The 72,089-nt window shown below is 38.1% G+C and overlaps 1 long non-coding RNA gene across 1 annotated transcript; it reads right to left on the bottom strand.

Moving 5' to 3' along the window:
• Positions 1–56,508: 56,508 nt before the first annotated feature.
• On the bottom strand, positions 56,509–58,572 carry LOC133391442 (uncharacterized). The gene is made up of 3 exons (XR_009764933.1): positions 58,282–58,572; positions 58,107–58,210; positions 56,509–58,030 (listed from the first exon to the last, which is right to left on the bottom strand). It is a non-coding gene; the product is annotated as an uncharacterized LOC133391442 (long non-coding RNA).
• Between the last annotated feature and the right edge of the window lie 13,517 nt (positions 58,573–72,089).

Raw genomic sequence — 72,089 nt, 5'->3', positions numbered from 1 at the left:
TATTTTCTATTTAAAGCTCCAAATAAAGCATGAGTAACTTTATCAGTTTCTCAAAGTGAGAAAAATTGACGACGGCCACGGGCTCGCGTCTGAGAACAAGATTTGAGTGCTAGAGAAACTTAAATGAGTGCTTGAGAATGTTTTCTCAGCTTGAGAAAGCCCCGTGGCCCCGCGGCCTACCGTCGCACGCGCATTCGTCACACACTGGATTGCTAGGTTTGGTGTACCTAGCAAAATCACCACCGACCGCGGTCGACAGTTTGAAAGCGATCTGTTCAAAAAGCTTTCCGAAACACTCGGTATTGATCACCTCAAATCTTCTCCTTACCATCCTCAGGCAAACGGGCACATCGAACGAGTTCACCGCCAACTTAAAGCAGCTCTAATGTGCCACGATCGATCCAGGTGGACTGAGACACTACCACTCGTTTTGTTAGGAATGCGATCGACGTTAAAAGAAGATATAGGAGCAACCGTTGCCGAATTAACGTATGGTCCTTGTTTACGCCTACCAGGAGAGTTTTTCGACCACAACAAAACGATAGCGAATGCAACGTGCGAATTTGTAAACAATTTGAGAGTAGTGATGAGGAAGCTAAAGCCAACACAAACATCCAATCATAACACAAACAAAGGAGTTTATGTACATTCGAGTTTAGATAGTTGTACTCATGTATTTGTGCGAGTAGATAAGATCAGGCCATCACTAACACCTCCGTATGACGGTCCTTACAAAGTATTAGACAGGAACAAAAAAACATACACACTCGAAGTGAAAGGAAAAAAAGCCTCAATCTCGATTGATCGGCTTAAGCCTGCATATGTAGATAGCGCGAACCAAGACAGCAAAGTAGAGAAAAACACACAGCAACACTCAGAGACTAAACGCATACCAGTTCACCAATCGCGCTACGGTAGGAATATTTACCAGCCAAGGAAATTTTAAAAGAAAGGGGGATGTGATGTGGTGAATATATAAAGGTACAAACGCTCAACTTGAGGACATAAACCGGGCTCTGAGCCGACCACACAATCTCCCCACGAATATACGAATAAACGCTCTCTTCTATTTCACCAACCTAAGAGAACGGACGTGAGTAAAACCGCTACAAACTCATCATCCGAAACCCTACTTGGAAAACCCCCCAAAATCCCATTGCATTAAAATGTAAAGTCAAGTCAAAGAAGTTAGAATTAAATTGTTAAAGATCCATTACGTTCAGAAATAGACTCGAAGTAAATATATATATATGAGTAAGTAAATGTTACTCATATATAAGTATAAGTGTAAGTATATATATGCAATAAAGTATTTAAATAAATAAATAAACATATGTGAAACAACATCATGAACTCATTATTAACAAACAAAATTAATTATCGGATTATGTGTACAAAGGATTCACAGAAACCAATCTGTTCAATGTCAAGTGATGTTTAGGGGTTCGTGATTGAGTATTTTTTCGGAACAAAACTCTAGTAAACTCTCATGATCAATAATCAATCTGTTAATGAATAGCTTACGCTAATAAAGTAGCATTTGTGCGTGTCCGTTTGCATGTCGGTCCAAGTTGAGATAACTGATCGGTGGAGCTTTTTTATTGCATTATTAAATTACAGTGTGCATTTCTGTTAATCATGGCCCAATCCTAGTAGCGGTCTAGGGTTTAAATTTAGACTAGCGTTTATCAGTAGAAATTTAGCGTTTATTGATCATACGAAACTAGCTACCGATAAATATCAAGAAATTAAAGAGATAAATATTTCTCATAACCAGAAAGCGTGTTGCTTTATTAGTGGTTTAATGATATAATAATTTTAAAAATGATTCAGTAAAAACGAATGATTTTCTAAATGATATAAGAGTTATTTGTTTCACAGTGTAGAAATTTGCGACCAAATACTGACCGCTGATCTAAACACCACATACCAATGAAAAAAGAGAAATGCGTTTATCTTGCTTGAACCGACATAGCTCATTATTGTACATAACAGCCCATACGCCCGCTTTAAATTCGATGCATTTCTCCTGATTATTGATTCGTACTGATCACTTGCTTTCGTAGCGTCATTCGCTTTCATTCGCTCATTCTTCGAGAGCGGCTACTATCGTGGTGGCCTAATTCGGTTCATATAGAGCAGGGGCCTCCAAACTTTCAGTTCGCGGGCCGCATTGCTTCAAAAGTAACTATGTTGAGGGCCTTTTGACGCTACCTTTAACTGATGATTGAACATTTAAATCTCGTTTTTATAACAAAATACTAACGTTACTTGTACAGCTTCGTGTTACTAAAGCTTGATTTTTATCTAAGAAAAGTAAAAAATACAATTTTATTTGAAAAAGTCATAATAACATAATATTTATATTAACTCTGGCAAAGTCATCATCAGTCATCGCATGCGGCCCGCGGGCCGTAGTTTGGAGACCCCTGATATAGAGGATAATTTAGAGTAGACTGTGTGTCATGGAATCCGAAATTTAAATTTGGACTTAAATTATAAATTACAATAATTTTGAAAAAAAATCACTTCTAGAAAGTCTTATAAGAATGTCAGTCCTATGGTACAATACAGGGTTTTCGAGGATTATATAGATGTGGCAACCTTGCGTATTACTGCAACGCACTGTAAAGTGCCGAAAGCTTTTAACCTTTGTAAGGTTCCGTACACACCTTTACGCTTCCGTGTCTATTGCGAAACTAATACGCGTTCCTCTATTAACACTAATACTACAAACTTATACTACCTACGCTATGTAAGGATCATTACACTACTACCACGAAATCTTCCAGTTGAATTTGTACAGAATAAAATTAAGTTAGTCTTATCTCGCAATCGATCTCGATCACATCTCTTTCCCCGTTAAATTCCTACAAATCGAAAGAACGCGCCAAAGTGGTGACCCCGACGTGATCCACCATCATTTAATCCGTAATTTGCTAATTCATTACCGCATCGAACCGTGCATCGCAAATTAAGTGTAAATTCGGTTGATTACGTTTTCGCGCAATGATGAATAGTGAAGATAAAAAAACCGACGCCGCCGCCGACGGCACGAGTAGGGATGCAGCACAATCGCTCGTAGGAGAAATAAAAGCACCGAGACTAAATCCGCCCAGCATGACCGACACAAACATCGAAACCTATTTCATGTCGCTGGAATTTTGGTTTGCGGCATCGGGGATCAGCTCAGCATACGATGTGCGCCGATATAATATCGTGATGGCTCAGGTGCCACCCAATAAGCTGACGGAACTACGCTCGATCATCGATGGCACTCCGGCATACGATAAGTACAAATACATCAAAAGAGAGTTGATAGCGCATTTTGCCGATAGCCAGCAGCGCCGTCTTCAACGTGTCCTCTCGGACATGCCGCTAGGAGACATGAAACCTAGTCGTTTATTTAACGAGATGAAGCGAGTAGCGGGCGATGCATTGAGTGAGGAAGTGCTGCTTGATTTTTGGGCAGCTCGATTGCCGCCACATGCTCAAGTAGCGGTGATCGCTTCTCGAGGAGATGCTGCGGATAAAACGACCATCGCTGACGCCATCGTTGATTCGATGGGACTACGAAAAATCGACGCCATTGACCACATGCAAAATTTTGCGATGGCGCCTTCCCACATCAGAGAACAGGAGGTTGTTGACCCTATACAGGAACTGCATCGTGAAATCGCCGAATTATCTAAACGGCTCGAAAGAGTTTTGCCCAACCGAAGAAATGAACGCGGACGATCGCTTTCCCGTTCTCGTCGTAGTGATTGGAACGATAACCGTAGCTTAAGGGAGCCTTCTACCGGACCGTGTTGGTATCATCGCACGTTTGGCAACGACGCCCGGAGGTGTCGAAAACCGTGTACGACCGGTGCACGATTTGCATCTAACCAGCAATGAAGACACTCTGCTGATGCTATGGGGGAACCCGGCGAACATTCCTCCACAGTTACAATCTTTCGCTTAAAAATTACGGACTCAACCAGCTGCATGCAGTTTTTAATCGACACGGGTGCCGATGTGTCCGTAGTGCCGCGAGGATTGCATTCAGCAAAAGTGAAGCCAACCTCTCTACAACTGTTCGCCGCAAATGGGACACCAATTAAAGTTTATGGAGAAGTTCTACTAAAGGTCAATCTTGGCCTCCGACGAGAATTTTTGTGGAGTTTCCTGATCGCCGACGTCACATCAGGAATAATTGGTGCCGATTTTTTACGAAATTTCGATTTATTAATCGATTTAAAAAGAAATCGCCTCATCGACAACACCACCCATCTCGAGTCTAACGGATCGCTTGCCAAATCCAGTAAGTACTCCATTAAAACGTTTAATTCAGTGTCACCATACGCAGATTTACTGGCTCAGTTCCCGACGATCACCCGTCTCGCACCCCCGGGGACGATCAGCCAATCGACGATCTGTCATCGAATTGAAACTACAGGACAACCGGTATACGCTCGACCAAGACGCCTGCCTCCCGACAAACTAGAAGCAGCTCGAACTGAATTCGAACACCTGATGAAACTCGGCATATGCCGACCCTCAAGCAGTAACTGGGCCAGCCCTCTTCATATGGTAAAAAAGGCGGATGGGTCCTGGCGACCATGCGGGGACTACCGTGCCTTAAACGCCCAGACGGTTCCAGATCGATACCCTCTGCCCTACCTTCAGGACTTCACGACCATTTTGCAAGGTAAAACTATATTTTCCAAAGTTGACTTGCAGAAGGCGTTTCACCAGGTTCCCATCCATCCTGACGACGTACCTAAAACGGCCATCACGACACCTTTTGGCCTCTTTGAGTTCTCCTTTATGACGTTTGGATTAAGGAACGCAGCTCAAACCTTCCAACGCCTGATTCACGAGGTCGTTCGGGGACTCGATTTCATCTTTCCGTATATCGACGATCTGTTCATCGCTTCGTCTTCGCCTGATGAGCATCGGGAGCATTTACGCATGCTGTTTGAGAGGCTGAAGCAACACAACTTGGCAATAAATGTAGCCAAATGCGAATTCGGGCGTGACACACTCGATTTTTTGGGACATTCTGTCTCCGCTGAGGGGATCCGTCCGCTTTTGGAACGCGTCGAGGCCGTCAAGAATTTCAAACAGCCCAGTACAGTTAAAGATTTGAAAAGTTTCTTGGCCATGATCAATTTTTATCGGCGGTTCGTCCCAAACGCGATCCAGGTACAGATTCCTCTGCTGACGATGATTCCCGGCAATAAGCGAAACGATCGTACGCCGCTGACCTGGACCGATGAGACGATGGCCGCATTTAACCGTTGCAAGCAACAGCTAGCCGAAGCAGTTTTGCTAGCTCACCCCGCCAAATCAGCCGAACTATCTCTCTGGGTCGACGCTTCAGATATCGCTGCAGGCGCGGTATTGCACCAAATTGTAGATGGAAACGCACAACCGCTAGGATTTTTTTCGAAAAAATTCGACAAGGCTCAACTTCGCTACAGCACGTATGATCGCGAGCTTACAGCGATTTTCCTGGCTGTGCGGCATTTCAAGTTCATGCTAGAAGGACGAAATTGCCACATCTACACGGATCACAAGCCGATCATCTTCGCCTTTCATCAAAAGCTCGACAAAGCTTCCGATCGCCAAGCTCGTCAATTGGACTTCATCGGACAGATAACGACGGACATAAGGCATATAGTGGGCAAGGAGAACATCGTTGCTGATTTGCTCTCCCGCATCGCTGCCATCCAAACTGTGCCTACGCTCGATTACGACGCCCTTGCTGATGACCAAAAAATCGACGAGGAAATCCAGGACATTCAGCAAGGTAAATTAAAATTGTCATTGAATCTAAAGTCTTTTTCGATTCCAGGCAGTAAGAAACAACTGCTATGTGATTGTTCAGGCGATCGCATTCGACCCTTCGTTACGAGACGTTTTCGTAACACAGCACTGCAGGCAACACATCATCTCTCTCACCCTGGCACTCGTGCAACGGCCACAATGATGACGGAGAGATTTGTATGGCCCAACATTCGCAAGGAAAGCATCGCTTTTGCTAGAAGCTGCCTACAGTGCCAACGATCGAAAGTCACTCGCCACACGCAATCGCCTGTGTCTCGGTACTCAGCACCCGACAGTCGATTTGCGCACATCAATATAGACATCGTGGGGCCTTTTCCTCCGAGTAGAGGAAACCGTTATTGCCTGACAATCATCGACAGATTCACTCGGTGGCCGGAAGCATTCCCCATTCCAGACATGACCGCGACAACAATCGCCGACGCTCTTGTTTCCGGGTGGGTATCCAGATTTGGCGTTCCTGCATGCATAACGTCCGATCAAGGGCGCCAGTTCGAGTCATCGCTGTTTTCCGAACTAGCTCGGTTGCTCGGATCCAGCCATTTCCGGACTACTGCGTACCATCCCCAATCGAATGGTATCATCGAACGATGGCATAGGACACTTAAATCAGCAATCCTCTGTCACGATGCCGACCACTGGAGCGAGCATTTACCGATCATATTGCTCGGTTTGCGGACAGTGTACAAGGAGGACATTAAAGCTTCACCTGCTGAGTTGGTATACGGAACGACCCTCCGAATACCATCGGAGTTTTTTGTTGACGTATCGCAAAGCACGAATGAAGCTGAATTTGTCACAAAACTACGAAGGGCTATGCGTGATCTTCGCCCCCAGGAAACCGCGCGACACGGAAATCGAAGTGTATTCATGCATCAAGACCTGCAAACGTGCAGGAACGTATTTGTGCGTAACGATTCAATTCGACCATCGTTATCACTTCCGTACGAAGGACCGTTCGAGGTGATGAACCGAACCGACAAGTTTTTTAAACTGAACATCCGTGGGCGCACAACTAACGTTTCGATAGATCGTCTAAAACCCGCTTACGCGCTGGAAGAACAGCAAACGCCAATTATTACGAAACATGCTGCCACAACTCCTACTATTACTCCTTCGGCTAAAGTCACGCGTTCGGGTCGACAAGTTATAATCCCTTCTCGTTACCGTTAACTTGTCTAGGAGGGGAGTACTGTGGCAACCTTGCGTATTACTGCAACGCACTGTAAAGTGCCGAAAGCTTTTAACCTTTGTAAGGTTCCGTACACACCTTTACGCTTCCGTGTCTATTGCGAAACTAATACGCGTTCCTCTATTAACACTAATACTACAAACTTATACTACCTACGCTATGTAAGGATCATTACACTACTACCACGAAATCTTCCAGTTGAATTTGTACAGAATAAAATTAAGTTAGTCTTATCTCGCAATCGATCTCGATCACATCTCTTTCCCCGTTAAATTCCTACAAATCGAAAGAACGCGCCAAATAGACATGTTTAGCGAGTTGTAGATTCGTTCAGGCATATAAAGTCAGTCCAAAAAGTATTAGTCTAGCTATATATTCGAGCTGAATATTTTGCAGAAAAAGGCGAATTATGGCCGCAATAGTCATGGGGTGGTAAAAGTATTCGTGGGGTTTGATAAAGGGACTATCAATACACACGTTTTACTAAAAAATAAGCGTTAAAATGGTGCAATAACAACTAAATTATTTAAAAAACTAAAAAAAGTCATTTGATTGGCGCGCAAAAAGTATTCATCAATCAGGCTTTTGGTGTAATATACTTAAGAAAACAAAGTTTATGGAATAAAAAAATGTCGTGATTTTTTTTCTTATTGCATGTTTGACTATTGGTGACTACTTGGACAACGCAAGAACTCATTTTAACCTTAAAAAGGCGTATTTTTGACCCACTCATCCTACAAAACTTGTTCCAATTATTCTCTGGTAGAAAAATTGCATTTCCGGGCCACATGGCCAAGTTACATTGAAAAATTGGCAACTTATAGCATATTGAGAGTCTGCTAAATCATTTTCATCAGTTTGGTTTCAGCTGGTTTGGCGTTTCGGGCAAATGACAATGCCCTGTATGTTCTCCAGCTCGACTGTTCTTGAAACATGTGATACATTTTAAGTAAAATTTCTCAGAACTGGGACTCAAAGTACTTAAAAACTGCAAGAATATATTTCTTCATCTCGTTTCCTATCAATTTGAATCATTTTTCTAGCTCACCTTTCCTCAATCAGCCCTGGTATGATACCATGGTGCTACCGTTACACGAGATTTTGTTCCTGCATCTTAGTAGACTGTTTTTGTTATACTAGACGGCGGCCGTATGACTTTGACGAGTTATACTTGATTTAATATGTTAGTACAGCCTAATTTTAATTTTTTTTTTGAATTATTCGAAGCTACTTACCTTTTATTCCACATTCTGCGAGTGGAATTATTCAAACAAAACATGATTGTATCAACTGACGCATTCAAGTCATAAAATGACCAGCTACAATGAAATGAAACATGACCCATCAACCAAATGTGACCCATATATTTTCCTGTTCTTATTGGCCATCATAAAATGCACTGATTCCTTGGTAATAGTTGATTTTTCGGACATTAAAGCTGCTTTTTTCGTTAGATTAACCGTCAAGAATGGCTGCTTACATGGCAGTTTGTCACACAATTAGTATCAGAAAAATGTCAAACGCTGATCAAATGAAGGAACGAGGCCTCCCTCACATTTTGTAACCTTCAAAAATGGGTAGGATACAATTGAAGCAACAGAAATGCATTAGTTTAGATAGAAGTAACTAGCTGATTGATAATATTAAATTTAGTCACGTCTAACATAGAGCTTGGCCAGCGTAAATAATTAAAAAGCTAGATAGACGAATACTTTTTGCGCACCCATCAAACGACTTTTTTTAGTTTTTTATGTGTTTTGGTTGCTATTGCACCATTTTAATGGATATTTTTTAGCAATACGTGTTTATTGATGGCCATTACTTTTACCGCCCCATGCCTATTGCGGCCATAATTCGCCTTTTTCTGCAAAATATTCAGCTAGACGAATACTTTTTGGACTGACTGTAGGCTCTTTCAACGAGATATAGAATTGTTCGGAAGTAGGCGTTGACATGTTCAGCGATTCTGTAGTGCTGTCATTTGTTTTGTTTACTCCCTGTTCCGCAGCGTTTAATTTTTCATTCTTAAATGTCCTAAAAGCAGCATACAATCCCCAAGCTGTTTAATACATGAATTAGTTGAAACCAACATATTTTTTTCGAAAAACGTTTGTTTACCTCCTGAAGAGAGAGATCCAAGCTGCAGTCCAAGGGGTGCGAAAGTGATAGCTCTACAGTATAACCGAATATGTCAACGCCTACTTCCGAACAATTCCATATCTCGCTGAAAGAGTCTATTATATGCCTGAACGAATGTACAACTCGCTGAACATGTCTATATAATCTTCGAAAATCCTGAAATATATGTGCACTACTTTATAACATCCCCGTCATGGATTCTATGCGTCACATATAGCCCCCAAGACCATTCGTTGTAAAAGCATAATGGCCTAGACCAGTTAGCGACAAACTTTGCGACTGGGAGAGCCAAATTCTATAAATAATACTCATGGAGTTCCCCATGAAGAACCAATTTGATAAACCAAGAGTACAAATGTGTGAAATTACTATGAAATCTATGAACACAAAACATTGTTTCGCAGTGCTTCAAGTAGTAGCATATATTCTATACTTGCGGCAATAAATGCAATAAATGGTAATACGTCGAATAAACTACACCCCCGCTAGCTTGTGTATACAACAAGTCACAAAGCAAGTATTAAGATAAACTACAAGAGATATATAGTAGAGATAAACTGTTACATCTGTCAGACGCAAGCCCAACGCTGCAGGGCGGTTAAAGTAGGGCATTCTCACAACACACAGCAAACAGTTATTACATAATAGCAACATGTGGTGGTTGAACCTTTAACAAGAAGCAAGCCCATTTTTTATTTCAGATTTTTATCTTGCCATCCCTACTCTTTGGTATACTTTGGAAGAGTAGCATCATGATAATAGGCAACGTTGAGATCGTCATTATGACCGTCAGAGTGAGCATGCGGCAGTTCAAACATCAATTTACGCTTGATGTGGTGGCAAAATATTTGGAAGGAATTTATTCTGTTCACCAGTTTACTTGAGTACATTTCACGCCATTTCAATTCCCGAGCTAGACTCATCATTCTATCATGTAGGCTATCTTGTTATGCTATAGATAGCACGCATTTTCAATAGTGCGGAAATAAACGGAAGGTGTTTGCAATAATTTTTAAGCAGAGTATATGTGGTCAACAGTCTCAGTAAAAAAGTAAACAAGAAACACAATTGAAGGTAAATATTTATTCACCATAGACGGAAGGCCAACATAGATAATGTGCAGCGGGTATGTGCAGCCCACAGACTACCGAATAGCAAATGGTGTACGAACAGTAACGCCCAACAAGAATAAAAAGAAGAGAAGATGAGCAACACCGACCATAACGATTAAGGTGGGAAAAGTTTCTGTTTTAAATTAACATAGTTGTACACCCTATCCGGTTCCGGGTACGGTAATCTGTTTTTTTTTTCTCATATCTGCCAGCTAAGTTTTCTAAGAGCTTGCCCATTCCGACATTAGTCAGTAACTGGCAGTTTGGTGCTTTCACCTGTCCAGCAAACAGAAAGAAGTACTTCTAGCCGACCATCGATGTCATTCTAGCGACCAGTTCAGATGTTGGCAAAGAGAAGGCCATCTTTTACTACTTCACCATTTACCTTTTAAACAGAAAGGACCAAGGTGTGTAAAGCACTAACGCAATGTGCTTCATTTCTCGGTTGCTAACATTCAGGAACAAAAAAACTTTCTCCGAAAGCATAAACAGACTACACCATTTTAGTTTCGGCCTGGCTAGTTTTGGCTTTCTAATGTAGTTCTAGCTTCTATGTAGTGCTCAGAAGTGTGTTATGGCTGGCAATAGAACTTTCGGATCTGCTTGTTTCATTGTTAATATTCTCAGTAATGTTTTTTTTTTAATTTCACATCAAATGTTTGTAGATGAATAGGTCAAGAGAAGAAAATAAATTAATTCATATCATTTTCTCCTTGCTTTTTGGTAACGTTAACTTCAAAGACTGGTAACTTTTACCGTACGAGTTTAAAATCTTGACACTTTAAATTAAGGATTAAAAGTTTTGATACTCCGCATCAATTACAAAGCCATAAAAGGGTACGAGTAATCTACAGCCAATCTATATTATCCTTTGCTTGGTGTGAAGTTAGTCTCAGGATTTTCTGTTATGATTTTTTTAAATCAAACGAATGTCAGACGAATATGGACACACATTGGAGCAAACTAAGAAATTCAAGGATAAAGAATATTTTTACACCTATAACAGCTTTGTTAAGTTAGTAAGCTGATTTGATTGCGTTGCTGATCATCAATCAAAGTTATAAAAAACCAGTTCCGCGAACAGTCCATACTAAATATGATTTTTTTTATTCTAACATCACTTGAAAGTTTATTGGTATGCAAATTAGTATCTGCACAATCTTAAATATAATGGTCTACCTGCTTCAAATTCGAGAAAAACAGTAAAGCTTAAATTTCCACGTTTTATAACCGGCATAAATCATTTACTGCCACGCATTGCAGAATCTGAGGTATCTTGTAAAACGTTGTGCACCGTTGCTTGGGGTATCTTAATTTCGCACAGGTAGAAATTTACAGTTTCATAACATTTTCGTTCAGGGAAAGTGTCACTGTCTCAGAAAATGAAGAGCAATATGAGTAAAACTGATGAGTAAGTTTGTTACCACCGCCGTCGAATGCCACAGTGGCGAGCGATTCTCGGGAGAATAAAAAAAAACTGGCTACGGTACGCTTGGAATGAAAAGGAAGAAAGAAGGAGAAACACTTCATTTTCCTTAGAATACCGATGATTCCATCAACCGCGCCTGCAATGGCTGTACTAAATTAATATTCTTCGCTATAATGTAAAGTCATTCCACTTATTTATGGTACCACATGGTAAACGAATCTTAGGCTGTGGTAAAGCCTAAATCGAGGGAAAGATGAATAAAATAACCAATAGGATACAACCGAAAATCTCATCGTCTACACAGAAAACTTTTTTTACTGAACTTCAGTAAAATTTTACTGAATTTTTTTTAACTGAAGTTTCAGTAATCCTTTCAGTAAAAAGAATGTTTACTGAATCATTCAGTAATGTCCGGTGCTCACCAAAATGACAGCTCGTTTACTGAAATCCCAGTAAAGCCATTCTCATATTACTGATTTTTCAGTAGTTGGTAGCGATTAAAAAATGACAAATTATTTATTTTAAATTGAGTTTTTATTGATGCGCAGATATTGCCAGTCCCTCAATACATATTCATACATGTTTTGTGTTGTTTTATACAGTTTTTATACTGTATTTTGCTGCCGCAATTGTAGATGGTTCAGTAAGCGCTCACAGACACCACCCAATTTCAGCAAGCACAGTGGGTTGTAGCAAACATTTTACACACCAACACGGCTGCCAATTGTTTTAAATTAATCCCGTAAGCCGAAATATCACCTGAAATTTCACCAGGGTGCCTGTAAGCGCCTACAAAATCATCTTTTTGCACATCACGAGCAAGTAGGTACCGCATTGTTTTGTTTTGATGTTCTGACTGACAAGTCGATTTGACAGAATGAATTGCTGCATTTTCAGTAATTTGTTTTACTGATATCCAGTGAAACGACTTATTTGACACTTATTTTACTGATTTTCAGTAAAATGCGTATTACTGAAACGAATTCAGTAAATTATTTTGCTGAAAGTCAGTAAAAACATGACATTCATGCTGAAAATCAGTAAAATATTCTATTACTGAACCGTTTCAGTAAAAAACTTTACTGAAGCAGGATGAGAAAATTTGCTGTGTAGGGAGATTTCACAGCAGCTAGCATAAGCAGCTTGAACATCAGTAAATTAATGTTACGCGTGGGTTTGACACACCAGCCTAAGAACGCTCACCGTTTCAGTAAAAACAAACTTGATAAAATACTTTCCTGCAGAGTGGCGTTAGTCATAACAAGTTTCGTCACGTTGTGGAATGCCGCTAGCATTGGAAGCATACCTTTCGCTTTCATCCAGTATTTCCATTAAATTAAAACCGGAAGAGGAAGAGCTTTACGGAAGACATGAAGAAAATGTAGTGAATTAAATCCCAAAGCAACTGGGTACTTTCTAGATGGTATGAAACGCACAAAAATGGCTTTTCAGCGATGTGGTTAAGCCAGTAACAGAAGACGAGAAGCAGCAGAATATACCAGCAAGATTTATCATTGTGTTAGAAACTTGTAGAAACATACATATCAATCGGAAACAAAAAAGAATGCTACCACGGCTAACAATTGTTTCATCCACGGTCACGGTTCACAGTCCTACAGCAAATTACATCAGATAAGTGTGATGTAAGTATTATCCGCTCTGTTCTTAAAAGTAGTGGGTGCTTACTGACATACTCAATCGATTGTCAAAGTCAAAAAGAGAAAGCCTATATGCAAACGAAAGTTAATGTATATTTTCTTTAATTAAATTATTACTCAATCTGACCTTATATTATTATTTATGTTATTCCAGATAATACAATAGAAACATCACAAGATTAATAAATAATAGTGCATTTAGGCCATTAAAGCATTTGAAATGTGAAAATAATTTAATCATACCAGCAAACTAAAACATATAAATGAATGTTTTACACCTATAACATATTCCCTTGTATATTAATCCAAAATGTTGAATTTTACATTACCGTTTTGTGTTCCAAAAATGTTAACATTTTTCCACCACCCCGTTTAGTCTTTCCTAGAAGCAATAAACAAAACCCTCTAATGAAGTTGCTTGAAGCTTCAAGGTCTTACTCCACAAATTCTGTACCATCAGCCAGCTCGCTCTTAGCTCCCCTCCGAGACAAATCGAAACTCCCAACTGACGGTAAACTCCTACGCGCGCGAAAAACGTGTGGAATTCATTGCGGCAAAGGAAAACGAGTGTGGTAGATAATGGGAAAATGATGTGATAATTAGTTGAATAAATTTGGCCGAACAGATACAAGACATTGCCGGACTGCAAATGAGGAGCTTCCAAAGGGACGAGATCGTCGCATAACAGCATAACGGGCTCGATTATCCACTTCCGTTTGTTCTTTGGAGGGTAAAGCGTTCACTTGCTCTTTTTCCTTACTCGGGTCTTTAGTGTAGAGATGCTGCAAATGACAGAAGCTGACAGAAGTCAGGCACGCGCCTGCTCGAACTGAGTTGGCTAGAAAGTGACGCAAAAGGTAGATACAGAAAGTGGCCATTTTCGTGCATTGAAGTGAAATAGTCACAAATGGAATTGAAGTGTTATTGGGTCCATTCTCTTGTTTCTGTGATGTTTTGATTGCTTGTTCTTCTGATTTTATGACTAAATCAGTAGCCAAGAACGGATAATCATCAAAACGAGCATCAAAGAAAATTTGGTCTACCATTTCCAATTAGACATGAACATTTTAGTTATTTAGTTTTATTAGACATGAACTCGTTATTTAGTGTAGGATAAGGGTGAGGATATCGTTGTGTGTATGATACGTATGTGATTAGATCAAGAGAGCTAGCAAGTGGACGATCCAAACATGACCCATGCCTTTGGTTTATTTTGGAGAGCAAATATATCAATTTAGTTTTTGATATCAGTTATATTCAAATGATTTCCTAATTATTTTTTTTTTTTCGTTGGTCAATTTAAACATTTGAATCAATATGATAAATCTCTTTTTAAGTACTGGAGTAATTAATTCTGTTGAAGTACATATGTTGGATTAAATTGAAGCATTATTTAACATTATTATCTCAAGTCATGATATAAGGTGCCCAAATATGATGGGCGAATCTAAAATTATCGAACTCTTCATGACGAGTTTAATCCGGTCCAGTGACTCACTCGTGAAATGAAAAATCCGTCATGCGAGAGTGTCTCTTCTATATAATCTGTATGAATAGTAAAATCATTGGTCTCAGGACTGCAAATGTGCTTATTAAAAGAGCATGAACAAAAAACATTTTCATTCTTAGTATGGTATATATCTTTAGTTCACTATTTATATGTCTTTATTCAAAAAAGTTGTCGATTGTTTTAGTATTTTCTTTAGTATTTTCCAAATGCATCGTTTCTAGAACGATCTGTTTTGGTTTTTGTCGAGGAAGAGCTTGTTGCTCCGCTGTAAATGCTTTGGTATAAATTCTACAACACACTTTCACATCACATATGTAGTAATATGAAACTTCTTCAACTGACAGAAATTGGCAGGGGAAACATTATCCTTCATGAACAAGGCGATCCAAAAAAACGCGTTAAAAACACTCGTCGATATACCACACAATTGTGCCTTACATAATTATCCGACACATCTGCACACGACAATACATTTATATTACACGATTCCTAGAAATTCTCATTTGCTTAAGCGATGATAGAAATAAAGAAATGAGCAATGCAATGTTACAATCGGTTGTGACCTCGATTTCAGAAGTACTCACACACAAAAAATGTATCCCACACATAAATAATATTACTCGTGATACGAGATTTTTTTCATTTAAAGAGTTTTTTTGTTGAGCATTTAGATTTCTTCGTTATGCGAAAACTCGTTATAAGGGTTACTCGTTATAAAGAGTTTGACTGTGCAATTATATGTTTATTGTTAAAGATACTTTAAATACATTTAAGCTTCATACAATACAGTCATAAATAGAGTGTTTTCTGAAAGTTCTGTGAGTTTGTCTTTAGATAGGTCTAAGTTAACCCAGGAAGCGAATGCAATAGTGAATCTGATCTTGAGGACTATTTCATCTGGTAGCCATAATACATACACGTTATCTGAATGAACGATTCAATAGGCATGCTGCATAGCAATATTCAATAGTGAGTGAGGCTACTTCCATTGGAATGATAACAGACCATTGCTAGTAGTATCCAATTTAATTACCGTATAAAATGTGTACAATCTTCAAAAGGGTTTGCAATCTGGTCAGTGTACAAGACAATTCTTGTGTTTGCATCTCAAGATGGCTATACTTTGCCACCGACTATCCTGTAATCACATTAGTTTCAGAGTATGGAGTATAAAATTTATAACCCATACACACACATACTCTTCAATGGCATTTCTTCATTAGCATTGTTTAAACTGTGTTGTCCTTACGGATGATAGCATCCTAACATAGAGCGAGTAGTTGCACATACATGACAGCCAATAGAATATTTTATGCTTGCAGCACAACACCACTCATTTTGCCGTCAATGTTCCTCAAATTACCAGACAGGATGCTTTCAGGGGTTTGGAATAGAGGATTTGATTTCGAAAGCTCTTGTACTGAATATGCCTTTGACAATTAAGCTAACTTCGTTCTTTGCCGGACAGGAGGTGAATATTTTACTACATCTAGTATTTTTGCATCACTTCTTTACACATGTGAGGACACAGGCTGGTCTGGTTGCCTATTTCTTTCTTCCAACACTCAAATAAAAACTTCCAGCCAAGCTGTTTGTGAACAATAGTATATAAAATGTGGATATATCCGTATACGTTCTGCGGTATGATATAGACCAATCATTGAGAACCGACGATGACACGCGACTGCATTCGAAATCGTGATTTGTATTTAAATTTAGCAATTTTACTCTTCCAACAATTTAACAATAATCTACCCAGCGATACGGTTCTGTAGTGTCAAAATCCGGATCGACTCAAAGTTTGCCTGTAAGCACGTCAGATGAGCCGAAGCGGTAGAGAGAACATAGTTAGGATTTGCAAATCTCATCATTTTTCGGTACAGGTAGTTTTCACTTTCTCACTAACATCCGGTTCTAGTAGCTGGTCATTGTCTGGCACCAGCAGAAACAATATCAACAAACACAGGCCATGCGGACACATTCGACCTCTGAAATACGGTAAGCAACACGTACTGGTAGAGTACGTGCTTTCGAGCCATGCATTGGGGGACGGATGCATCAATTTCCTGCAAAGCTTCCGGGATGCACATAGCTTAGGCTGGGAAGTTGCAGCTAAGTTAGAATGCTTCAACTATCGTGCTGACAAATGTGAATTTTAAAGGCATATCCAAGGGAAATAAGGAACAGATTTTAGTGAGCATGTGGGAAATGTGGTGGTGGTTAAGTGACAATTTTAGACAAGTTTATGCCCCAAAACAAAACGGCTTTTCCTTTGAGACTGCCTTTGCTAGTCGCCAGTAGTTAATCTTCTTCTACTGATCTTACTATTGCTGATACGAGCTTTGTAAATCTGTACTAAGCTGAGACTCCAGTCGATTCATATTGGAATACTGCTGCGATTTTATTTGCTCTCTTTATCATTCAAGCGCCAAGGATTAATTTAGTCTTTTTTACTTATTGAAATTGCAGCAAATTCAAGCCATAACAACCCAGTCACGGATCACTGTTACCCGTCTGTTATCCTAGAAGAATTTGGCTTCATTGACGCTCAAACACATTATTTTTCTCTAACTTCATTTTTAACAATTTCAATAAATTAAAATGATACACTAGATAAAGGCGTGCTCACAACTCGAAAATCGAAAATATCAGTCGAAAGCCTTTTTAAATCAGGTAAAGTCAGGTAGGATTAAGCGATTCTTGTTCGAACTGTTCGAACTATCTGTTGGTTTAAAAGTAAGAATCTTTGCTTTTATAGTTTCCTTCTAACTTCCTTAATATATTATATGATTCTTTGGTAATGATTCGCTACCACTGTCATTAAAAGAACAACAAAACTTAATGCCACCTTATTCAAATAAATATACAGCAGTTAAACATAAATATACTTTACAAGCAGTTATACATAAATATACTTTAAATATATATATTTTAGTTATTCTTCTTCTTGTTTCGCTCTTCTGTTTTGCGTATTAGCCTGCACGCAATGTAAAATTGTAGAGTTTATAATAGTAGTTCTTCAAATGATCTGTTACTTATTGTGAAATTTGCTAAAGTATTATCTATGCATAATATATTCAAATTCCAAGCTTATCAGGCTAAATAAGCGTAAATAGAAGAAAACATTACAAATAGCAATCGATTTCAAAAGCCTTTTTCACATATAAAACAAACCTTTAAAAATGAAACACTCAATACTGCTCTTTAAATTGCTTTAATTTACAGCCTAATAAAATCAAGTGGACTGCGGATTCTCCAGGCACAACGTCAAAAAATGGCTGCAACATACCATTTATCAAGTTTTTGTAGCATTTTTAAGCTTGTTACCCTTTCTTATTTGTTTGATAGGTCGGTTAGGGAAAAAGAGGTATTTGTTTTTATCCATTGATTGTGCCATAACTAATTGCATTGAACTAGGCCTTTCCCGTGTCGTAAAAACGATATAGCAAGATCCCGCTACGAGACTGAACATACACTGAGGGTAAATGATACTTATTGAAAAGTGTAAAACAATAAAAAAAAATATTCCCTTCACAACCCCTCTCCACACCCTACGTAGAACATTTCTTAAAGCAATAAAAAAGTTAAATGAACGAACCAAGGTGTAAAAACTTTTTCCTGGTGAAGAAGGCGTTTATGTCGTACTGTAGTGTTTAGAGCGGTTCGAAACGGATAAAAACCACGAAGACCCATGAAGCAAAACAGCGAAAAAATGAATAAAAAAGAAAAGGTGAAATAAAGGATAAAATTCCAACATGAAATATCAACCGAAAACTCGTTGCGTCTTGAAAATAAACCCGCAAGACAATCAACAGCATCAAGACGAAACACAGCCCCCCTTGACAGCGGCCCCTTCGGAATCGTTAGGATAAAATCGTACCAACCATTGCTACGCCCAATTTATTACTTAATTCCACCTAATGAGGCACCTTCCGACCAAGAAACAAAGTTTTCCATTCCTCTTTTACCAAATTCGTGGCATGCGCTCTTCCTGACCCATGATCGAGCAAGGTAAATGAGGAAGTACTTTATTTTATTTCCATGTTTAGTGAACTGAGTTTACGTGAGAAAACCTTAGATCGTAGATGAGTTGGAATGAGAAGGACTACAAAAGAGAACGAAAAATGTGGTAATTTGATCGAACCGTGGAGCGAGACATAGCAAGCAGCGATACGTCATGACCCCGCGTGTCGAAACGCGTGAAAATCTTGATACTATTTACCGACTGGCAGATTAACTTATTCTCTTTTGGTTTGTTCGTGTTTTTTTACTATTTTACTGTACTGAAAAAAGTACTATTTTTGATACTCCTTAAAGTATAGCTCAGGAAAAAAATTTCCGAATTTTTTACAAATGATGTATAGTTTATTTTTAATATTTTTTACGTAACAAGTGTCTTCTTCTTCTTCTTCTTCTTCTTTGGCTCAACAACCGTTGTCGGTCAAGGCCTGCCTTTACACCTCTTGTGGGTTTGGCTTTCAGTGACTAATTGATTTCCCCCATAGCAGGATAGTCAATCCTACGTATGGCGGCACGGTCTATTTGGGGCTTGAACCCATGATGGGCATGTTGTTAAGTCGTACGAGTTGACGACTGTACTACGAGACCGGTAACAAGTGTCTAAAGTGTTTAAAAAATTAGTTTTTTAAACTTGTTACATTTTTAAAGTATTGCATCGGAGTTTTTTTAAACCAAATGAAATATATCTTCAACATTTTTGAATTTGCATTGAAGAGTTGTTTAATAAATAATAAGTTGTTGCAAATATATACATTTAACGCGTAACAATAAATTTATCACATTTTGAAAGTTTCAATCGCGGGAAGTTTTAGATCTGGTCGTATTGTTATCTTTTTTCTGTTTTTCTATAGTTTTATTCAATAGACATCTACTTTTTTATCCAAAGTTTGAGTTTGGTGAATGAAATGGTAAGGAAGGCGACCACTCAATCCAACGTTTCGATTGCCTCGAGTGTTAATTTCACACCGGATGTGGGATGTGCGTTGCTATCGATGTACGTGTGTGCGAGAGGGCTTTGCTGGCGAGGGAGAAACTTTTTTATTGCTTTCATAATGACCTCGTGCGATATGACTTCGGGTAGGCCGGAGGGATCTTGAAACGCTGTGTTTCATTGATTTTTAATTTGCTCCTCCAGGCTAGGCAGAAGAATCCGATACGCAGAAGGCAAAGCGATACTGAACCTCAGATTTAATTTGTTCTTTTTTTCATTGTAAGAACGCGGTATGTTGCTATCAAAGGTGTGTTATCTATGGTAATAATAGTCTGCTCAAAGAAGTAGGAAAAATAAATGATAAAAGCTGATAGAGGAAATACGATTAAATATGTATCACCCTCTGCTAAATGGATCAAACAGGGATTTGAAAATCATGGAAGCGTAAGTTGAGTTGCAATTTAATATGAAATGGATTTTATTGTCGGTGCTGATTGCACAAAAAGTCAATTTTTCCATTATACAAATATTTATTAGGCAAAAATGATGAAATAAAAAGAATAAACATAATTAAAACATGTTTTAATGCACAGAATATACAAATCAATACAAACAGAAATCTTTAAAAACGTTAATTTTATTGCACGGCTCTTTTCTTTTTCTTCCAAGAAGCAACGCCACGAACATTCTCACTAAAAGAGCAATCTCGTTTAATGACATCGCACAAGCATTTTCTTACACAAGCAGTGTCTGGAAACAGTTTTATGATTGACTGTTTTATAAGAGAGATAAATGAAAGTCACCAAAGCAAATAATAAAAACTAGTAAAACTAAATAATAAGAAATAAACGCAATGAAATGTTCAGAAAAAATAATGTTGCGAAAAATGATAGTTTACTTCGGATTTTAAAAGCTAATTCATACATACAAACACGCACATATATCAATATTATAAATACATAAATCATATAAATAATATATGAATATATATATTGCCCAACGGATACAACAAGATCCAGGAGGACATTACCCGTATTTCCCACAACAATAAAAATACTTACGAGACTTTATCCTTCCTAATTGCAACGATTTTTTTCTCAAAACTTTCCATCGAAAATCGAAGGACTGGTAATATTTGTAAAAACTTTTTCTTATACTAGCGATCGGTTTATGATCGGCATAATGTGATCTGGATCGTATAAAAATAATGTATGAATATTAATAAATGATTGAATTGAATTTAATTTAATTAAATACACCATGTTTGAAATGCAAAATGCTCTATTAGGAATTTCAGTCACCTTTATGTTCAATACAAACTACTCACCTGCGTTATGATAAAAATTGTTAGCAATAAGAATCTTTTTATGGATGAAAATCTCACCTCGCATTGAAAAATTCAAGAGTATGGTGAGGTGTTAAAATTGACACTTACATTGAAAATGTTTATTTTATCGCTAGGAAACTCATCTTCTTCGGATCTGGGTTATACTTTCACCTGATGTACGGGAGACAAATTTAACGGAGCCCATTTTGCATCCTGCCACTCAATTTCAGCATAATTTTATGGACGAAGCTTTCTGGTTTGTGGCCAGCATTTGTGCGCTGATGGGTCGATATGTGTTTTGTCCTACCAGGAAAGATAAAAACCGTCCACCTTTTCTCTTCAGAAATGCTGCAGTTATCAGTGATGATGGCAAAATTGAAGCCACCGATCGCCCTTGGGTATTTGCGGTAAGATGTAGAACACTCAAAAAGGATATAATGTTACCATCGCAATGCAACGCCCAAACCTAGTTATAAAATTGTGATTGTAGCTTGGTTTTGACCATCAAATCTACCAGTTTGTAAGGCCAAGCTGTGTGTGCCAGAATACAAATCGTGTCATTTAGTGCTCAGATTGTCGAGACATTGATGACATTGTGGAGAGAACTTGTTGTAGGTAAAAAATGTTTATAACTTTATTTCCTTTTACTTTTGTTCTTATGGGATTGTCTTTGTATGAACGGTTTGGTCTGAATTTGTTCGAGGTGTTTTGGTGTGGTGTGGATTGGTTTGCTGAAAGTGTTATAATAAATGTGTTGCTGTATATCTATATCTGATAGTGTAGTTTGTAATAAGTTCTGTATAGCAGATATGCTACATTCCAAAACAAAATATTCACAACTAACTTATTACAAGCGATTTTTCGTAATAAAGCATAATTGAACTGAGCCGCAAACACTATTTCAGCAGTTGTATGTATAGAAACGTTCTCATTTACTTCATCGCAGGGTTGGCATTCATTTTGGCAGCCTAAAGATCGTCAAGCCAATCTGTGCTACTACTGCTGCTGCAATGACTGCTAGTGGGATGTGGTTTTTGCACGGAAATATGGTTCCCATAAAATTCCACAATCTTGCACATCATCTACCACCAGAGTGCAAGCGCTAAGGTACATAAAACAAAGGGTAAGCCTCTTAACGTCGTACATTGAATTTAGCACTTTCCCATTATTAGTTATTTCATGAATAAACAATTGTTCAATGCACTGCCCGTTCTGCTTCAACACAAGCACCGTTCTAACACGATGTTCAATCTGCTCATTTCGACCAGTTCATCGTTGCTTTCATTGAACAATATCGCTCTGTGAATATATTGAAACATATGAAGGTTCACGCGATGAAGTCAATATGGAGTCCTGTTTGAGGGAAAAGCATTAAGTTGTTTATATTTGCCTGCAGACATGGCCGTATGATTACATCAATGTTGCCGCTCCGAGCTATTCAATGAAAAGAGCAGTGTAGAATCTTAATAATATTGATCACTTCATATTTTTTATCATAACAAGCTACATTGACCAGGTCACAAGGCTACGCAAAGGAACTTACTTAAAAGAGTGAGTAAACTTTTGTTGAACAAGGAAATATGTGTGTTATGGTGATACGCTCAACTTGTCTTTATCGTTCTTATGTTACAGTTTCTTTATCCAACTCCCTGTAATTTGCTCTTATTATTCCTCTATCTTAGAACAGAGGTTCGTTTTGGTCTACCCGTTATACGGTGCCTGACTACCTACAATCAGGCACTTTATTTTTCACATGTACTACATCGAATATGTGCTATCTTTGTGTCTTCCTGGACAGTTCTTTAAACTGCGAATCGGAAAACCGTGTTACATCGATTAAGATACTCCTCGGCTATGCTGGTACAAATAATCAAACTGGTATAAATAAATCACAGAAACCAACCAATTTTCTTAATTTTCAAAACTGGTGTTCTAAACTAAGATTATCCAAATACGCAAATCAAGCACAATCATCATCAGCGCTCTAATGTCCTGACTTAAGCTTGATGCCCGTAGTATCTACGGCGAGAGTTTACTACTAACAGTGAAATCATATGCACAGTTCATCCTCCTAAATTGAGAGAACAAATTGCTATAACATATTAAAAACAATTGTACAAAAAGTTCTGAAATTTAACATTGTTCGAGTATTAAAATTTAAGTTTGCAAAAGATTTAATTATTCATTCAATAGTGAATATTTACAGAAGTGTTGGGTCTGAATATGAAATCATATGAAAATAGAATTTTTAACATCGTTATTTTCGAAGCGTCATGAATCGTGGAGAAGATAGAATGTCGCGTATTCTTCTATTTATTCACTACTACCGTAGTCGATAAATTTGTTACATATATAACAGACTTACGTGTACAACATACCGTGTATGTTTCGTACCGTGTACGAAAGACCAATAATAGAATTTCAACTTTTTTTTGCATCCACAATTCACTTTTTTCCTGTGGTTGAATCCTGAATCCAAAGAAGATATTCCTGCATAATTAATGCCTGACCTTGATGCCTGATTAGTTTCAGTACTGCCTGGATTCACCCAAAACTGTGAATCTCTAGCGTAGAATTCAAAACTGAAAAGAATAGATGTGCTTTTCGTGGTAGGGAAGAGTAATTATAACTCTGATGATTGTATTATACATGACAATAATTCGAAAATAAATAATTGACTTGAAACAAAGATACTAGGCCATGAAATATATTTTTTTCAGGCTATTATCTTCTGCTTCGTCATCGAATAACGCGTTTTTTGTTTTATTTCTCGTAAGAACGGCCTAGTTGTTCGTATCACTTGAATAATGCATATCTTTGGTTGAACTTATTGGATTCACTGCTGTTATTAATCGGGCAATGTTTGCTCTCGATGATCGTAGAACGCAATTTGGCTCCTCTGACCCGTTCCTACTGTGCCGCGCTTTCAATGCCGTCAGCGTCGCTTTTGTGCCGAGGATTTCGCCGACTGAGTTTAATGATCGTGTTTCTGTGCTAAATTCTATCACACAGTGCACATTTTATGTTCTATGTCAGTTTATCCATTGTAAAACACTGCTAAACTGGTTCGATGAGGCATTACTGCCCATCGATTGATAAACACGCATAAACATAATCTTTTCCACCCTTGCGAACTGATCTCTTCAATAATAGTCATTTAGGAGTTAAGTTATTTGTATCATTTAAAAAAAATCCGAATCATGAGACTTATAATCTGAACCTGTCATCACAACAGCGTAAATGGTCGAAGGATTTGAATAATGAAGAAAAATTTAAATCATTAAAAACGAACTCCACCACAGAACAACGTCTATCTCTTTTTGCACCTGGTGCCTGCCGGTTTCTTTCCACTCTAGCAAAAGTATGAACAGGATTTCGTTCATGTGCGCTTCATCTGCCGAAGTGTGAAAGTAGAACCTGTTTTACGCTGTTCATTTGGCTTGCACAGTCGCAGCTATCCCTTACGCCAAATCAACTCGTCTGCTGCATATATTTTCTCATCGCGGCAAAAATTATGCCACGAGATCGTACAAACTATTTTATACTACTAGTGCCCTGCACAGGTTCATTTTGTGTTGTTCGGTAACACATTTCCAACATCGGAATTTCACTTTTTCATTATATGTGGTACCTCAGTTCAAAGCACTCATCGAAGCGTAAACTTTTTTTTTGTATCAGCTTCATTTGCGTTTAAATAATAAAGGTAAATGGGAGCAAGTGGAGCTGGGGCCTATGAACAAGATATTGCACTCGTTGGGTTGCATCGAAATGTATGAAAATTATCTTGTTTTATACTTTTGATTCGTTTTGTTTGGCTTTTTTGGGCTACTCTATTTCTGTCCTGCCGTTGCACTACATTTTGCGTTATTGCCATTTTTCATACCAATCGGAAAAAATGAATGCTGCACGGACGGAAATTCTGTCGATGCATGATGCATTGCAGTGTACTGGCACGCACGAATGCACGTCCGTAGTGACAGTGCAATTCAATGATACAACAGCGAAGCACAATGACCAAGCAAAAATGTTTGTCGGTGGCGGATCGATTGAAATGTGCTGAAAAACGGAAACTTAAATTTATTCATTGTCGCCGTTTATGATAATGAAAGGATACTGAAAAAATAAAATGTTATGCATTGAAGTACAATTGAGGTACTGCTGTGATTTAATACCATGCCGTGGGTTTATGTTTATCCACGCACTAGTTTTGATTGTACGCGGTATTTTGGTATGAGGTGTGATAAGGGCGGTGAATTGCTCATGAACTTAAATTGCTATATGATAGAATCCAAGGTATAGTTCAACACAAATGATGGCCATACGTTTATATTAATAAAGAGCTTGGGATTTATTTAACATAAAACAGCGTTATAGTGGCAATTGAATTGAAATACATATTGATAGAATTGTATGATATGATAGAAATCAAGATTTTGATTAGATTTGACTTTTGTGACCATTAAACAAAGGTAAAATTTTCTTAAAGTCATGTATTGTACTGAATCATTTTGAGGTTACATAAACTTTATACTGCATGTTATGTTGCATAATTTTATTTTTTTATAATATATTGTGGTAATTAATGAAAACTTTAAAAATAATGAAAATTGTGAGCTATTTTCTCAAGATCACAACGAACATAAACTTAATCTAAAAGATGCAGCAGCATTACATAAAATAACGAAAAATAATTCAGCAGCTAGTTATGCAGCATACGATTTCGATAGGTTTACATAACATCATCAAATCATAAGAGCATCTATATCTGCATCATACAAAACTCGAATCGTTCCGAGCATAATTCTGTAAATGCATGTTTAACATTGTTTTAACAAAACTTTCACGACCAACAAAATAATCTGTTGAAACGGTTTGTTAAAGTAACACGATTAACTCTTCTCAAACGCACATGGAAACCATTTTTCTTAATTAGGCAGCATTAACACCTAACCAAACCACCTTTCCCGCTTTGCAATGTTTCAAAGATGTGCCAACAAGGGGTTACGTTTAAGTAGCGAACATGCAACGAACATGATGAAATTACTCAATTCCCTTTCAGTGCCCCATCCGGTAGGGTACTGCTGGAGTTAGGCAAAGGAATAACAGCGGGATAACTTACCCACCAGTTGAATGACTAAAGGTTTAAACTTCCAGACTGCTACCATCGGGTACAGTGAGAAAAGGCTTCTCGTTCAGCAACGTACAAATCTCCCGTACGCCGCACCGATTCAAAAGGTTTTCATTGAAGCCGTCTGGGTCGAACCATACAGCGCTTATATTAGCGCCTGAGCTTTTCATAATAAATTATCATTATTGTTCTGAATGATTTATTACTTTTTAAATTTCCGTCATACTACGGGTATGGGTGTTAGGAGGCACCTTTCGTTTCTTGAATCAGAAGCGATGAAAGCTAAAGCAGTGATTATAGTAAGCAGGAAAGAAAAAACAAAGGTGTTATAATCATATGTTTCGCTAAAATAGTTAGTTCTTACATTTTAACTTAAAAGAAAATAAAGCCATACCCACTCATAATCCACTATGACAGTAGGGAAAAATGATAAAATAATGATAAAATAACAGTTTTAACTGTTGAAAAATCAAACCGCTTTTCACATTGATCATTGTAATATTAAATTAACATCAATAAATGATTATAGTAAAATAACTTTATTTTTCTTCATACTACTTCCTACAATAAATGACTTAAATACAATTGAAAGGACACAAGATCCCATGTTCATGCAGTAGTACGTAAAATGAACCACTTTTTATTTTCATAAGATTAAGATATAAGAGAGGATGCATGCAAACTCAAAGAACGCAATAGAATCTAGTACCAGTTGCTGCGTTGCGTAAGTTACATTTTTTTTCCCCGATCCCTAGGAAACGACTGCACAGCATCGGGCGTGACAGAACATTAAGAAGAAGAAATCATTCGTAGCGGAATTGTTAAGTGAAAAAATGTTCACACAGAAGACACACTTACTTGTGCATGAACTAACTTTTTGTTATTAAGTCTTGCGCATAATACTTTCTACCCTGTGTATCTTCACCCTTTCCTGTCTTTGTGCTCCTCTTTCTTCGTTTTTACTTCTGCCTCCTTAATATTCAAAATGCTTGTGTTCTCCATAGAAATGCATAAATATTATGCTAGAATTGAGCGGAAACTAAACGACCGTTTTCGGAAAGAGCTGGTACAGGTTTTTGAAAATCGTTAATCATCTTGCTTTAAGACGGCAGACATTCCGTGCCCTTATTAGCAAACCAGCTTGAAGCGGATGCATGACGTCGGATGCAATTGCAAAAGGCAGCTGTTTTCTTGGATGAGTTTGAAGAAGACATTAATTTTCATTATTACAATCCGCTCTTTCGCCAGTTGATGTATCTGGGAAGCACAGAACGTATCTTTACCATACATATGCAATGTTCTTTTACACTGGAATTGTTGCGTGCACTGGCGTGCAGCATGCAGTTGTTGCTTTCAGTTCAGTTTTATTGTGTTCTCCCTTCCCTTATTTACTCGATCCTAACAATTCATGATTTTTCTCGATTTATTTAAAGTGACCATAGGTCTTATTGAAGTTGTAGTTTCAATCTTTTACGACACCTTCGACAATATGGTCCAAACAAATACGTAACACGAAACTATCAATTACTCGACGGACTGCCTGAAGTGTGCTAGACATGTGAGCGTTGCTCGTGAAAGGCAAGAGTCGACATATCAAAGAGATGTGAATGTGACAAGTTTTGTTGGTTAGCCTCAATTGCCTGCTTAAGGATAGTAACTGGTATGATCCGCTGACGAGGACAAGGTACGGTAATAGTGTAAGGCGGAATAATACAAAGCTGAGCAACACAGCAACGCAGAATGGAAATATACAGACGCAGAACATTTAAGTGATCGTCATTAGAAATAATTTGAGGTGCTGAATAGTATCCTGCAGCTTTTTGTTTTTTTTGTTTTTTGTGCAAACAATGGTTGTTTATGATATTTGGGATAGTAATGTTATGTGTTTTCAGTGATTTGCTATAATGTCACACGATTGGAAAGCTATGTGGTCAGAATTCAATAGTTGAACGCTTCTTAGCTGGCATGCTTTTTAGTTAAACGCTCGATAGTTGACTAACAGTTAAATTAAAAAGCATGTGAATTATGAACAATATTGCGTTACAAACACCACTGCATTAATAATTATTGATGATTAGATATTAAATCTGGTGATATTTCTGCGGTTTTACTTGTTGGCAAAAAAACACAACTCGATCCATTTACAACTTCTGTCACTCTCTTTTTTTTATTTCATCTGTTTTTTCTGTTGTTGACTTCCGCAGCCTTCATGGCAGTTATCTTGATATAGTGTACTTAGTTGGAATTTGCTTGCGCATTTATAACGCCGGTTTGAGTTGACCGTTATAGTTGTGGCGTCAACATTCCGGCCACCTTGAAATAACCAGCTTATTTCAAATCATCCTCAATTGGTAGCAAAGCAATTCGTGTAACTGGCCTTGTGATGATCTTTCCTCGAGGAGTTCGCAAAGAAACTACACGAACTATGTTGTCCTTACCGGGATGTAGGTCTGTTATGATACCAAGAGGCCATTGAGCAGGTGGCATGTTGTCTTCCTTCAATATCACCACCCTTCCAACTTCAATTTTGGTAGCAAGTTTTCGCATGTTGGTTGTTCTAGCTTGCAGCTGTTGTAAGTACTCAGGGTACCATCTTGACCATATGGCCTGCAGTATTTTCTGAGTGTGTCTCCAATGAGACAAGCGGTTATCAGGAATAGTGGTTACGCTAGTATCTGGCACCATTTGAAAGTTAGAACCAACCAAGAAATGTCCTGGTGTTAAGACTTCAATGTCCTCTGTTTCTGTAGGAATTGGTGTTAAAGGCCGCGAATTGAGGCACATTTCTATTTGAGTACAGAGAGTCATGAAATCTTCATAGATGATGGAGGTTGTTCCAATTTGCTTCAAAAGATGGGTTTTGACGGATTTGACTTCGGCTTCCCACAATCCCCCAAACTGAGGTGCTCGTGGTGGAATAAATTTCCAAGAGATTTCATTAACACCACACCAGTTGAATATTTTTTCTCTTGCAGTTTCATCTGCCTTGAGCATTGCATACAACTCATGCAGCTGATGTGAAGCTCCTTTAAAAGCAGTTCCATTATCAGAATGTAATTCACAGATCTTTCCACGCCGTGAGATAAATCTTTGTAATGCTGAGATGAATGCTGCTGTCGATAAATCACTTACAACCTCGATATGGACAGCACGAGTTGAGAAGCATAAAAAAATGGCTATGTAGACTTTACGTGGAGTAGAGCGCCTGGTGTTGAATTTAACAAAGAACGGGCCACAGTAATCTACCCCTGACACTTCGAATGGTCTTGAAGGATACACTCGACTGGATGGTAAGTCTGCGATTGGTTGTGTGATAAACGTTGATTTTTGTTTGAAGCAAGTGATACATCGATGATATGCATTTCGAATAAGATTTCTTGCTCCGAGAATCCAAAATTTTTGCCGGAGTGTAGCCAACATCTGTTGAGGTGAACCATGTTGCAGCATGCTGTGACAATCTCTGACCAATAACAATACTAGTGGGTGTTTTGATGCTAATATTATTGGATGCTTCGTTTCAGTAGGTAACTTGGCATGACTTAACCTTCCACCAACACGAATAAGCCCATCACCTAGGACCACAGGATTAACCCATCTTAATGGTGAAGAACGGGATATGGTTCGCTTACCTTGCAGCGCACTTAATTCCTCGGGATACATTTGCTTCTGGTGTAGCAAGCACAAACATTTTTCTGCCGCCTTGAATTCGTCTGAGTTGAACCATGATGTAAATAGACTCTTTGGAATTTCAGATTGATGCTTCTTCTTCACTGCTTGGTTGTGTTTCAAATATACGATAAAGCGACGATAGATGACAACGGCACGCAAGAGCTTCGTATATGTCGAATATCTATTGAATAACTTATCGCAAAACGTACCAGCGACTGTAGCCATGGCAACAATTGAAGAATTTCGGCGTTCTTCTTCAACAATGGACATGTCAGATTCGTCAACTGATGCACTAGGCCATGTTTCAGATCCTTTGGACAGCCAAGTTGGTCCATGCCACCAACGGGAGGAATGAAGAAGTTCAGTTGGGTCCATACCTCTAGATATTTCATCAGCTGGATTGTCTGTTCCAGCAACGTGATGCCATTGACTAACATCAGATACTTCCAAAATCTGTGATGTTCTATTGGCTACAAATGTTTTCCATCTAGCAGGCGATGCATTGAGCCAATGAAGGACAGTTGTTGAGTCTGTCCAGAACACTATCCTGGCCGGACTGAATCGTATTGCTGATAGCATCTTGGGTAGAAGTCGGATACATAGAAGTGCAGCGCATAGTTCTAAACGAGCAATTGTATGACGGGTAGAAATTGGAGCCACCTTTGATTTTGACACTAAAAGATTTGAATGAATATCGTCTTCAGATAGAACTCGAACATAACAGCATGCACCGTATGCCCTTTCTGATGCATCGCCGAAAAAGTGTAGCTCGTACTCAAAACTGCCTTTGCCAAAAATATAACGTGGAATGCGGAGGTCTTTAAGCACATGAATATTCTGATGAAATGATTTCCACGCATTTTGCAGCTTCAAAGGCAAGGGTTTGTCCCAATCAAATTGCTTTCCGTTTACATCTTTAACAGACCATGCTTGTTGCATCATGAGTTTGGCCTTGCATACCACAGGGCCTGCCAAACCCAATGGATCGAATATTTGAGAGACAGAGGATAAGAGATTTCGTCTGTTAACGACAGATGGTGGTAATGACCGTTCTATTTTGAAGCCAAAAACATCTTGTTGAGGGGTCCATGTGACACCAAGGGTTGTTACTGTTCCTTCTATTTGCAGGTCATGACATTCTCTTAAGGCTAGATCTTCTTCGGCTATATTGTTGAGAACATAACTTGAGTTAGATGCCCATTTTGTAAGGATAAAACCATATTTCTTAAGAAGTGATGTGATTGATTCTTGTAGAATTGTAGCGGATTGTTCATCTTGTTCGCCAGTCATTAAATCATCAACATAGAAGTTGTTTTCAATTACATCTGCAATGGTGGGTTGTGTTGACGATACATCATTTGCAATTTGCTTTAATGCTCGTGTAGCTAAAAAAGGCGCAGAGGCAGTTCCATATGTAACTGTTTGTAATTGGTAGCATCGTAATGGTTCGTTTGGATCCGATCGCCATAAAATGCGTTGGAGTGGTTGGTCTTCAGGAGAAATCAATACCTGTCGATACATTTTTTCAATATCGGCTGATAAAGCAACAGCATAACTTCTAAAGCGAAGGATAACGGAAAACAAATCAGGCTGTACCGTTGGCCCTACCTGTAGGATGTTGTTCAGGGAATAACCAGATTCGGTGACACATGATGCGTCAAATACCACTCGTAGCTTCGTTGTAGTGCTAGATTCTTTCATTACTGGATGGTGTGGTAAATAGCAATGGACGATCGAATCATCAACTGGTTCTGGTAGTATTGACATGTGCCCTAGATTTTCATACGTATTCATGAACCGCCGATACTGATCGTAAGTGGTGATATTGCGTTGTAGACGGCGTTCAGTATTATAGAATCTTCGCTCGGCTATGCTTCGAGACTCACCAAGAGTGGCGGATGGATCGGATGATATTGGTAACTTTACGACAAATCTGCCTTCTTCGTTACGAGTTGTTGTCATTTTGAACAATTGTTCACATGGATCGTGTTCTTTAGAATGAGAACTTGAGGTTGGAATAGCATCTAATTCCCAAAATCGTTGCATATTTGCTTCTAAGGAAGAGGATTGCGTTACCACATTTAATGATTGTCGATTGCCAACATGCTTCATAGGTACTGATCCAGCTATTGTCCAACCAAATTTGGTATTAATAAATGATGGATTATTTGGTCCAATGTACCGTTTTTCCGGGCAATGTATCTGCCAATATGCTTCGCAGCCAATTACGATATCAATGGGACCAGGTGTGTGAAATAGTGGATCTGCTAAGGGAATATTGTTAATGTCCCACTTTTTGGCATCAACCTTTACTGTTGGTAGTTCAGCTGTTGGAGAATCGATAACTAAGAAATACAGTTTCATTTTAAATTGCTGAACCTTTGAGGATACAATTGCTTCTATAGCGCGGTTGATGTTACTTTCACGCTGGCCAATTCCTGCGATGCGTATATTAGCATTTGTCATGTTATTAGAAAGTCGATTGGCTAGTGCAGATGACATAAAGTTTGACATTGATTGTTGATGACAGCGCCGCATAATTAGGTCATCACGGCCTGGGAACTGACCGACCGAACGAAAACAATTGTAAGCAAATCTAATGTAAACAATATCGACCAAATAAAAACTGCTGATCGCGATCGATCAGCAGAAAATTAGTATATAAGTCAGGAATAAGCATGAATAAATCGACTTTCAAGCACAAGAACTCAAAGACTAAGTTGTTTGTCTGTTCCAAGCCAAGTCGGACGGTAAAATCCTCCTGTCTTGGCGCTTCCCAACGAGTTCAGACTCGGTGCGGAAAATATATGGTGGCTCCAGAGAGGACTAGTAGAGACCTCGCAACGTACAAGTCGGAGGTTAACTTCCGATCTTGAAACCCAGAGTCGGCAGGAACATACAAGTCGGAGGTTAGCTTCCGATCTTGACGAACGTATTCCTGACCGATAGAGAAAAACAACCAGCGCTCCAACGGAGGAAGGTTCGTAAAAGCGGAAAACATCGCGAATGTATAATAGTATCCAAAAACGTAAAGTGCAACAAACCAAACGAGTGCAAAAAAACGCCTGAAACAGTGCTTAAGAAGTCCAAGGTACAGAGACAGAATTCAGTAAGGCGCCGTACGATCACCGATATATTGTGATTGAATAAAGACACCGGTGGCAAAAAAAAAACGACGTTCGCTATATCGTTTCGGTCGTACCACAGGTTTGTAAACAAAACAAAAAGGGTGTGTGTGTGCAGTGAAAAAAAAAAAAAAAAAAACGACGTTCGCTATATCGTTTCGGTCGTACCACAGGTTTGTAAACAAAACAAAAAGGGTGTGTGTGTGCAGTGAAACGCAACCTCAGAAAGGGCGTTTAAAAACGGACGACCTGAGAACATCTGATCGAAAATCATTACGTAGCGTACTAGTAACAAAGTGCAGTGTAAACAATTACGCGTGTGGCACACATTCGCAGTGAGAACGTAGTAAAACCCACAAGACGCTAACGACCGCGGTTTACGGACGTTCCCGTAAAGCACCGGCAGTGTACTCCAATTACAACAACACAAGTAAATGTGCGGATCAAGAAAAGATCAACAGTTGGGGAGTGTAACAATACGGGACGTGCATACAAAAAAGAAATCTTCGAGCTAAACCGTATCCGGCTTTAGCATTTCCGGGAAACCACAAACATAAAGGTGTTGATAAGAGTGCGAACTAGTGGAGTAGTACGTGTCCAGCTTATTGACGTGTGTTGATACGGTGATCGGTAGCCAATGGTCATCGCCCCGGAAGACCCGATTATCCAACGAAAAACCGTGGCGGCAATACTACCCAAGCAGCGGATCTGAAGGCGACCAGAAGACAGGGGTACTGACGACACCGCGGGGGATCACCTGAAGACGACTCGAGGAGGACAAGCAGGGGCGTTGTAAGAGCAGCAACGGCACGACGACACCCATCCAGATCGGCAGCGACAGCCCAGTTACTTTATCCACCGGTTACGCAAAGTGAGTAGTATGGATATCATATTTAAAAGCAACCCGAAAGGCAATTGCAAGCTATGCAAGAACCCCGATGAGTGGGACACACAAGTTAATTGTATTGAGTGTGACAGATGGTTACATCTCAAATGTCTGAAGCTAGAAGGTCCTGTTAAAAAATATGTGTGTCCAAAATGCTACACAATAGCTGAGGAACGCAAGGGAAATAGGGAGGCCTTAATGCAAACAGAGAGGCTACTAAAAGAAAAAACTGAAGCGGAAAAAAGAACTAGAGAAGAAAACGAAAGGTGTGAGAAGGAAATCGAAAGACTAGAAGACATATTAAGAAATGAAGAAATACATAACCAATCCGACACAACTCACCTACAAGACGACCTACAGACACTTACAACAAACGTAAATAAAATGGCAAACTTGGGTTTTGCTCCACACAAGAAGACAGTTTTAAAACTTCCGGATTTCTATGGCAATTATAGAACATGGCCTCGTTTTAAACTACTGTTCGAAGAAACCACTCGAACAGAAAAATTTTCGAATTTGGAAAACCTTACACGGCTCCAAATTCACCTTAAGGGAGATGCATTGCGATCCGTTAGCGGGTTGATGTTGAACCCAAGTAACGTGGATGCAATCTTGGAAAGATTGGGGAGGTTATATGGCAACCCAGTTAGCATTTTTAACGCCTTACTAAAAGACCTTATGGTGGTTAAACGGGCATCTTTGGAAAATCCATCTTCGATTATTGAGTTCTGTAACGCACTGAATAACATGGTGGAAAATATGACCATGTTGAACCAAACGGAGTACTTGATGGACCAAAGGCTCCTTACAGATCTGGTCGCAAAACTCTCTCCGGACCTTAAAACCAGGTGGCTCAGAGATTCACTTAACGAGGAAGGTGACAAAATCAAAACCTTGAAAGATTTCAGCAAATGGTTGAAACCAACAGAAGACGTGGCGATCACACTTCTTGCTATGGAAGGTGGTCAAAGAGACAGACCGGCGAGGCTGAATACTCACTATTCAGCCAGCCATCAAATTTCAAATAAAGGCTGTCTAATTTGCAGCCGTCCTCATGAAACCATATCTTGTTACAAGCTAAAGAATGCCTCAGTAAACGAAAGATGGAAAATGCTGAAGGAGAAAAACGTTTGCACTAACTGCTGCAAATTCTCTAACCATGCGGCCATTAACTGTCGCTCAAGGCCGCAGTGTACAGTGGATGGTTGTGGACGACGACACAACACCATATTGCATGAAGAAAAATTCAACTCAATGGGCGCGGCGTCAAAAGCACATTTAAATTTTCATCAAAACTCGGAACAATACCTATTTCAAGTTCTGCCAATAACTGTCTATAACGAAAACAACTCCATCGAAACATTTGCATTGATAGACCCAGGATCCTCAACGAGCCTCATGACAGAAAGCTTAAGACAGAAACTAAATCTGCATGGCCCAAGGAAGCCGCTAACACTCTCGTGGACAAATGGATGCAACCAGGTAGAGGATACAAGCACGTCGGTATCTCTGAAACTCAGAGGTCCAAACGGCAGGCTGCTTTATGTCAAGGACATTAGGACAGTAAAAGAACTGGACCTACCCACTCAAAGCATCAATGCAAACGTGTTGAAGAGAAAATTTTCCCACTTAAGGACGGTAAATATTTCAAGCTACAAAAATGCTAAACCCACCATTCTGTTAGGACTTCCACATGCTTATTACACGCAAGCTGTGGAGTCCAAATCAGGAGCGCCCAATGAACCAGTGGCACACAAAACACGCATTGGTTGGGTCGTATTTGGAAAGTGCAGAGATGGTGATGCAAAAGAAAATCAACATCTTTTCACAATACAGGATAAGAAAGAGGAGGAAGAAAAGTCAATGAGGGACCTGATGAAAAGGTTTTTTTCAACAGAAGAATTTGGCGTAAGGGAAACCAAATTCACCCCAAAATCAAAGGACCATGAAAGAGCCCTAAGTGTAATGAATGACACACTGAAATATACAAATAATCAGTATGAGATTGGCCTACTTTGGAAAGATCCCAATGTATCCTTACCAAGCAGCTACGCACAGGCGCTAAGAAGGCTCGAAAGTCAAGAACGGAAAATGAAAGGTAATGACGAGATGAAAACCTGGTATAAAAATCAAATTACTGATTATGTTCAGAAAGGTTACGCTCGTAAACTAACACCATTTGAATTGCTGAATAGAGATCCAAAGATCAATTACATCCCCCATTTTATGGTCATCAATCCAAATAAGCCAACTCCAAAACCAAGACTGGTTTTCGATGCAGCTGCAAAGAACGAAGGGATTTCACTTAACTCTACTCTCTTGTCCGGACCAGACGCCACTACGTCAATTTTTGGAGTATTAATCCGCTTTCGCGAATACCCTATCGCCTGTTCAGGGGACATCAAGGAGATGTTCCATCAGATACGGATCCGCAAAGAAGATCAAGTGGCTCAACGATTTTTATTCAGGGATAATCCACGCAACGAACCCCAAGTATACGTTATGAACGTCATGACCTTCGGTGCCACATGCTCTCCTGCTTGTGCCCAGTTCGTTAAAAATGAAAACGCCTTAAAATATAAAGACAAATACCCCACTGCAGTGGAAGCAATAGTAAAAAACCACTATGTTGATGATTATCTTGATAGTTTTCGGACTATCAATGATGCAATCAAGACTATTAACGAGGTTTGCCTCATACATGATAGAGCGCATTTCTTTATGAGAAATTTCGTTTCTAACTGTCAGGAGGTAATAAGAAGCATCCCAGATGATAGATCCTCACAACAAGAGCTGCTGCACATCTCTAATAAAGATATGAATTTTGAGAAAATTTTGGGGCAATACTGGGACAAAACAAACGATGTGTTAAGGTATAAGCTTAAGCATACCCCGTGTTCCATAATTTCAAAAAGAGAAATGCTAGCCTACTTGATGAAAATATATGATCCATTGGGGCTAGCGGCAAACTATACTACGCAAGCGAAGGTCATCATCCAAGAAATTTGGAAAACAGAACTGGATTGGGATAGCCCAGTACCAGAACGCATAATGGAACAATGGCAAAGATGGAAGGAAAGAATAAAGGAACTAGAACACATACAAATACCTAGATGCTACTCGGTGGCTAGCAATATCGAAGTAACTGAGTTACACACTTTCGTTGACGCTTCGGAGAAAGCGTTCGCAGCAGTAGTGTACTTAAGAACATTAACAGAAAAGGGGATTGACGTAAACATAGTGGCGGCAAAAACGAGAGTGGCACCAATAAAACCACTCTCAATTCCTAAGCTGGAACTTCAAGCAGCAGTACTCGGAGTCAGACTCGCCGAGACTGTTAAAGAGGAATTAAGAATTACCACTGATAGGGACTATTATTGGTCAGATTCCAAAACCGTCCTAGGATGGATCAATGCCGATCCACAAAAGTACAAACAATTTGTGGCGGTAAGAATTGGAGAGATTTTAGATACTACCAATGCTAGTCAATGGAAGTGGGTCTCCTCCGAAAGTAATCCTGCAGACGAAGCAACTAAGGTAGTTACAAGAAAATCTATATGGCTGAATGGCCCAGTATTTCTTAAACAAAGGGAAATTGAATATAGGGACCCCAAGCTAATCATTACTCATGAAGAAATCCGTCCAAATCTTATGATTAAAACCATAGAGAAGAGAACATTCAACTTTATAAAAACCGAATGGTGTTCAAATTGGCTAAGACTGAAGAGATCACTGGCAATCAATTTAAAATATATAGAATTTTTGAAAAGCAAGGTCAAGCGATTAGCATTTTCCCCGATAGTAGAAAAGGAAAACCTGGATAAAGCAGAAAAACTCCTATTGCAAAAGGCACAATGGGAGATATACGAAGATGATTTAGTTCAGCTTTCACTCAATGGACAAGTCTCTAAAAACAGCACAATAAAGAATCTCAATCCACAAGTAATAGAAGGACTACTACGAGCAAGGGGACGATTAGCAAATATATGCTACCTCTCCGATGACGTGAAACAACCCATAATATTACCTAAGAGGCATCACGTGACAGAATTGATCATACAGCATTATCATGAACGCTATATGCATAAAAAAATGGAAGCAGTTATTGCGGCAATCCGGCAAAGGTTTTGGGTAATCGACCTTAGGGCCGTGGTAAGAAGCGTGATCAGCAAATGCCAGCGTTGCAAAAATGAACGCGCACGTCCCATTGCCCCGATGATGGCCCCCCTTCCAGAAAGCCGAGCCGCTGTGTTCAAAAAACCCTTCACCCATACAGGTGTAGATTACTTTGGACCCATGACAGTGTCAATCGGAAGAAGGGTAGAAAAAAGATGGGGAGCGATATTCACGTGTATGACAACGCGCGCTATACATTTAGAAATCGCTAAAGACTTAAGTACAAATTCCTTCATAATGTGCCTAAAAAATGTGCAGCATAGGCGTGGAAAGATTTGTCACATATACAGTGACAATGGTACAAACTTCGTTGGGGCAAACAGGCAAATAACGGAACTCATCGAAAGATGTGCAACCAACGGTATCAAATGGCACTTCAATCCCCCGGCCGCGCCTCACTTTGGAGGTGTATGGGAGAGAATGGTCCGAGAGGTCAAGAGCTTGCTGCCAAATAATGATAATATGCCAGAAGAAGTATTAAGATCGGCCTTTATCGAGATCGAATTTATTCTCAATAATAGACCTCTTACTCACATCCCCCTCGAAACTGAAGACGACGAACCTCTCACACCGTTTCACTTCTTGATAGGGTGTTCCGGAGAGGCCGAACCTACGCCAGCCGGGATTTCAGCAGCTGAAGCTAGCAGAAACAACTGGAAGAAGGCACAAGTTATCACCCAAAACTATTGGGAACGTTGGTTGAAGGAGTACCTCCCAACATTAGCCAAACGAGAAAAGTGGATAGAACGCTCAGACCCAATACAACCTGATGACATAGTCGTCTTCCCAGACGAACAACGCGTGGGTAGGTGGTTAAAGGGCCGGGTAGTAGAAGTTTATCCCGCTAAAGACGGGCAAGTTAGATCCGCAAAGATTAAAGTTGAAAACGGCGAATACAAACGCCCTGTGATCAACTTATCAGTACTAGAAGTAAAGGGCAAGAAAATTGCAGACGTACCTTCGTGGGGAGCTAAAAAACCGGTCAACATCGCCTACGTCAAGAAATTAGCTGAACAATTAAAAACTCCTCCTGCAAAAAGGAGGAAGCATCTCGTAAAACCTTATAATGGCCCGGTATCTATGCATTATAAGCCTGTTAGCCGCATGGAAACTAACAGACAATCTTTCAGTTAAACCAGTTGAAGAAGCTGGTATATTCTTCGACCACGAAGGAACGCTTCTCTTGAAAAGGGGTGTGTGGGAAACAACCTTCCACACGAAAATACACCCCGAAAATGACACAGAGACTTTACTGACAATGGAGAAAGAGGTGACCACAGTATTCAAGGCACTGAGCGACATGGACACTAATCTTCTAAATTTGAAATTGACATTACAACAAAACATTCGACACGCACTTCAACTCTCACAGACTGCAGTAAAAAGACGAACCAAACGATCTAGCGGCATATTTGGATTTTTGAAAGGTATTCTTTTTGGAGAAGACGATATTGACGAACAGTTAGCCCTCTTTAGAGCTTCTGAAGACCAGAAATTGAAACATATATCGGAAGACATGACTCATAAAATCAAGCAGGGTGACAGACTTAGAAACAAACTTAATATGAAAATAGACCACATGAACGAAGGTATTAAGAGTCTTAATAAAAGCTTCAATGAAAACAAAAAAAACGTACTTATAAAGCATGTCACAGAAACAATCATGCTAGCTGAAGACATAGTACAATACATTACGACAAGGTATCTAGAGTTAGAAATCCAGCCCCTTAGCATATTCGACTCGACGAAAATTTCCGAGAAGATACAATCAAGGTTACCCGATGGGTATATAATTCTTGACCACCCCCGAATTTCTAGCAAAGAGTTATTTAGGGGAGAAATAATAGTACATATTGAAAACGTCATCGTTTCGCAAGAGAGATTCGAAATATTCCATATCACTGTAATACCAAACCTAAAAAACTTTACAACTCTGGACTTAGATGAAAATGTAATAGCTATAAACGATATACACTATATATACCCTACAGATATTACGCGATACAATAGCACTCATCACGTGTCCTCCGATGTAGCCGTTAGAAGAGATTTGGATTGTATATCCTCATCTTTCAGACATATAAAAACAGAATGCTTGTGTGGTATAAAACCAATTAAAAACTCAATAACCAAATTTGTAAAGCTCTCCCAGCCGAACAAAATCCTATACTACTCTTCTCATCCTAACGAAATATACCTCAAATGTAACAAAACACTGACACATCCCGCGTATCAAGCTGGGGTAATAACACTTAGCCAAGACTGTAAAATACAGACCAAGAACATAGAAATCCAGCCAACCATGAAAATTGAAGCTGTAGAAACAAAAATGTATTTCAAGCCGCTGGCCAAAATACTGAATTTAAGCGCAGAGCAAAAAGAAGAAACAAATATGGATCAGCTCTACCTCATAATAATTACAAGTACAATAGCCTGCGTCGCCACTTTAATATTAGGAATAACCATAGCATTTATTATCAAACAAGTACGAGCTAAAATGTACACTTTACGCCCCCCGCCGTTTAAACCGTCACCAAATAGTAACCCCTCTACGAGGAATTACGGGGGTCAGGATGTTGATGACAGCGCCGCATAATTAGGTCATCACGGCCTGGGAACTGACCGACCGAACGAAAACAATTGTAAGCAAATCTAATGTAAACAATATCGACCAAATAAAAACTGCTGATCGCGATCGATCAGCAGAAAATTAGTATATAAGTCAGGAATAAGCATGAATAAATCGACTTTCAAGCACAAGAACTCAAAGACTAAGTTGTTTGTCTGTTCCAAGCCAAGTCGGACGGTAAAATCCTCCTGTCTTGGCGCTTCCCAACGAGTTCAGACTCGGTGCGGAAAATATATTGATCCTGAATCGAGTAACGCACGTACTTGATAACTGTTTCCGGCATCATCTATTACATTAACTGCTGCAGTTTGTAGTAATACAGTTAAATTATTGGTGCAAATATGAGAGGTCGTATCAACTTGTACATTTGTGGATGTATCTTCATTTATGGTTGTAAGCTCTTCTAAATGGAGTAATGTATGGTGGTTGCGTTTACATTTGTAGCATTTATGATGCGATCTGCATTCCCTTGCTGCATGACCACTTCTAAAGCAATTGAAACATAACTTATTCGTGTTGACGAGCTTTCTACGTTCACTAACATTCATTGATTTGAAAACATCGCATTGGAAGAGTAGGTGTGATTGGTCACAGGCGTGGCAACGGTTGGATGTGGACGCTACGCTGGCGTTCGCCAAGCTCTTACTTTGTTTATTACCGGCCACCTTCGACGTACTTGGTTTAGGCGATGACAATGAAACTTGGGCTGGTGCGGCTAGAATTCGGATTCTTGAGTGTAAAAAATCAATGAGTTTAGAGAAACTATCATTATCATCACTTGAAGAGAATTGTTCCCAAGCTAAGACGCTGTTTGGATCAAGTTTGTAAAGCAACAAATTGGCAAGCGGCGTATCCCAATGGTTAATAGGCTCTTTCAATTTGCTTGCTCCTTGGGTAAGTCGAGCAAATTCATCGGTTACGCGACGCAATTCTTCTATAGAACTATCTTTCATAGGTGCGACGGAGTAAATGGCTTTAAAGTATTCACGCTTTAGTGCTCTGGTATTGTCGTATCTATCTAGCAACGCTTTCCAAGTGGTTGAATAATTTTCGGCAGCAATGTCAACATACTCAAACCGTTTAGAAACATCACCCTTTAACGACGCTAGAAGGTACTCCAGTTTCATAACATCCGGAATATCGGTAGATGATGCAATCATTGCTGTGAATCTATCTTTGAAGCTGAGCCATTCAGTAATTTTTCCATCAAATGTCGGTAAACTTATTTTCGGCAGGTGTAGGTGTGGGGAAGCAGCAACAGGGATGCTCGCGTTCAAATCATTTCCAATTATTGTGCTGTTCATTTCCATTTTGCATGATGTTAGATGGCCCTTAATGAAGCAGTAACGATCGTACATTTCATTCCGTTCTTTAAACAGGCGTGTAAGTTGTTGTTCATCTTCTTCCCCATCCTCTAGAACTGTTTGCATGCTATCAAATGCTATCCAGCACTTTTCTAGGGTTTCCAACCGGGATTCACATTGGGAGGCATGTTCGCTGGTGTACGCTTGGACGAAGCTTTCTAGGTTATGTATTTGCGAGGTGACGCGCATCATGTCCACTTTGGATGGCATCGCTTTCTTCGGTGGCATTCTTGAAAAGATAAATGGTGATGCGTGGTTAAATTAAAATAGATCGATGGAATAGTCCGCAGATCCGGCTTTCGAAGGACCAAAAATGATGATTAGATATTAAATCTGGTGATATTTCTGCGGTTTTACTTGTTGGCAAAAAAACACAACTCGATCCATTTACAACTTCTGTCACTCTCTTTTTTTTATTTCATCTGTTTTTTCTGTTGTTGACTTCCGCAGCCTTCATGGCAGTTATCTTGATATAGCGTACTTAGTTGGAATTTGCTTGCGCATTTATAACGCCGGTTTGAGTTGACCGTTATAGTTGTGGCGTCAACAATTATAATAGTTTGGTAGTAATAGTTAAATCAGGATGCATAGGTAGTTGTAAGGAGTAGGTTAAGTTAGTGATAATTAAAGAAGAATCGAATTTAGAATTGATAAATAAAGAATAAAGCAGATTGGATTCGGGCATCGAACAAATAAGTTCATCTTATCTCCGAAACATTACTTGTGGTAGTACGGAAAACCCAGTTTTTAAAGAAAAAAAATGTAAGGTCCATAAATTACAACAGTTCGGATCGACCAGTGTACTTTGCAAAATCTTGATTTGACAGCTAGGGAGTTCAAAATTACGAAGCAACTTATACAAAGTCCTTAGCAACCATAACTCCCTATCTGCGGATCTCCATAGAAAGCTCCATTCATCAAGGCTACCAAAATCAGAACTATGAATTAATAGTCTATTTAATATAGAGGTCGATACATAGCACGATTTTGGCCCACTATTTCCATAAGTAGTATTTGACAGTTAGATGAAAAAGATGAAAAACCTAACATTTCCACAATCGAACACTATTTATTACCAATTGCGCTTTTACTGCTCAAAACCTAGTGTAAATGTATATTTCCATTTCATGATCGTGGCATGGCGTAGTTTTTTCAGTAATTCATCAGTGATAAACGACTACAATCAGGAAATCAGCCTCTTAGCTTTGATCCTCTTGAGCTGCACATAATTTCGTTTTATTTTTGGGCACTGATCTTGATGTAATCGATATTTCTACTATGTTCTCTTGTTATTCGTCAACTTTTTTAAAGAGAATCAAAGGACAAACGTTGTAAAAAATACCGAAAATGCATGCAACACAACTTAAACTTCAATGCATGCTGCGATGAAACGATTGAAACTGTTTCATCTGACTGTCAAAATTTTTATCGATTTTTTGTCAAATATTCTATAGGACCCTCTGTATTAATAATTAATAAAAAATAAATAAATAAATAAATAAATTATATAGACTTTGCATATAATATTGGTATAAATTACAAAAATGAAATATTTATCAAGAAATACGTTGTTCTCGATAACAAAAGAGAAACTTGAACCTACCATTATCAACTCGATGGTTCCTGCTTGAAACATGATGGGCTAATACTAACACCAAACCCATTCACAACGCCACGTCAAAATGATAATATTTCAAACACAGCGTCCAACGCCGCCAATCGCGCTGCTCGCGTTGACTTTCGTTTTCCATTCGAAAATAATCAATATGTTACTGTCAGTAGGCTTTATACGATTGAATGCAAAAGATACTCTAACTTCCCTCGTCAGTGGGAGTCCCTAGAGTTCAATAACACCTGTCTGTGAGCTCTTTGATGCTATTCACAAGAAGCCATTCATGTAAACAGCACACTTTACCTCAACGGTATGGTTTCGTTTGTCACTTGATATTGTTGATTCATGTTGATACGTAATTTCGTTTCTTTTCTCATCACCTGGAAGCACTGGAGCAGCAAATGGCAAACTAACGTGTGGTAAACAAAGCTCTTTTCAACAAAGGATTGATCTTGTATATTGTTTGTAAAACATACACACAAACCAAGGCACAATGTTGAAAGTGAAAGTGAAACCAATATCATTTTTGATTTTACCCGAGAATTGGAAGACATGCTTATATTGTTTTGAGTCAGTATGAAATGATCGAATTCTTTACCCTTACCCGCTACTTTCTCTTTCACATACTTACATACTCACATTTCACATACATACTTTCTCTTTCACATTTAGATCATACTTTCTCTGCATGAGAACCAACTTAACTTTATGTAAGGCAAATTACTTTATAATTGTATTATAAATGTCATTAAGTTTATATTGCTTCACGATTTTGCATAATGAGCTAGGTAGGAAAGGTAAGTTACTACAAAGACACTTTTTAGGGATTCTATAAGGTTCAACATGATTGTACATAAAAGTGTATTGACTTTTATGACTTTTGAAACTTTTTGTACCTTCTTCACTGGGATATGTATTTAAAGAAGATATTCTCTTTCCAAGATTTAAATAGAAAGAACATTCAAACATTGTATAGACTTTTCCTGAAGGATCCTGAAGGATCGAATTTTTAATTAAAGAAATTTTTTTCTTCACCAAGAGTTTAAATTAAGAAAAATATATTTAAATAAATTTATGACCATCAACTGAAGCTTTTGTGCCGAGCAGCTTAACTGTTTATCATGCTTCAAAGATAACACGTTTTTTTTCAAAGATTCATATAGCTTACCCTTTCTCAAGTTTAGGGATAAATTGACCGACTGCTGCTGCAATACAGCACAAAAAAGGGTTTCTTTTTATTTTGGGAGACGATTCGAAGGGAAGCTAGCAAGTAAGCAAACGAACAAATAATACCAAAACCGTTTCACACGGAAAAATCTTATATCTTCTTAAATTTTAATAAACACACCATCACAGGTACATATGTACCACAAGAAAAAACAAACCATCACAGGTACAGATGTCACTCAATCTACTTTTTTCATTGGATGGTGAAAGAAAAAGGGATGATTGTTGAGAGGGGTGGGTTTCCAATCAGCATCCTTACAATCGATGTTAGAAACTGTCGAGACATACAAACGCAGCAGCACTAAACGTAGTTTGAATTTTTGTTATCCGTTTCTGTTTTCTTTTTATTCTGTTATTGAGGCCCTTTCCGTGGGCTTTTTCTAAGGTGTATGACTTTAGAAGGCTGATTTTTATCGCTTCTGTTTCTGAACGAAGATTTTAAGAATATTTTATGTATTCGTCAAGGCTTGCGAAAGCTTGTTTGAAAAAAAAATGTTTACTCATCCTGTCAAAAAGTGATATTCAAATTTGGCTGTAAAAAACATGCTAAGAGACCACCTGGACTACATACACTTTGATTCTAGATTCTACCACCTGATCTCTTCAATGGGGTAAATGTAAACACCACCGTGTTTTGCCATTTTATCGAACAGGTACTCGAGTCTAATTCTAGCTTTGAGGCTAGAATAATCTAGACGGAAAATTGCAGGCTAGTTTTGTGTGTGGTTTTGTATGGAGTGTTGTTGTTTTCTTTGTTCATGACTAGTTTTAGTAACAAATGATGTTTAAATTTACTCCACGTGTTAAATGCTCAGTAAAATTAAATTACCATGTAATTTACACGTATAATTTAGCCAATATATTTGACCCCTGTAATATATCGTTTTATTTCATTCGTGGTAACCATGTAAAAAATAACATACGAAACCAATGTCACGTTCTAAAGGATTCGTTTCTAAATCTAAAGGAGGATCTAAAGGAGATCGTTTTATAAACACTAAGTTTTTTTTATCCTATGCGTCTTGTATTGGTAACTGAAAGGACAGAATTATCCCTATACACATTCATGTTTCATCTTGCAGGGTGTTGACAATTTGGTTGAAACCTAGGCTTAAATGTTTTTAATGCCCATAGATCATATACTCATCGATGAGTTAGATCTTTTTTCATCGTTGCATATTCTATTAGTTATATTTCAATGCATGTTATCAGTTATGCTTTCAGTGGAGTTTTATTATTGTCGCTGTTCTAACCGGATGTTTCAAAAACTGTACGTTCGAAGTTTGATTCAACTATTGGTTATGTGAAATGTGATAGTTTTCGCATAGTTTTATGATTATATGATTTTTTACAGCAGCCATACTACAGCTTCAATGTTAACTTGTTACAATATAGTAATATAATTGTTTCCAAATATTTTGAGAATACTATCTTATCAATCATTTTAAATTCACTGAACCTTTTCTTCTCAAGTTTATTTTTAAGCAAGTTGTTATTCCTTTCATAGTTTTTTTTTTTCAAAACTTGTCCCATGATGGATTGAAATTAACGTTCTGTTGGTATAAAGTTTCTACAGATTTGTAAAAAAAGAGTCGAATAAGGTTGAACAGAAAAATAACAATTTAAAATGTTAAAACAAGGCAGTAAAGATCAGTTGTTCACAATCGTAGAGGTTAAAGGTACAAAAGTTTAAAGATGGGAGTTTCAATACGTTGTAGCAAAATACCAATTTGAGTTCTGAGTATCAAAAAAATGGAGGTTCTGTTGCTTTTTTGGCTTATTCATACTGTGTTAGCTTCTTTAGCAGTGAATGACGGATTCTGCCCTGAAAATCGGAGAGAATGCTCAAGAGGACTGTTAAACTCAATTATATTCCGACCTGACATGTTTTGGATTGAGTGGAAATAATTTTATTCCCATGGTAAAACCTGTAGCTAATGCTGAAATCAACAATTTCTCAACACCTCTTCAGAATCGAAAACATTCCACGGATGGAAGTTAGCTATGCAGAAGAAAAAAAAACTCGTGGTTCCTATAAAGCATATCCTTCATTTGAAGCCTGCCTCAAAACCATTTTGTTTCCTGCTACCTTTGCATTTCTATAGATTTCCATATTCGCTTTGCCGTCTCGTTCGGTTGGAATTGGCGAATGATGATGATGGCGATGATTATATTGCTACCAATTCAGTCCACCCAGTTCAACCCAAACGCTGCAGAGTCACTGCAGTATGGATTCACAATCACTCCAAAGGGAGTATAATGACCGTAGCAACGGCAGGAACATTTGCAATGATTGAATCTATTAATCGCCTCCTTTCGTTAGATTGCGTACCTTAGTTGACCTGGCTTGTTTAAGGAATGATTTAATCCACGTATTTATCAAATAAATATTTGTTCTGTTAGAAATGGTCTCACGTATTACTTACTAACAACTGTTAGATAACACATTTTGAATGTTTTCAATATTATTCCAAATGCTAACAACCCACATAAAAATAACAGAATATGTTGTCTCGATTTAATTAACTAAAATTTAAAAATCAATCTAACGCTTCAAATTTTGTTTAGGTTTTAATACTAAATCAGACCTGAAAAAATAAGCGTCCTTCTATGACGTATTAGTGCAAGTTGTACATGTTGTTTAACACGTTCATCTAAGTCCTTTACTATCTAGAATGAAACATATTAACGAAGTAATATTAACATATTACTATCTAGAATGAAAGGTAAATTTTTTTTATAAAATTTCCACAAATTTAATATGTTTTCTTTCAAGTCATTATAAAAGTAAGGCAAATGAGTAAAATGTTTATGAAGTTCCATAACATGGTATGTAATAGTTTTCGTTTTATTATTTAATAAGAGATATAAAACCAAAAGAGATATAGAATCACTTTATCTGTACACAACTTATTCCTATACTTCACTTTTCATCACACCGTTTGCATCATAAATATTAAATAAATATAAAAGAAAAAACAAACATCAAATGATCACCAAAAAAATATTATCAAAATGAACTTAGCAAGAGAGATTTAAGTTTGTTCACTCAAATTCACAAATTAAATTTGAGAGATTTAAGAAGAAAAAAAAACAAACACAAGGTTTAATCAACGGTGACACAGCATTCGTTGCGAATACTCCGGTAAGCTGCCAATCGCTTGCACTGATAGCCTCGAACAAACAACACACGTAAAAGATTGTGTGTATCAAGAATGAGGTGAAGAAATTGAATATAATGAGCAATGATCACATTCAGTTATGCTCAACGCACAGTCGATTGTCTTAAGAAAGTAATGCGTCGTCCCATGTTCTACTGGTGCCTTCATCGCTTCTGGACGTATAAGAATTGTGAAGTGTGAAAGAATAAAAAAGCATAAATTTCTCCAATCGATTATGGTATTCGTTTATGTTTGTGTGTGTTATGAATCTAATTTTAAAAAAGCCTTCTAAGACATAAACTTAATTGTTTATTTCTCCGGTTCTAACTGTTAACTTCATATTTCTAAATTAATAAGATAACATGAAGTAAGTAAATACTCATGATTTGTTTTCATCTTTACGACAAGTAAAAAATTTAAAAATGCATCAATCATCCAATATCAATCCAAACCAACTCAATCTGTCTCACTAAAGCGACTTAACAAATCAACAGATGGTTGAGAGAACGCTTGTGTGTGATCTTGAAATTGAATTCTCAAGAATAGTATCAATCATATAATTTACATCATTTCAATACACCCACACAACGGTTTTCTCTGTCTACCGCATTGCTAACGAAATCAACGGATGTGTTTGAATAAATCATAAATGCTCATTCCCTGAATTCCCATATTCTATGATTTAGTTAGCGTCGAAAATAATCAAGCAAAGTCTATGAGTGAATGTGTATGTGTTCTTTTACACAATTTATGTTCCTTTTCCATCTTACTGTATGAGATATAATCACAATACTGCAATGATTGGATTCAATGCATACTGGAAGTGATTGGAACAGGGACTATGAATAAAAAATAAAGAAAATGCCAAGGGTTTGTGAGTGAGGGGGTTTAGTGAATGAATAAGAAAAATGACAGTTCATAAAATTGCGATCAAAGATATTGGCAAAAATCACTTTTACACCAATTGATTGCAACGGACAATTTCATTGATTCCACAAGACGATCTTTATGGTAAAGGCATACATTGGTGAGTATTAGAGTAAGGGTTTATACGCTGTCGTGTCCCAAGCACATGGTTGTTCATCACTAAGAAGCAAAAAATCATCAATCATCGTTGAAAACCACCACCACCAGGGTTTATATGCTATTCAAGATGGTTTATCCCTAAAGCATAAATATCGATGCCCAGTCATTGTAATGCTGCCATGGTGGATTTAGAAGGATAAGGGTCTATCGTACGTTGAGCAATCATTTCCTTAGAATTTCCATTATGGAGTAGTAAAGGTAGAGAAGTTATACCAAAGATAACGTCTTTAGCCACTGGTGTTGATATCATTTGCTAGCTAAATGACAATCCATGTATCTTTGTTGGCAAATTGATGTCTGGTCCCTTCTGGTTATATCTTGAAGGAGATGCTTTGAACCCTATCAGGAGAAAGATTGGTTTCGTTTAAACTATAAGTATAAGAAATGGATCGTAGCGTGTTCGTACTGTAGCTACAATTAGATCTCACCGATTTATATATTCATTACTTTTAAAAAAGCACCATCTACGAATATGCCGTGGCATCAACCAGGATTTTAAGCTTGAAATTGTATAAAAGATATGGATAAGATAGGTAGAGACATGAATTAATATGCAAATCATACTCGATCAAACGAATCATCCACTCTGTTTGAGAGGTAGGACCTGATAAAATGCGATATGATCTGCAAAATACTAGCCACGGTTACAACATTTTTATTCACAAGATAACCATGATTTTATAATGCATCTGAGCTTTCATCGATGGTCCATCCAAAATTGTAGTGGTGAGCCTTCAACACGCTTGTAGTATGATGATCGTACGTACACGTCACAACTGGACGTCGAGTACCGTCGCGGTAGGCCAGTGTTTCGCTGACATGTATCGAAGTAGAATACCACTTTTTTCGAATCGGACTTTTCGACTCTAGATCGTCCAGACGATTATAGAAACCCTGAAGGGGTTTCCCTTATTGGAAACGTTGGAGTTTAGAGGCCTCACCTTGGGTAAGGGGACATGACTAAACTCTTTAAATGAGAAGTCGATAGATGTTGGATGGGCATAGTCTTATCCTGACAGTTCTAGCGAATCTGACTCGCCATGGTCGGAGTAGGTTTTATTTATACTTAATAGATTTTATGGTGCAGTCCCGTGGTACAGTCGTCAACTCGGTCGACTCAATAACTTGACCGTCATGGGTTCAAGCACAGAATGGACCGTCCACCCGTAGCAAGGATTGATCATCCGGCTACGTGGTAATGAATTAAGTCTCGAAAGCCTGTATAGGCCGGCATGTACGCGTAGGACGTTACGCCAATTAGAAGAAGAAGAAGATGTTATGGGTCTCGTACATTTGGTTTTGGAATGTGTTTTTGTTCCAATTAAAGGTGATTAATATGAGGTGCAATTTATACATTGTATCAGAGTGCCAGTACTGCGCTTTTAGAGTTTTTACGAATGTTCTGGAAAGTTCCAACTGTTCTAGACATAAACGGATGCGTTAGTCGATCTTTGCCTAAGCTGCGTTTTTAGTGAAAGGTTGATATGCGTTCTATGTCTACATTGCTGCAGTAACGTTTGAATTGCTTATGTTGCGCGTTTCGGTTATTTTCGATAAGTGTGTTTCAATTGTTTTTTCTATGAACGGTGTGTTCTGAACTCTTCCGGATGTGTTGTTATGATATGATATGATTTGCAGAGTGTTATGATGAATGTGTTGCAATGGGCGTGATTTGGCTATCCGAAGTGTGTTAGAATGTGTTGATAGTGTGGTTTATTATAAGTTCTGTATTGTTGATATGCTACAAGCCACAGTTCTAGGAAAACGATGCTTGTGATGCCCTTTAACGAAAGTCTCGACGTATTTGGCTGTTATTTCCAGGCAACATCAGTCAAAGCACATTTAACTACGTGGCGTTGTGAATTTTTTATATGGTTCAATTAAATATCATGCAAAGACGTGTGAAATCCAAGCAGGATAATTTACCCCTACTTTTTACTGCCAATCATTAGATCTCGAGGTCGATAAACAGACTAACGAGCCAAAAACAAACGAGCCTTAACAAAGAGATGGATCCAAACCAATGGCAAAGATTAAGAAGTCAAAACGGATGAAAGATTGCCAGCCAGTAAGTCATGCGGGCGGATCGGTAAGCTAAATCCACCATGAAAAAGAAAAGCCCGAAACTCTAGCGGTACGGCTCGTTTGGCATGACTCAACGTTGTTTGATACACTGTGACGATGGGTGTCTTCGTTTGCTACACGCCATTCCTACGTTCCTTGGTAAAAAAAAAACCAGAGATGGGCCTGGGTTTTGTGAAGCGTGCCAAGTGTAAGTAAGATGGATGGAATCGATGGTAAACCCAAACGATAATAATCGCGGCCCATGCGGCCGTGTTATATTCATGAACGATATTAGTTTAGTTTTTTAGAACGATATTAGATATATAGCAGTATTAAAGGTATTGAGAGCTGTTGATGGTGATACTTGGTGAACTTACCGTGCCAGATGTTGATAGACGTACTATTGTGGTAGATCAGGAATACATCGTATCACCGTACCGATGCTGATCACTAGGGTGACAAAAATGATTAGTGGAGCAAAGTACGTGAATCCTTTATTTTATTTTTTACATTCATTGTGTTTGCTGTTTAACTCATTACATTGTTCGATGTTGATGAGCAAAAAGCATAATACGCAATTCTGAAAAATCTGTAAATCAATCTTAATATGAAATAAGCTCAGTTAGTCATTACACGTGCAGATATTATTATCTTAAACAAATGTATAAATGCATTTTAACATGGTTAAAAATAAGAAAATCAGTTTAACATAAACTTTAAATCGCTCAAGTGATACCAATTACCCCTTCCAACTAGAATATTTTGCTGCTTTTCCTTATCGCAACCATAAAACTTGTTTATCTTCCAGAGAACCCCTAATAAATAAAGGTGTTGCCTTGTTTTATCAATCACCCAAAAAGTAGAACAAGCCCTTTTTTGTCGAGGCTACCGTGACCATTTTACAGTAATTAATTTCCTTAGTGAGCCATACTTCTAGTCTTGCTAACTAAAAGACAGTAAAAATTAATTTTGGAAACAAACAAAACACATTAGGAGCAAAATTTAGTAACAAATGTCAGAATGATATTTAAAGCAGCACATGACCGCGGAGAAAAGGGCTTTTTCTTGCATTGGCGTTTTAGCGTAAAACAGTGAAAAACGGGAATTTATTATTCAAAAAACGATGGGGGAGATGTTTGAACATTTTAGATCTTTTTTTATTGGAGGAATGAATAAAGCTCACAAGAAAGGAAATATTTACCGTTTTAGCCAAGCTGAAATCTATGTAAACTATTTAAATATCGCATGGAACAAAGACAAAATAAAAAAGTCTCCTCACCATTATCGTCAATATCATAGGCAAGAAAACAAAATTATCCCATGATCGGGTCCTGAGTAGACTTAAGAAGCGCCGTTAAAAGGTCGATAATATTTTAAATATTTAATCAGGTTGCGGAATCAGCCACCCGGCAAACACAGCTAAAGGTGTATTTAATGCATTCATGAAGAATGCACAATTTTCCACTCTTCATTCTCTCTCGTCATCTCGAGGAATAATAAAGAATAATGTACATTTTTACATAAAATAGTTTCCAGGTGATCATCGACAGAAAGATTTTAAAAACTTTATGATACTTTGGACCTTTTTGTGGAATTTGATTTTACAATCCAGTAAAACAAAACAAAATCGCTAGCTACTTGACAAGGTTTTCTTTCGCATTTAACCAGCCATTTTAAAAAGACAAAATTTTTGCTGTTGTGAAATTCCCTTAGATGTTTAAGTGTGACCGCGCGGCTACCTGAGGTGAAATATACAGCGAAATGAACTATTTGACAGGAGAAATATCTGACAGGTACAGCTAAAGGGTTGGGCGAGACACAACATCCGCCGTCGAAATTCTATAAAAAATAATATCTTCTTAATCAGAACATTCCCTAATTGGAAGAAATTATGAACTGTTGACTGAAAATTGACGAAGTACTCGATATTAAAGTTATGTAATGGATTTAATTACGATTTTGTGCACGTTATTTGTTTACATTGCACATCACCTGATTGCTGTGATGCTTTATCCGTCAGCTATTTCGCCTGCCAAATAGTTTATTTCGCTGTATATTTCACCTCATGTGGCCTCGCCGTTAGACCCTTCACGATTTTAGTCAGCCTTATTATATGAAGTTTTACAGTTGGAGGCTGAAATCATGTAAACCAAGAACTGTGTAGGAACGAGGTCAAATATTAGCCAAATCAGATTGGCCATATTGAATGCCATTTGACAACCGAAATCCCTTGACCGCGCGGCTACATGAGGTGAAATATACAGCGAAATGAACTATTTGACAGGCGAAATATCTGACGGATAAAGCATCACAGCAACCAGCTGATGTGCAGTGTAAACAAATAACGTGCAAAAAATCGTAACTAAATCCATTGAATGACTCCAATATCCAGTACTTCGTCAATTTTTAGCCAACAGTTCACAATTTCTTACAATTAGGGAATGTTCTGCTTAAGAAGATATTATTTTTAAGTGAATTTCGAAAGCGGATGTTGTGTCTCCCCCTACCCTTTTGCTGTACCAGTCAGATATTTCGCCTGTCAAATAGTTCATTTCGCTGTATATTTCACCTCATGTAGCCGCGCGGTGAAAATTCATCATTCCCTCAAACATTTACTTGTACTACAGACATACATACTCTTCCTGTAAAATGTAAGAACCTATTAATATTTTTCTTGCAATGACCAGACCGATTTATTATTTTAATTACAAGTAAAATTTTAATCGAAAAGGGCTCTTAGATGTCAAACTGCTTGTAACGAACTTTTGGCTACTTGTCAAATCGTTCTACAATACGGGACCTCGTTGCTACACAGTCCTTGATGTAAACACTCCATACAAAACCACACACAAAACTAGCCTACGATCTTCAGCCTAGATTATTCTAGCCTCAAAGCCAGAATTAGATTCGAGTACCTGCTCTAAAAAATGATAAAACAAGGTGGTGTTTTTATTTATACCAAAATGTATTAAAGAGATCAGGTGGTGCAATCTACAATTAAAGTATATGTAGTCGATGTGGTCTAATAGCATGTATTTTATAACCAAATTTGATCGTCTTTTTTTGACACGACGGGTGAAAACTTTTGCTCAAACAAGCTCTAGTAGCTTGACGAATACACAAAACATTTTTAAGATCTTCATTCAAAAGCAGAAGCAATAAAAATCAGTCTTCTAAACACATACACCTTGGGATAAGCCCACCTGTATATTATACCGACTTAGATAGCTGCTCGAAAACTGTTACCGCGCGGTTACATGAGGTGAAATATACAGCGAAATGAACTATTTGACAGGTGAAATATCTGACAGGTCCAGCAAAAGGGTTGGAGGAGACACAACATCCGCTTTCGAAATTCACTTAAAAATAATATCTTCTTAAGCAGAACATTACCTATGGTAAATGTACCTATAGTGGTGGTAGTACCAATAGTGGTGGTATTGCACTAAAATAAGGTCCATACGGCAAATTACAAGTAATTAAGTTATTTACGTTAGTGTGAAATGTTTTTTAGCCTTTTACAAAGGGTTTAAAAGTTAAATGGAGCCATTCCGTTGCTTAGTGACCGAAAAATCCATTATTTTGTTAAATGTGTCAACATTTTTCCAAAATCCTTAAGATTTCATAACGGAACTCATATTTCTGTTAACGTTCTAATTAACGACATAACCACGCAATTACTAGTTTTTCAACATAACTGTTATGAAATATTATTGTTTTACTAAAATTATATGCCTTTTGACCATATTTATGCACTTTTAAGTGTTTTTTACCATAGTGCCAATAAAAACAGGTCGATTTTTTCGGGGATATTTTCGACATGTCGTACTGTTTTCACTAAGATAAGCAACAGAAATGAGTTTTATGTAGGTAATTTACTAAAAACAGGCCAAAATTCGCTTATATGGCTGGATGAAAAATTTACTTCAAATCAAGCACACTCTTCCGGGTGTAGGTTGACGACAGGTGTGATGCAGTACTTTAGTCAATAGTTTCATCGATCAAATTTATACATTTTTTTACGATCAAATTACGGAAGAAACCAATATTATGGCAGTAATCCTTGCTTGAGCCGGTCTCGTAGTACAGTCGTCAACTCGTACGACTTAACAACATGCCCGTCATGGGTTCAATCCCCAAATAGACCGCGCCGCCATACGTAGTACTGACTATCCTGCTATGGGGGGTAATCAATTAGTCACTGAAAGCCAAAGTCCACAAGTGGGTACAGGCAGGCCTTGACCGACATCGGTTGTTGAGCCAAAGAAGAAGAATCCTTGCTATTCATACGAAAACAGTTTCTAAACTAAGTTTCATTGATATTATACACCGTTTTCGATGCATCTTTGTTTACCACCACTATAGGAACACAATAAGATGACTATAGGAACCATACCACCATTATAGGTACAACGAAGCAGCCACAAAAATTTGTATTTTTTTCGTAAATTCGATGTATTTCATGGTAAAAATGGATGTGATTGCGAAGATAAAACATATTACAATTGCTATGTGTTAAAATATACAGAAAATGTCCTTCCTGACACTTTAAATCCATTAAAACACATCGGTACCACTACAAATTGCACCACTATTGGTACATTTACCCTAATTGAAAGAAATTATGAATTGTTGACTCAAAATTGGCGAAGTACTCGATAATAAAGTGAGTTGAATAACTATTCAATGGATTTAGTTACGATGTTGTGCACGTTATTTGTTTACATTGCACATCAGCAGGTTGCTGTGATGCTTCCAGCTGATGTGCAATCCGTCAGATATTTCGCCTGTCAAATAGTATTTCGCCATTTCGCTGTATATTTCACCTCATGTAGCCGCGCGGTTATACAGTGCAAACTTAAAACGAAAAGGCAAACTACGAACTTAAAACGGAAAGGGCCTCTATGATGGCAATGTTAAAGCTAAAGTAGCAATTGCCTTTTACACAGACAGCTAAAAAATGAAAATGCGATTTGCATAATTTCAATACAAACATCGAACAAAAAAGTATTAGTCGTTTTTAACATTTCACTAGCCCCCTTTCTAATAGGACAAGTTTTCTTTAGTTGTGCAAGTAAAAATAATTGAACGTGAAATTCGCGATACCGAATCATTTTGATTGAATTTGTCAGTTTTCATGCATGATGCCTACGTGTAAACTAGAGCAGCTTATCATCAGAATTACTATTATTAATATTTTAAAAACATCTAAATAAACTCTTTCATTTCGGTGGTAAGTGCATAATTTATAGAAAAATGATGATAATTTTGTTTATTCTAACACATTGATTGTTTGTTTGCTTCTATCTGTCTAACGCGACAGTGGTTGAAAGTTTTGAGATCAACGTGCTCTACAAACATTTAAATCACTTTTTTTTAAACTTTTTGTTTTGAGCATTAGAGGGTTTAAGGAGTATTTTGATTCTTCAAACAAAACATGCCCTTTTTCTAAGCTTGATCTATTGTCTCAAGTCGGTCTTGTACGCAATGGTTTTGCAGAAAAATCATTTTGTAGCTCGATAAGCTTGTTCTGGATTTAATGAGTTTTTGCAGGAGGAAAAGAAGTGGAGGCTCCTTGTAACTGGTGATAGGGGGAGGGGTTCTAACGGATGGGGGGATGCTTGGGTTCTCTCGCCCGCGAGACCCCTATCGAGCACGGAGGCCCTCGATGAGACTTCTGTAGCCACTTTTATGTATGCTGGACCTACCATCTATGTTTAATCCACTACTGTAGTGTAGGATAGAGTTGAAAGACATTCCTGAATAGCTTGGGACGATGACGTAGTATGACAAGCTTTACAACACTCCCGTTATGCTATCAAATCTATATGGGCATCTGAAATGCAGCTTTTGTGTCGATTCAAACTTACTTTCTTTTTCTACAATTTGTTCATTCTGACACAATGAATCATTTCTAGAATTTATTCATGCCAGGTTGAAAAAACCTGGTGTGAGTTTTTTAATTAATCTCAGAACATGTTGGCTTGCAGTTCCCATGATAAAAAAATATTTTAAAAGAAAGTTGTTTTAATCTCCTTTGCAAAAACTAACTGCGTAATCAGACGATGGCATACTGACAATGGACGTCAGTTCATTTTTTTTCATTTGCAAGATTATCAGGAATCGTGCACGTCTCACGAACAATCATTCCACCTGGGTTGGTGATAGAAAAGTGCAAACAGTCTAGCGTCAAGGCAGAAGAAACGTAAAAGGTGTTGAAAGTGTTTTCTTAAACTAAAACCTTCGTTTAGGCATGGGGCGAACTACTGCCAGCATTGCGATTTTTTCTCATGTTACGCTGATAACGAATCGGCTACGGAGTATCATTTTACAACCTGAGCAACAGAGCTAGGTTGAGAGCATGAATTTGACGCACAAATCAATGCAGTACTCGAGTGCACTTGTCTTTTCTACGGTTCGAAGGCCACCCTAGCTGAATAACGTTGGTAAGGTAAAAGCAAAACCAAAACGGAACAAGATTTTCCACTACACGTTTTACTTTCCAGTCGAAGAGAGTAACTTCTTCTATTTCCTTCTGTGGCTTTTCCCGTTTGCTATGATTTCACTTGCACTTTAACCATCTAGCTCGACCTCATGAGGCTTACAGGTTCGCGTTTTCCTCGTCGGTATGATGTGATTGTGTAGCCTTGCGCATCAGCACTTTCGGTCGCATCGAAGGCATCGTGGCATGTTCTTACTGCGCTCGTTCATTCAGTCCGCTTTGATTTCCACAATTCTGCCTACAAGTTTGTGTGTCTGTGTGTGTAAAAAAATAACGAACAAAGTTTTAACTTCTTTTCCAACGTTGCTTCCACCGCAAAGAGTTGCTTACCCGTTTGTAATGCAATACATTTTCGACGTGTGATGAAAGGGCCGTTGGTTTGGTAGCTGCATTTTTTATGTTTCTCCAGAGTAGTACTCGACCGTTCTGATGTTCTGACCAACATAGAGGGTGATTTCTTATGTCTGGAACTCTCTATTTTCAATTGAATAGTCTATAAACTCACCGTTTTACTTTTTTACATAGGCAGGCTTTTCCTCCAGCTCTTTTATTTTTCTAGCACTTAAAGTTCGACTCATACGTTTAAAGCTACAACTATTATAAATAGGAAGCAATTGATAGAGAAAAGTTTACCGGTTGAACAATCGTTTGCAATTATTGCTGCATGGAGTACATTCTACCTCATAGAAGCATAAAAAGCTGTAACGAACCCGGTAAAAAATAGACTAGTAAAAAAACGAAACATTTTCACTCTCGCTCCAAAATTGTATCGGTTCGGAGAAATTCAATATGTATTTCTTCACTGCGTGTAGGATGTTATGTGTGGCATTAGCACACATTTAAATCCAGCTAGCCAAAAAAAGGACAAGCTTGGTACACAACCTTACAAACTCGAAAATTAAATATGTGTAAACTATTGTTAATGCCTTGTTACCCTTTCAGAGCGTGATGATTTCCAAATGATTTTCTTTATCTTGAATACACAAATTATGCCCTATACGGTTTATATATCATTTTAAATTATTTGTATATGCCTTTTTGAATGCATTTTCACCCGAAGTTAAAACGTAGTGTTGCATTTGTTGACATTTTCTGTCTGTATTGTTGTTTTCTTCTTAAGTCAAAATCATTTTTATCATACGCATTCCCAAGAATTTCACAATCCTTTTTCTACAAAAATTAGGAGTAAATTGAAAAAGTTGTAATAATTTAACGTAACAGCTTTATAGAGCAATAACTTCATCATGTAATGACCGCTTTCAAGGACCAAAACGAAGCAAAGAGACCGACCAGCATCCATGCAATACGCTCGAATGCAGTTTCTGACAATAAAAGTTAACTTTGAAAGCACTGCGAAGCAAAAGGAGTAAAACCACTTCTTGCCACTGCCTTCTTGCGAAAGAGAGTATTCCGTCCGTTCCCTAACCCGTCAAACTCCCACATACACACACACCTCCACATTCCTATAATCTTCACGATCACGTCAATTCATTCACTCTGTGGAAGCGTGAAACTGTGTGAAAAAGAATACTAAACTGCCATAAAAATCATTTTTCAAAGTCCTCACGTACAGTTTGAACCTGGTTCGGAGGTGCTGGAAGCTTGAAAACTTGTTCTTTCTTGGCACAGCAATGTTTCGAAATGAATATTTTTTCTTTTTTCTTCTTTGAAACATTTCGTTACAAATTTTGTTCAATTTCCTTCCAAAGATAATTGAATGTCGATGTTGATGTATCGCTGCAGAATGATGTCGAAAACTATCCTGGATATCCTTTAGCACTCGGAATATTACATTGTAAAGAGGAAGAAATAATAATCAGGTGCCAGATGCTTCATCGATTGAGATTTGAATGGTTTTGTTTTTGTTTGGTTTTGGTTTTAGTTTTGAATGGTATGAGTATTGTTTAAAATTACGAACACTTAAGGCATTTTTAGCCCATAAAATTTTTACTAATTCAAATTGGTTCGGTCACACTCCTGCATAACTTGCTTAACTGAAGCATAAGCATAAGCACTCTTAAGTTTTAGAAAAAATAAATATTTCCAATACTTCTACTCGAAATATTGCAAGAACTCATGACCGTGAGGCTAGACGAGGTGAAATATACACCGAAATGAACTATTTGACAGGCAAATAATCACATGTAAAGCTAAAGGGTTGGGGGAGATACAACATCCGCTTTCGAAAATCTCTGGAAAAGAGTATCTTCTTAAGCGGTACATTTACAAATGGGAAGAAATGATGAACTGTTGACTGAAAATTAACGAAATACTTGAGTTTTTTAAATGGATTTAGTTGCGATTTTGTACACGTTATTTGTTTACATTGCACATCAGCTGGTTGCTGTGATGCGTTATCTGACAGATATTTCACCTGTCAAATAGTTCATTTCGCTGTATATTTCACCTCGTCTGGCCTTGCGGTGAAATTGCAAAATATTTTGATTCATTATCTGGAATACTTTGATCATAATTTCGAGCTGACAAAAAAGCCCTAAAATGGATTCTTTTCTATCGAACATGGAATATGTATGTGTATGGGACAATACGAAACTCTTGTACATTATACGTTTGTCCTTGGTTCAAGCTGGAATTCCTCAAAATATATCTTCTATAATACAAATTCTAGCAACGACTTACTGTGCGTTACTGCAGGGTTCTTGGGCCGTTTCGCTTGAAAAACAGACATGTTGCAGTATGAGCAAACTATGAAACAGCAGAGAAAACCCTAGTACCAGACTACTTTGATCTGTTACTTGATTACCTGTTTTCTTGCTCGTGTTTTCGGTTGCACACTTTCTCTCTTGCTCTACTTCTCCTATTGCTTTCTCAATCATTTATTTCACAGACAAATACATGATATTCTGTATCTTTTTAGTCACTGTCTATCTAAATTATGTGTCTTTTTCTGTATTTGACTCTAAATCCGCTTTTTAGCAGCTCAATAAAACAATAAAAGCTTTTTCTAATTTTGGGAGTTGCAATGATATTTAACGAAGAGCAGAAATATTATTCTATTCAATTTGGCTATGTTTCTCAATTTGAAATTTAGATTCCAAACAGAACATAAACAGAAACAAGCCTTGAACCAGTGGCGGATTTAACGGTACGCGGACTGAGCGGCCGCGGGGGGCCCCGCCAATTTAGGGGCCCCGTGGATGGTAATTCCAGCATATACAACAATGTGTACAGTAGTCTCATCGAGAACTTCTGTGCCCAAAAGGGGCCTCATGGACGAAGAGACTCATACTTGGTGTTTGGTACTTGGTGTCTAAAAATGATATGAGTGTCTAAAAATGATTATTGGTGTCTAAAAACGATGAGCACTTGCTTTTTTTCATTATTTCGTTTCATAGACTTGACAATCAAGTATAATTCGTAATTCGTTGTTAGGGAGTGTGTTAGATCGTCATCAAAAAGTTTGTGATCTAGGCGTTACACAGAATTCTAGTTTAAATTTCCGTTTACATACTGACAACACTGTTAACAAGACATACTAGGCATACTGTTAACAAGATGCTAGGTTTTATCTTTCGTCAATTCCGATAATGTAGTCATGTCTTAAGTCTTATGTCGTTGTTTACTTGTATTGTGCGCTCGTGGGTGAAGTACTGATCAGTACTTTGGTTCCCGAATAGCACTACGATGATTACCACAATAGATGCAATACAACGGAAGTTTACAAGACTTGCTTTAAAATGCGACCAGAGGACTTACAACCATGATAGGTTATCGCTCGTGTTGCTTTTTGCTTGGTCTACAGACGCTCGAACACCTTTTAAGGTAAACCAATGTGAATTGGTTGCTAAAATTAAAAAAAAAAACGAATTTTACGTTGTTTTTTAGAAACGAGCACCATCTACGTGCCTTCGAGACCTCTTCACTCTCGTAACTTGCTTGTTGATGAGTGCAGGCGTACCTTATATGGATACTGTTGAGACGTTATCAACAATACTCTTTCTTTCGCCCGCAGTAAATTATTATTAATAATAACAAGCGTTTTATAAGCTGCCTTTAAGTTAGAATTTTATTAGGAGACGCTAAAACATCCGTCACTTGTCTCGGGCTAAGGCGAAAGAGTGAACTTTCTTCTCTCCCGTAGCCCCGATCGTGAGCCTTCGGGAGTGCTCGGCCCGATCAGTGTTGGACGTTGTCCACACTAAGCATTTACCGCGTCGCCCTTTGTCGGCAATTACAGGGAACAATACCTTCTGTGCGAATCGCTTGTTAATAATAATTAACAAATACTATGAGCTATTACTAGCTATGATAAGGCAATTCAATACATGGTCTAATTACTTTGATTGTAATTAAACGACCAACGCATTTAAAGATAATATTTTATTAATTTCCAATTTTGGCGACAGCGGATTATGGCAGATGTTAGGGGAATAAGATAGAGATTTGGTTTTGAATAGCGAAATAAATAAATTAAATCACTAATAAATAGATAATAAATAGATAAAAAATAAATAAATAAATAAATAATAGTAAAATAATAATAATAATGTAATGCGCCCGAAATGTAACAAAGTAAACCATGTAAGTATTTCTGCTTCGTTATTCATTCTGGACATACACTGCAAGACAAATTTCCACATTTTTATTACTGGACATTTTGGACCACATCATCCAAACGTCAATCCTCCAAAGGTTTCCAATCCTCAATCCTCCTGATCCAGAGGTACTGACCAGCTTAAATTTTATTTTGTCTTATTTTGCACAACAAAAGTATAGGCTCAGGAATCTGTAAATGATTAAATAACGTATATCAGGATACTCAGTCGTACGAATGATGGTACGTATGGCTAGATACATATGGGGTCTAACCATCCATTCACATTTCTCCAATAAACATTCATACCCGTTTTAGGTTGTCCTAATATTGCACAACCCTTTTGGACGTACTTATGCATTCATTGGATGTGGCGTGATTTGGATTAACGCTTAATTTCCATGAAGCGATTTTAAATTACAAAGCTTAGTGAATTATGCATCAAAATAGTTTTCAAAAAAATATATTCATGACTTTGTTCACACAAAACTCCATTTTCATTTAAAAGCCATTCTTCTGTCCAGCCATTGTCCTTTCCATATATTCGCCCCAAAAGCAATGAAACGCGGTTAGTGTGAAAATACCCTCCTAGCTACAGCAGCGTAGTCATTACCATGTATAGATTTAACTACGAAGCTGAATGGGTTTCAATGCGTTTCACATTAATTGTGGCGAGTATTATTTTCATTTAATTTAGTCATTCACGCCAACCCGCAATGTGCAATTGCCGGAAATTGCAATGCACGGAAAAGATGTATGTGTGTATGTATCCATTGAGGTTGTTTTGTTTTGTTTTTCATTTAACTGCAGTTGAGGTTTGATGGGAAAGAAAGGAAGAAGTGCATAATGGTCATTGTCCGATGCTCTGTTTTGTGTAAATTTGGCTTGGAACTAAATATCACTCGACATTTCGGGGCATTTGAAAGTCACATGACCTCACGCTATCTACGAAATGCTACATTATGATTTAAATATTTTGTGGATATGGGTGTTGTCGATTTTTTACGGTCTATCCTTGATTAATCGAGTGCAGAATAAGTACAGCTATTAAAAATTGGACTTTTTTCAAATGTTCAAACAGCCAGGTGAGACCAACCAGAATACCTCATGCAAACATGCTTAAATCACGTTAAAGTAGGAAAAAACAAAAGAATGGGGATATTTGGGATAAAGATTGAACGGAATGAGTAAAAAGAGGAGGAACTAGAAAAATGTAAAACGTGAAAAAATATCTCGCTGGGGACATATACTGTACTGGTAAAGACGGTTGCTGCAAACAACACCAAGAATACAAAGTTAAAAAAGAAAGGAACAAATGAAATTAAAAAGTTTGTAGCCAAGAACGTCTCCTCTCTCACCGACTATCTCAACCGCACGAGTACTCGTTCCGTCTAGTGGGTGGGTTGAGTGGATAGGGGTTTTTTTAATCAGAAAACTGTACACACATACCGAGCAGCATGTCATTACTGTTCCGAACGGTGGCAACTGTAGTCCCAGGACCGGAAGCGCTGTTATCAGCGGTTTGACAGCAACCTCGGCTTAGATCCTCGGCATTCCGTTTCTATTGTTTCGACAGCAATGAAGGCCCGTAGGTCACACGTTCACACACTAACACAAAAGAATTTGAACCGGAGGTGTGCTATCGGTACCGATTGCATATTCAACCTCACTGTTAGCGACAATATAGTTTTTTCCTTCTAGTCCAGTTTTTTTTTTTTTTTTTTTGTGGAACATTTGACAAAGCCACTGCCGCTGCAGTACAGCTATGTAGCATGATTTTTTTCCTCCCGTTGGAGAGTTTTTTCTTGCCCATGACGTTTATCACTTTCGTACGTTGTGGCCAAAACTACTGCGTAACACACATTCTACCTTTCGAATACAAATTTAAAATGTATGCATTCAATCGTTGGTAAATTTTCATGAGAAGAAGCGTGCAAGTTTTCTAAAACTACCGTGCCGATATAAAAATACATTTATTCAACTCTGGTAGATTAGATGATTGCTAAAAACTCCCAACTGGCTACGATAATTTGAATGAGATAAAGATGAATCAATAACGTCACAAACAAACAAACAAACACAACTCGAGATGGTGTGATAAGAACATGAATTTGATTCGAGCCTTCCATTTGGCGCAACGTCCTTCGCGGTCATGCCGGCTTTCGAGGCTTATTCAGTACCATGCAGCTTGGACCCAGGACGGGCATGTTATTGCGTCGTACTAGTTGACGACTAACGGTACCCCCCGATACTAGCATTAAGGACGATCGATACCGATCTGATTCTCAGGTTTAAGCAAGCTTCAAACCGCTATTCCCTGGCACGTAAAGAAACGTGTTGTAAGCGAACACGTGAGCGTACGTACGTATTCAACCGAACGGGGTTCTTCTTGCAGCGGCTTGAATCCAACACACGTCCTGTCGTTTTATATGCTTTATCTTAAACCTTCTCTACAAAGACACAGTAAAAACTGCAAGAAATAAATAAACATCACTACAGATCAACATTGCGAATAGCACCAAGATATAAGCAGTATGTAACACCGCTCTAATACTTATAGAAAAGTATGACAAACCATGCCGGAAACTGCAATATGGTCGAAAACCAAACTAAGATGACCATAGTAGCTAAACATGAATGGGAGAGAATAATGATGGTCTTGCCAAAAAATACCTGCGGAAAACATATGTATGCATGGCACGCTAACAAGGCACCATCGTCTTGCTGATGCACTCAGTTAGACCGACCCGAGCCTACAAAGCCACCGTGCTCTACCGATACCATTAAAATGCAGCGGCTATGAGGTTTTGTGGTGTTGCACCAAGCATAACGACACCGGTGGCACCCCATTCTAGTGTGTTTTGCCCCTAAAATTTACTACCGTCTCTCGATACCCGTTTAACACTGACCTCTATCAGTACTTGAAACACCCGTTGCCCTATGTGCCTTGTTCTATGGGTCAGAAGCAAACATCGAAAACCTAAAGCTACTATCAACATGGGAATGGCACCAACACCGGGGGTAGAGATATTAATCATCTAACAACGTTTCAAACCCAGTTATAACGATAGTAAAAGCCGCTTCTGGATTGCTAATGCTGTTAGGGATTCTTGAAAGAGTTCTACTGATAGACTCATGTAGCTGCGGTGTTTAAACTGCTGCAATTAGTTTCTGTGCTACATCGTTTCAAGATTCACATGGTACCACTGGATCATTGCAGCGGAGATAGAACATGTTCTCGTCGGTGGCTCTTGAAGCAATAATGAGAGTCATTTGCTATTTACCACCTTGGTATATTCAACATTTCTTCACGAAAATTGCGTCCATATTAGTTTGAGGATAAGTATAGTTTGAAAACTAGCAAGACAGAATCGTGACTCCAGATTTTAGCTCCAGATGATCACAAATCGATTTATAATGTATGTAGACGCACGAGAGTACATAGATAAAATGTAACTGTCTCAAATGTTACACTTAACTGTCCATTCCTATACTGAGTTTGATCGTGAGCGATTAGCGATATCTATTATACAAAACCTACCGTAACTAAGATAGTAGTTTTTTGCGATTTGCGGAAAACTCGGAGAAGATAGATAAAATCAGTGCATACATGAATAATGCAAAATACTATTCCATATCTTTTTTTTTTGTTTTCTTATTTTTAAAACGATCTTTACCTAATTATTACAAAAAACTAATTAAGGGTCGTACCATAACTATACAGACACGTCCAAAAACAAGTTTTATACAAACCAATTCATTTAAAAATGGTTCAAAAATACGGTTAACGGGCCTTAAATGTATTTCGTAGTTTTTCAACATAATATTAGTTCAATAAAAATAAATTCCAAACAGTTTGTTTTGAATTGTTTGAAAATACAAACCAATGTATGAAAAAATATTTTGTAACATATATGTTTTATTTGCCATGACAGCCTTAAAAATTTAGTGACACAAAAACCTCAACAGCGAATTTTAACAGAACCCAAATGTTGGCTATTGTTACATACATAGTTTTAGAATATTATAATATGCAGATATTTTCCTCCCACTACCCCCCTCACCATTCACTGTTTGTATCTATCTCTTCCAGATTTTCTGCAAGGCTAAAAAACAACTGTCCATATAATTACGATAGGCGGTGTATTTAATGCAATGCTACAATGCCATAATAAAACTGACAGCGTTTCACGAAGAATTTGTTTACTCTGTATAGCACATTGACTGCACTCTCTTATATGCACACGGTTTATCCTATATAGGAACACTCCTCAAGCACATTTAGCTAACGAAATTATCATACTATATATATGAATATATCGTGACGCATCCAATCAATAGAATGAGATTGTACAATTATTCACGTAAAACCATGAACGTGGATCCATGCGACATTGAAAACGTTCATGCACTTACTGACGCGCAGCAACCCTCCGGTGAGATTATGGCCTACGTCATTTCGTTCAGATGTTTAACACTTTAAGCGCCGCGTCATATGAAATCGCACGACGGCTTTGTTCACCGCTCAGCTCTGCATCTGACGCTCACCAATTCTCTTGATAACGAATGAGTTAGGAAAGAGAGAACGAGAACGACATGTGCTACGCCGCTTATCGAAATGAAACAAAAGAGTGATAATAGTCGCACGAACAATTGTCGCTCTCATCGCTCTCTTGTCATGCGCTACGTGCTCACTCGCAAACTGTGACGTCAGGCCGGCGGTCAAAGTGTTAACTTCTTGTTTGGATGCCGATCGTGAAACGAGCTTCCCGAGTTTGCACGAAAAGGAAAAACCGATTCCAGCACGATGACGCTCCAGTTTATTCGGTTAGTGCCTCTTCGGAGCTTTTTGCATGTTGATGCTTGAAATCGGGCCGTGAACGAAGAGATGTACAGTGAGTAGACGTTTGAGTGAGTGGACCTTAGCAAAATTGGAAATGAGTGTACGGTTGAATTAAGCACAAGGTACTGGGTAGCATAAGGCGACCTCAATTTGATTGTTTCGTTCTGTCACCTTTGATCATAGTAATAGCTTAATTGAGCTGCCGAACTCTATGATAATGAAAGTGGTTTTTAAAGACAAGTCTTTTAAAATAAATATTCAACAAACTACAGTAAATATTCATATATATATATATGCTCAAAACTGAGTTTAAAAAAACATACATTTATAATTACAATCATATGTTTACGTCCGGAGTCTTTGAGAACATCTTTCTCAACTCATTATAATAATAAACAAATTAAAAAAAAAGTTGAGTAAAAAAATACTCGCGTATTTTTAAGACTCAGTGCAAGATTTTGAAGAACACACAACAAAAAGAAAAAAAAAACTTCAAATATTTTTCTTATGAGCTTGTAATTGTACTCTTTTGACGTTCCTTCCGACCCACAGAAATATCTGAAAGCTGCATATCCAATTCAAATTTACTATTAATTGAATGCGTTACAATACCCTTTTTATCATATCATGTCTAGATTCAATTTATCAACATTTCAATGTGTTAAGGAATGTTTATGGAGTATTTTAGCTTCCGGAAACCGAGTCTGATTTACAGCTTATGTCCCTTTTTGAGCGAATCTCATCGGACGGGATGCAAAACACTCTATCGAAGGTGTTTCAGCACTCACTCCTAGTTTAATCCTCTTCCGGAGAGAAAATTTATTGTTCAAAAGAAAAATATACCCATTTTCAATTTGATTTCAAGAGTGTGTTGAGCAACTGTCGCATCACTTTCTGCGTGAGCAATCGATGGTGTCGCATGAAAAGTGTGGCTTTCATGAAGCTTTTACTACCTGCGCAAAAAGGCGAGGATTCCCCTTATTTTAGCTTTCCAGAAGCATATTTTTCATCGCCAGTTAACACTTAATTTCCCTTTCCCTAGCTTGATTATCAGTGTCACATTGATCTCGAGAAATAAAGGGTGCTGTCCATACGAAAGCGTATCGCTTCATTGGATTTCAGCTCACGTGTCACGAATAATTGAGTCACAGGAAGGGAAAAAGGTAACGCAATCGACCAAACACGTTCATGCATACGGTCTTTGAGTACGAGAGAACCACATTTTGCATACTCTCGCCAAATACAGGCAGGATATTGGTGAAACCCTTTCAGCTGAAGAGAAAAGGGCAAAGAAGTAAAAACAAAAAACAGAAATTTATCTTACCAAAAGTAGAAAACATGAACAGGTTTCAATAAGACACCGTAGTTGAGTTATGTAAACACACAATTGCATGCATTGAACACATGGTAGAAAAAATACAGTCTTCAAATACCGAGCAACGACTAACTGCGCCGGTACTTAGCAGGACACATGTCATAAACCATAGTGAAGATAGAAGGACATAATTTTGAAAAAGGAAACCAAGTTGGAGAACAGTACGTAATCCATTTCCTACACTAGATGGTTTAGGAAAACCAACAAAATTATTGAAATTCTGGCAAAACTTAATATCTATATCTACTCAAATCAGCAAGCAGCTAATAATCTGTACTTTTCATTCAGGCACAAATCAAACGAATATTTATATATTCGAAAAGAATTGTAGCCTTAGGTCATTTTTGTTTTTATTTGTACTTGTTCTTGTGTACTTATTTGTGACATTTACAAACTGTACTTATTTTTACAGTTTTCTGTATTTGTTTGTAATGAGGGTTGGCTATCAGTGACTTGATGATTACTCATGATAGTCAACCCACCGTGTAGGGTGCACTGTTGTTTCGGGGATTGAACCCATGTCGAGCATGTTGTGAAGTCGTGCGAGTTGACGACCTACCAGGGGACCGGTGTTTCGTTAACAAACCAGCAAAAAATACGAAGTAAAAGTGCATGTCATATTACGTAGCAACCAGGATTGAGGCGAAAAATGAACTTACGAACTATGGAAACATACGTTTCAAAACTCGGTCGTTGCGTTACGCGAAAGCTGTACTAAGCGAAGAAAGAACATCGCCTGTGCTGGAATGAAACTATAATATCATTTACTTGACATTTCTCGTCATCGTTGTCACGGCATTTTGAGGTGTGTATGTGTCACCTGCATCTCGCCCTTGCTCCAGATGCTAACGGTACTTGAGACGCCCCGCAAAAGAAAAAGTTTTAATTTAATTCAATCCAGATCCAACGGAAGCCAATGATAAGACCACGAAATCGGGACTCTCTTGGGTCTAACTTGCACTACGCTTCTACGATTGAATTCTACACTTCAGAATGGTTTACAGTTGGTAGACCGTGCTCAAATTTTATATGTGGAAATAAGTGAACTATTTGCGAAGCTTTCATTGAAACTTGCAGTGCCTTTTTAGGGACCAAAAACTTTACGGACTCCTCAACAAAAATTCTGTTCACATATCTTTTTCCGTCTACGTACATTACTTGCATACTAAAAACTAATTATATTTAAATTTTTATGGAAATCACGGACATGATTAATAAAATTTACAGAAAAGATTTTTTTAGACTTGTTGTCTTCGTAATAAGATGAGAAAAGTTTTTTCAAGTACTAGTCAGAGTTCATACAAGAAATTCAATAGCATTATCTTGATTGATGTTACATAGAGGTAAGCATTATAAATTGTACCACGTGTACCAAAAAACAAACAAACTAACGTGTCTCCTAATTGAATTATTCAGAATTTTCAATAAAACAAATTACATAAAACACAAACATACAAGCATGTTTTTTTTTCTTCGTCAAGCTCTTGTGTACCATATCACCCACTTGTAATTAATTAAAATAATAAATACAAAATATCTAAACATGATTTCATCCTTTTCATACCTATGAAAAGGGTGGAACCAGACATGTGACACGTTGGTACTGAGTTATGTTTAGCAAATTGTATCTGTATGTCTGATTTTTATAGTATGATTATTTTAAATTCTTCTTTTTCTTATTTGGTGCAAACATCATTGTTGGTCTAAGCCTGTCTAAGCCATCAATACTGTTGTTCCGGGCCCGAAAGCCAAGCCGATCGCGAAGGTTTCAGTCGTTCTGGAGCGCTTAGAAAACCGTATGCTGCCACGGAAAAGAACGTCCCGGGCAAAGGGGTTCGGGAACGTCATCGGTCCAACTTTTCTTCATCAAACTACTTTCAGTATTGGCCTACCAGGCTAGTTAGTTCTCTTCCAATTTAAATTGAGAAGTCTATGCCGTGGTAGCGCCGCTGCTGATTTCGTAAGGATCGTTGAGAAGGTGTGTTTTCGCCCAAACCTTCTCCAAGGAGAATCTTAGCACCAAACAAAGAAACGCATTAATGAAATGCTGGTGTAAGACTGAATTATTATATTTTTTTTCTCCTGGGTAATTTTTTTATAATTTTTTATTGCTCCTTTTATAGTCTAATTTACAAGCTATCTTAGCATACCAAAAAAAAAAAATTAGTAAAATTATAAACATTAACAGTCACCTTCAAAACGATTGCTGCACAACAACTGTTTTGGAAAGTCAATGTCGACATACAATACTTATTAAAAATAAAATAGTGTTAAGTCCGACCGTTATCGGCTTTCGGAAGGTTTACTGTATTCGAATTATGTATAACTGCGGACAGAAGACAATAATAACGGATCGGTGATAGCTCCAAAAAAATCTTCATATACTTTTTTTTATTTGTAACATTTTCTTATGCCAGGTTTTGTGATGTACGGCCCTTCATCGATTTCAACGAAGTAAAAAAATCAGCTTGAGTTAATGTGTTTATTCAATGAAACACCGTTCTAAGCGACATTCCCGAAGACATCACATCATATCAACTCAACACATCACTCAACAGGGTCCTCGATAATATGTTACATCGCATACATGGCATGCTATCGTCAATATGGGCCACTGCCAAATTACGCAACGAAGCGAACTTCAAATGCAACAAAAGAACATCAGTGGCTTCAGGACACTACCCCGCAGGACTAAGGCGTAATAACCATCGAGTGTCATACATAAAATATGCGGTTCGGAGATGTAATATACACTCATTCACCAGACTCCACAACCAGCAGTAGCTTGAAGCGTGCCGTAATACTTTCCTTTGGGAAAGCTGTTGTTGTGAGCACGATCGTATAACTTATGTCATTTGAACCCATTTGGTATAGTGGTGTCACTATTCCTTCACCTGCAATACATGTTCAATCTCACAGTTCGCTTACTTTCTAGTCCTTTTTACCATTTTTTCTCGGTTCCCATACTGCGATAACTTTTTCGCTTCCTGTACAGTTTCTCACATACTAAAGCTACATTTCTGCTCGAAGGCTCTGTCTCATTGACCTCTATTTCCTACTACCTTCTTGTGCAATCTTTTTATGATGATGATACCGATGATTCTTCTTAATGTCCTCTCTTTTATGCTTTCCATCCCACTTCTCTCAGCAATGGATGTCAGTTCCACTCATACACTCTGCCATCTACCCCTTTTGATCTTGCACTATCCCCAAAGCGTGTTCCGGAGCTGTCTCGGATATTTGCATAATAAAATTCTTCCATTCATTGTTATTAAACCGTTCCATGGATATGAGTCTTCCGGGTGCGAGAAAAAAGTGTCTATGTTAAAGCAACATGAAATGTTGTGAATACGTTGTGTTGTTGTGAATCGACAGTCAAGGATTCGAATACAAGCGACAAGTACAATTCAGACTCTTTGGTGAGAAATGGAAAGCTAAACATAGAAAAGTAGAAAAAAAAACAAAAGAAACTCACAGGTTTATTTCTCCTCTGCCCTTTGCATTCCTTTTTCTACATTTTAGTATGATGCAGCTGCTTTG

Source organism: Anopheles gambiae, chromosome 2 (assembly GCF_943734735.2).
Source record: "Anopheles gambiae chromosome 2, idAnoGambNW_F1_1, whole genome shotgun sequence".
In the NCBI taxonomy this organism is placed as follows: domain Eukaryota; kingdom Metazoa; phylum Arthropoda; class Insecta; order Diptera; family Culicidae; genus Anopheles; species Anopheles gambiae.
The sequence above is the reverse complement of the archived record's forward strand: the minus strand, read 5'-3'. Positions and strand labels throughout refer to the sequence as shown.